Genomic DNA, 72,089 nt, shown 5'->3' on the forward strand with positions numbered 1-72,089 from the left:
GACCAGGTAAAAGGCAACAGAAACATAAAGACCTGAAACACAGACACGATGCACCCAGGCTGGAGAGGAAGCAGGCTGGTGAGCCAATAGAAGGCCTAACTGGCCGGGCTTGCACAGGAGCCTGGGTGGGGGAAGGGGCGGTGCCGGATGAGCCCAGGTTGCCCGGTTTGGGTGTCTCCCTTTTGTAGGTGCCCAGAGATGGGAGCTAAGGGAAGAACCAGTGCAGGTACAGGGAGGTGACAACGCTGGCTGGAGTCACTAGTCAGGACAGCGGGGAAATGATCTCTCAGACCACTGGAATCTGGGGCTGGGGAAAGAGGACCAGGCTGCAGATACCTATTTGTGAGTCACTGTACCAAGGTGGTGGTTGGAGCTGCGGGTGAGACTGCCTGGGGGGCTGGGGTGCAGAGAGAGTGGAGACCCTTGGACGGAATCCTGTTTTCCATTCCTTGCAAATCTTGCTCTAGGGCTCTTCTCCCACCGCTTGCAGCCCCCAGAGTGTCTCCCAACCACTCCTCCTTTGAAGTCAAAACCATTGGCTAAACAGTCACAGACCGGAGATGTTTTGGGTTCTGACAACTCCCTGTATTTCTGGTAGCTTCCACGTGTCTCGCTCTTATCTTCCTGACTCCAACCGTAAGCTCACTCAGGCTGGGGCTCTATTTTTGTACCCTCTCCCCCACCTTACTCTATATCAGTTCCATCCAGTAATAATCCGCCCTCTGAGGACTATAGGCTCCCTCATTGAAGATCCTGGGTCCAGCCGAAGAACACCGTGTCGGAGGACAAAGTTCAGTTCTCCTCTGAGAGCCCTGCACCTGTGTCCCTCCTGCCAGCACCTGGGGCCCAGGACTGACTCACCGAGTCAACATCTCTCGCATCTGCTTGGTGGATTCCCAAACCCTGACACCGCGTGAAGCCCTTGGAAGACTGGTGGTTTATTTTACTAAAAATAAGCTGGATATTGAAGCAGCAAGTTGAAACACAAGGCAACGGGGTCATTGTTTATTTTGGGAGAAATATAAAAATTCTGTTAATGCCGTGTGATTGGTGATCAGCACCAGAAGGACCAGTGAGGGGCCCTTAGTAAACCCGGCCGCCGGAAGGACCGTGCAGAGGTATCGTAAACCCCGCCGGGGGTTATCTGCCAAGGAGGGTGCAGCTTATCACCATGGATGTTTTTGCCAGGCAGCTCGTGCACTTTAACCTGCTGTTGCAACTGGGGTCATGCGCAGGAGCCACAGGATCTGGGCCCTCCCGTGCGGCCAAGCCAGACGGGGGCCTGGTGTCAGCTGTGTGCTCCGACCTGCCGGTGAGGTGCAGGCTGGAGAGGGGTGGCAGCACCCAGCGGGCTGCTTCTGCTGCATCAAGACAGGGTGTGACGCCAGTGGGAGATGCGGTCCAGGCGGAGCCAGGCTTCTCCCCTGGAGGGAAATGGCGTAGCACGGTCCAGGGCAGCGACACCCCATTTCTTGACCTACCCACCTGTGTGTTCTGTGTATGCCCAGAGTGCTGGACCCTAGGCTGCTCTGCATCTCGCCCAGGCTGCCGGTTTAATAAATGTGTGAATCAGAAAGTGTGACCTGCCAGCCGGCACCCGCAAGCACGGGGCACCCAGGCGTGTTGCAGCTCAACAGGAGCTGCCGCGGTTCCAGCCACCTGGAAGCGGGGCTTGGTTTCAGGCTGGGGCCCAGCGCTGGGTTTGCTCTTGCTGATGCGGCCACGGCGCCATCTCCCCAGATCCCACAACCCGGGGGGGGGTGGCCGGGGGGGGGCGGTGGAGAGTGTCTCTCCTGCGACTCCCGGGGGGTCCAGCCTTCCTGAGAGTATCAGAGCTGAGAGAATGAACGTGCCCCTGCAGGAATGCCCCAGGCTGCCTTGGCGTGGCCACACGCATTTTCAGCTTAAAGGCATCGAGAGAAACAAACAGTGGGGCGAGCTGCCTTGGGGCAAGGGCACCCCCATTCCGAGTGACCGTCACATCTGCGGGCCCTACGCTCTCTCCTTTCTTGCCGAGGCCGAGGCCGTGTGCCGTCTGCAGCTGTCTGCTTCTGCAGTGTCAATTGCCCATGGTTTTTGCATTTCGCTTTATTTTTGCTGGGAGGCACACGGGGCCAGCGAGCAAGATGTGCCAAGGCCGTTCCTCTCTCCCTACCCAGAGATTTGCTAACACACGAGAGGTGGGCGAGAGCCCGGGGTGCCTCCGGCTCTGGGGCGGGAGTGAGTGTGGGCTAGTGGGTGGGGGTGGAGCCGGGAGGCAGAGCCGGCCCCGGCTTGTTGGGGGGGCTCAGCGCCCTAAGGGCCGGTGGCCGAGCCCGGTGGCCTTTAGCCTCTCCTTGGCCGGCCGCGATCTTTCTGCAGATCTTCATTCCCAGCCCCCAGCACGTTGCCTGGTTGGCGTGGTTGGGTAAAAGTGGTGAACACCTGGAGATGCGCGGGGCACAGGGAGGGGGGGGCCAGGCAGGGGAGCCTCTTGCTCAGCCGCCCTGCACCTGCTCCTCCCTCCTTTGTAAGGCGCCCCAGCCTCCTCCTCCTCCTCCTCCTCCTCCTCCGAGGACGGCCTCCTCTCCCCTTCCTTGCCCCGACCAGGGGGGCCCCCTGCTTAGCACGGAGGCCTCCCGCTGGCTGGGAATGGCGGGAGCACGCGGCCGCCCCATAGGCAGTGAGTCAGCACCCATCCTCCAAGAGGCTCTGGGAACCGAGGGTGCTCATCACCTCGGGTTAATATTAACTGTCCAGGCAGGTCCAAGGCAAGTCCGGGAAGAGAGGCGTGGCGTCCTCGGGGCAGATGGACCAGCCGAGAAGCCGAGTGCTCGTAACCTGGGCCCCCGAGCTGCCCAGCTTAGCCCTTCCTGCAGCTTGTTCCTCTGACCCCGTGACCCAGGGCCGCTGGCTTGGCCCCCAGAGGGGAGGGGGCTGGGGGCCCCAGGATGCTTGCTCCTGAGCTTTCAGAGGGTCAGAGCAGGATCAGAGGTTCCAGGTCCACCGTCGATGGCCATGGGGCCCTGGACGGGTTACTCTGAGCGGGGGTTTCCTCCCCCGGGAAAAGCACCTCATTGCACGTCCATTTCATGAGCGACAAGGCGTGTAAGTGGCAGCTGTTAGGTTCCTTTCTCTGAATGGCTCTTTCCCTTGATACGTCCCCCAAGTCCTGGCTTTCCTGCCACAACAGCCCGCAGAGAAACTTCTCAAACAGCTCTGCTGTGAAACCTAGAGATGGGATCTCGTGCACGGCGAGGAGCAGCCGGTTTCTGCTTCGCTCGGGGATGCGAGGAGGGTGACTGTGTCGGGGGGTGGGGTGGGGACCACACAGGAGCTGGGGGGGCACCGTGCTGGGCTGCGCCGACTCCTCCCAGGTGCTGGGGTGGGGGCTGTAAAGCACTGATTCACCCCACTGGGGATTTCCTTAGTGATCCCGAATCTTTTCTCGGGCCCAAGTTATCTTGACTCTGGAATCTCCTCGAACCTCTGACATTTGGAAAGGTGAGTTCAGGACGGTTGTGAGCAAGCCCTGCAGCCTCGGGGATTTGGGGAAAAGGGTCATGAAGTCGGGCATTGCATCTCCCGTCCTTGAAGGCTTATCATCCACTGACAGATAACCGGAGTCTTGGCCAGATGACTCACAGGCTGGTTTAACTCCTTCCGGGATCGTTCATGGCTAGTTCTTAGGAAATTAAGGAATACAAAAAAGAGGAAGGTTTGTTTATTTTCTTGGCAAATATTTACTGAGCACCATTATGCGACAGACCCGTCCTAAGCTGCAGAAGACGCCGAGAGCCCTGAGCTGAACGGACAAGGACCCCAGTTTGTGTGCAGCTTCATTTCACGAAGGGAGGACAGGGGGCAAACAGGTGTTTAAGTAAAGAACAAAGAGCATTCAGTGGGCAGTAGGGTGTGATGATGAAGAAATGGGCAGTGGTTCTCAAACCCAAGCGATCCTCAGACTCACCAGCAGGGCCAGTTAAAACACGGGGGGCTGGGCTCCAGCCTCGGCCTGTCTCGTTCAGTGTCCAGGGAGGAGCTGCAGAGCTGACCTTTCTAATGTGTCCTCAGGGATGCTGATGCTGCAGGTCTCTGGGCTGCACTTTGAGAATCACTGACTCTGTACACGTAGGAAGGGATGCGGAGGGGGCTGGTTTAGCAACAGCGCTCAGGAAGATGAGGGTCAGGGTTCCCTTCAGTTGGCTGGGTGCAAAAAGGATGGGGGCTGTTTTTTAAAAATATTTTATTTATTTATTTATGAGAGACACAGGCAGAGGGAGAAGCAGGCTCCCTGCAGGGGTCCCGATGTGGGACTCGATCCCAGGACCTGGGATCACGCCCTGGGCCTAAGGCAGACGCTCAACCGCCGAGCCACCCCGGCGTCCCTGGAGGCTGTACGCATCTGCAGTTTTGCTTGTGGAAGGGACAGCTGCAAAGATACGGAAGCCTTGGTCTCCCTCACCTCTCACTCTGCTTTTGTCCCTGTCTTGATTAACATTTGGAATCTCCCTGCCCTGGAGCTGGCTGTCCAGTTGGCCTCAAGACAGGACGCTACTCTGCTGCTCTGCGGCCGAGAGCACTCTCATCTGTTAGTTCTCATAAAGCAGCAGTTTAAAGGCCAGATCTCAGTCGAAACATTTCGGAAACATCACTGTCACCAAATAGAAAGACATTCCTGTTCTAGCTGTAAGCAGCCCCCTGGCTCCTTGGGACCCTTCTTACCAGTCACCAATTGGGTAGTTGTGTTTGTGTACAAATCTATCTGCACATGAAACGAGGATGAAAGCCATCATGGATTCCTAGATGATGATTTATCTGTGGGCTGATGACATGACTCTCAGGGTCTGGCAACACGCTTGCCTCAATGATAAGCTGGAAATGCCTGTTGATTTCAAATATACGCTCGATCATTTATTCACAATGGGGCACTATGGTGGGTGCTGGAGATTTCATGGCAAAGGAGACAGATGCAGCCCCTGCCCTCACTGGGTTGATGATCTAAATAGGGGATGCAGGCAAATTAGTAAGTACTTTCCATGAGGAGAGTTGTCTTACATTCTAAGCTAGGAGTAGGGCCGGGTGCTGTGGGAACACATAACCTGGGGAGGTCAGGAAGGCTTCCTGGAAGAGGTAACTTTTGGCAAGGGGGCGCGGGTGGGGTAGATAAGGAGTGGTGAAGGAGTGTCCTAGGTGCTGGCCCAGAGGTGAGACAGAGCATGTAGGACACAATCCCTGACTGGCATTGGTTTAGGATGACTGGCACCAAGAACTGGGCCCCGATCCCCAAGTCCTTGCAGGGATGAGTGAACAATGTTGGGGACGCTGAGAAAATGTCTTAGGGGCTTCATTGCTTGGTGGCTACGTACACCACGTGTAAGGGCTTGGCCTCATGCCCAGGTTGGGGAAACCTATGGTGGTGGTTGGATGCTGCGTTGGGTTGGCTCTGTGTGCAGGTCCTGGTTCCCAGATCTGTAGTTCCTCCCACCTGTGGAACGAGGAGTCCTGGGCAAACCAGTTTGGATCAAGGAAGGAGCTTGTGGAGCTCTTCACCATCAAAGGGCATTCTTGGAACAAAAGTGACAACTGTATTACGGTGTGGTTGGCAGAAAGATCGTGTCCGAAATAGTTGTTGAAATGCTAAAATACTATTTTAGTGTTGATGGCTTCGGCCCGGAGAGGCACAGCTGGTTTCCTGTTGAACTCGGTTTGCCTGCCTGGCATGTAGGCTCTGACGAATGACTCGGTGACCTGGGGCCAGCCAGGTCGCCTTTTGGCACTCTGCCTTTTTATAGTTACAAAATGGGGGTAGTCTCTGCCTCTGAGAATAGCCTGGGAATGTTGTGTATAGAGACGAGATGGGGTTTGAGAAAACAGTGGGCTCCTGGAGGAAAAGTTCAAACCTCCAGGACGTTGATTGTTAGAGGCATTTAGTTGGTGTGGCAATAGTCACTGCTTACTGTGTGTGTGTGTGTGTGTGTGTGTGTATTTAAAGTTTAGCTCTTTAGCCTAGAATCCGTATTTAGTCTCTTTCCATAAAAATACTTTCAGTTTGCTTTTATATAGACTTTCTTTTATTTATACAGAGAGTAGTATGTCCTCTTGATCGAACTCCAGGTTCACAAAACATCTCAAATATAAAGAGAATGAGCCAAACACCACTTTTTTAGATTAATTTTTAATTGCACTTGGAAAAGCTACACATTTGCAGCTAAAAAGTTTGTGTATATCATCTCAAAAACTCTTTGAACCCCCTTACCTTTCTTTTTGAAACACTTTTTTTTCCTAAAACTATTGAGATTCTTCAGCTTCTTTGGTCAGCGGGCAGCACCCCCTCTGAAAGCGCTAGGGTCTAATTTAAACTGGAAGAGCCACTAACATCCTGGGTTCTGATGGACTGATTTTCTGGCATTTGTTTCACAGATGTGAAAGAAACTCTCTACCTGGAGAGACTTTCCATGGGCTTTCTCTTTTTCCTGATCCGATTTCCTTCCTATTCCTCACTGAGGAATGGCATGGAAAGTAGAGAAATGAACTTCTCCTGTAAAATGTGAGCTGTTTGCTTGGTGCAAGGAAGGGGGTTAAAGTGGCTGATGCCAAATGCAAATTATAGTTTGTGGCTGTGAGAATAATAAAGCTTCACTTTTCTCCCCTTTAATCCCGGAGTCCAATGTGCGGAGTCCTAAAGGGAAGTTAAGTGCCTTTAATCAATTTGTGGATGAAGCCTAATCAAGCCAACTTTTATGCTTCTGGTAGAAGTCTTAAGGATGTGTAAATGGAACCAGAGTTTTAAATTTCCATATTCTCTTAAAATCCAAACTTGGCTTCAAATAGAAGAACATTGGAAATTCAATATAATGCAATTTATTTCAGACTATATGAGATTGGCTCACCTGGGAGCATCATTTCTGATTTGAGCCCATCAGGCTGTGTGCCAAGCTGGTCTTCTTGACTTTAGCCCTGCTTCCTCTAGGTCATCTTTGAACCATTGCCATAGCTATATTGCCCCCAAACCAGAGTCTGCTGCTTTTCCTCTACTTGATCTCCTTCCATGGCTCAGTGGCTGCCTACGACCTTTTGAACCCTTTCCAGATGCCTTCGCATGCGGTCAGTTCTCACCTCACTACGGCTCTAGCTACAACATTCCTTTCAATGCACCAAGCATCCCCTTTCTTGCCTTTCTACTTATCCTTTGGGATTTGTCCTTCTCTGAAGCCCTCAATGTCTTCTGAATCTCTCCTCTGGGCTTCTGTACCATGCCTGCATTAGAGCAGTACCACCTTGACTCACAATTTTTTCTTGACACTTCTGTGTTTCCTACTAGGCTGGGGGACTTGGGGGTTTGACATGTCTGCTTAAACCGAGGGTCTGGTTCAGAGCAAATGATCAATACTTTCATGTTGCATCATCAGTGAATCAATGAATGGGATGGGATAGGATGGGGGCAGCATGGAAGGGAGGATTCATGAACAAGTGTAAAAATGTTTCCTTAGAATAGAGGGTGCTTTGGGTACAACTACCAAAAACTAGGAAGAGTACTTATTCAGTTGGGCTGATGCCCAAGTCTGTGTGTCTCTGAACATGAGTCCTTTCAAGGAAGCTTTGTGGTCAATGATGGATTGCACACTGGGAGCTTCTAGAAGGGAGGGTGGTTGGGGGGCAATGGGAGACAGCCTGAAGCCTGAAGAATAGTGTTATCTAGAGATGTGGGAAGACTTTGGAGAACTGTGAGAATATGAAGCTTCAAGATGAAGCTGTCTTGATTTTTGTGATTTGAAAAATCACATGAGTTACCAGAACTAGAAGATTTTCCGAAAGCAAAAGTTGTTTTCAAGGTTGATCACTAGGAGTGATCAGGCTGGAAGTCTATAGTCTAATTTCTGATTTTGGTCCTTTCCTTCTTCAGTTTTCCATTCGATTGTTAGCTGATCACAGTCAAGGACAATGTTCAAATTTTCCAATTATTTTGATTGTAAACTAATGCACGCTTGTAAAAATAATGCACAGGTACACAGGATGAAGATGCAAGTCTCCCTTCATAGGATTGCCCCTGGCTGTAGGGAACGCTTGCATGAATTAGTAAAAGCCACTGCTGCTGTCTGCCAGAACATTGTCTAGCAGGACATCTGTGAATCTGTGATGTCTACGGTATGAATGCTTAGCCTACCACATCTGGCCACCCTGCTTCTGCAAGCCTCCCTCAGTCCACTGCTCTCCTCAGAGGTGGCCAGGTATCTATCTATCCATGTATGTGTACATGTGCATATATTTACACACTGACACACATACTCAGAAATATATATAGAGAAGAATCAAGAGATTTATAGAAATGGGGCCATATTTTACATACTGTTGGGTCACTTGTTTTTTTCCCCTTGACAAGGATCTTGGATGTAATTTTCTCAATTTATATAACTTTACGTTATTCTCTGGTGGCTGCTTTCCCAATAGCATGGCTGTACTATGTTCAATCACTCCTTTCTAGAAAGGCATTTAGTTTGTGTCCAATTTTTTTTCCAATTTTTTAAAAATTACACCCAATGATGTAATTAATGTATGTGAGTGTTCTACAGTATAGGTTCCCAGATTGAGGTTAAAGGGTATTAGTTGTTCACATTTTGAAAGATGATGCAAAATTGTCCCGCAAAGTTTGAGCCGAATTATATTCCCATTTCTCCACATCCTTGCCAATAGTTGACATTCTCAATCTTTTATATTTTTATCAGCTCAACAGAGGGGAAAATGGCACCTCATTTAGTTTTAATTTCCCTGATTACTAGCGAGGTAGAGCATCGTTTCATACATTTATCAGCTCTTTGTGTCTCGTCGTTGCAACATGTGTTTATCCTTTGTATTCTCAAAGTTGACTTGTTTAATCTTTACTGTGTATGCATTGTAATCATTTACTTATTACATTTACCTTATTATGTTTTCAACACACACCAACTTGCTGTTAACTCCGCACTGGAAATAAATGATGAAAACTGAGTAAGAGATAATGCAGTCAATCAGAAAGATCATAGTGCTTTGGAGCAGAAAGAGGTCATGGAGATTTTGTTGTACAAATGCCTTCTTTTACAGATGAGAAAACTAAGTTTTTCAGGAGGCAAAAGATGTCTCATAGCTGGTGAATGGCAAGTCTGAAAACGGAGTCTAGTTCAAGTCCCCCCCCCCCCCCCCCCGCCTGTTACCCCTTCATATCATTGGCTTGTCTTTTCTGGGTACTGTGTTGTCCAAGTAAATCTTTACTAATTTAATAGGAAGCGGCTCCCGACAGCCATGTTACCATGCAGAAAGCCAAGAATAGTTTCTTAGGTATATCAAGAGAGTGGAATGAATAGTTTTTGTGGGAAAGATGGCATCGTGTGCTGATGGGGTTCTTACTTAAACAAGAGGGAGAGGCTGGTGATAGGCCCCCTGTCTGCGTGGGGAGCCTCCAGTGGTCGTTGTATACTCTGGTTCCGAGTGCTTTCAGAATCTATGATGAAGGGTCCACAGAAATCATTGGATTCAGGGCACCCCAGGTGGCTCAGCGGTTTAGCACCTGCCTTCAGCCCAGGGCATGATCCTGGAGGCCTGGGATTGAGTCCCACATCGGGCTCCCTGCATAGAGCCTGCTTCTCCCTCTGCCTGTGTCTCTGCCTCTCTCTCTCTCCGTGTTTCTCATGAATAAATAAATAAAATCTAAAAAAAAAAAAATCATTGGATTCAGAAACTTTCCTATAATACTTGCAAAAATACCTCACATGATATGGGGGGGCGTGCTCTCCCCACATGCAATGAATTTGGCTTGCAGAGAAGACTGAGTTGGAATCTTCTTTTAAGGAGGAAAATGTATGAAGAGATTGGTGGAGAGTCAGTCTTCAAGTCAAGTTAGAGGCAAGGTAAGAACCTCCCTTCAGGACCAGAGCATGAGGACAGAGCTTCCTCAGAGCTGACAAAAGACGACAGGGTATTAAAGGCAGAGAGAGTCATCATAAGATTTTATGCTGACCATGCAGTTGGAATTTGAGGTGGATGAGTTTTCTTGGTTCTCACACAGGACTACAAGGAAGAGAGGCAAAATGGGCAAGACCGGGAATGTTCCCTGGCCTGTTGGCCATGTGGTCCAGCCTAGCCCAGGGCGCAGCTTCCTGCACACAGTGGACAGGAATCTGGGAACATAAGACCGAATTATTATCTGAATATGTGTCTGCAGTGCTGGGACTGCCACCCCCTCGCCCCCACCGGGTGCTCACCAATCTGTCTTCTCTAAGTCATGTGGCTACTAGAACCATCCAGGCATTCCTTATTATCATTAACTACCCACCCAGGATTCATCATTTTTCAATTATAAGATGGTGATGATTATTATTAATTATAATACAGCTACTTTTTTTGAACTGGGGTCTGATAAGGTTTATATAAGTTTATAAAGTGGGGTTGGGGGAAATGTCTTTTTAAATCTATAATCTCCCCTTTACTTTTTTCTTTTTGATTTTTTTAATTTTTTGGTTGTTTTTGAAAAAAATGAAGTCATTGTTTCCTGTGGAGTTTCCCATACTCTTAATGTTGCTGATAATATATCCCGGGGGAGGGGGGTGTTGATCATGTTGTTCTGTCTCCTATGTTTCTGAACCTCTAAGTTGGTGAGATTTGGTTACATGCGAGTTTGACTTGTTTTGGGATGCAACCCCATCTGGGAAGTGGTCTTGTCACCTCTCCGACCTCATTTACCCCACTCTGTCTTGCTCATTCTGTTTCTGTCCCCCGGCCTTGAACATTCTAGGCGTGCTCCCTCTGTAGGGTTGTTGTACCCCGTGCCTTGTTTCTCATCTCCTTTAAGTCGTTGATCAAAATTTCCCTTTCTTTTTTCAAAAAAGATTATTTGAGAGAGAAAGAATATGTGTGAGCAAGGGAGGGTCAGAGGGAGAGAATCTCAAGCAGACTCTGCCCTCAGTGCCAAGCCGGATGTGGGGCCCAATCTCACAATCCTGAGATTGTGACCTGAGCCAAAATCAAGAGTCAGGTGTTCAACTGACTGAGCCACCTGGGGGGGGGGGGCCTCTAATTTTCCATTCTTGATGAGACCTGCCACGGCTACCGATTGAGTACATATGTCCTCATATCAGCACTCCTGGTCACACTACGGTGCCTCTCACTACGTGTGTGCTGGATAAGTCAAAGAAAGGGAGGGGGACCTCCCTCGGACCTCTTCCTCCAATGCTTACTCTGCCGGCGATGACATGAACAGTCACTGAAACCCACTCTGCACCGGGTATACCATGTGCTAAGTGCTTAGCCTATTTCATCCCTACAACAACAGAGGGCAGGTCCCATCATTATCAGCCTCCTTCTACAATCAAGTGTGGTGGCCACCGAGCAACTCTGCCCAAGTCCTCCTTCAAGGAAAGGCTGTGGCTCCAGGGCAGGGGGTGCTGTCAGCAGGGAGCCTCCAGCACTCAACTTCTTGTTCAACATCATGTGTAGTCTGTGCTGTCTACACTGATCACAGATCCCAAGAACGGCCAACCACGGTGGGCTCTAATGGACAACATATGCTCCAGACCTCATGGAGCTGGCATCGGCTTAGCTGAAGTTCTGCTTCTCCGTCTGCCCAAACTTGATTCCTCTGCCTTCCCCCTCTGTACTGTTGATTCCTAATAAATACCCTAAAAGTGAAATCCCACCTGAGTGTCTTCATTCTGGAAAGCCCACCCTGCGATGCCAAGGAAATAGATGCTTACAGGATTAGGTAACCCTCCCAGGGTCACCGTCTAGTGGGTGGGAGGGCTGTGGTCCCTGGGAGGCAACGCATTGTTTCTCTGAGTGCTCTCCCCACCCTGCCCCGAACCCTGCATGTGGGGGAGGACCGTCAATGCCCTAGTTCGGCTCTCTTCTGGTTCTTGGTTATTTTTGGGAGGCATCCTACCAACATTTAACATGTTTCTACAGGACACTGGATTCTTAGTCACAAGTGGCTGACTACATTGCAGGGTAGGAAGATGAGTTGTAGACTTCCCATCCAGTAACTAGGGAAAGATTCCGCAGAGAGCTCAGATGTATGATGCTCTGAAGAAGCGCTGTGTTGGCTGGGGCATTAGGGATGGGGAGGAGGGCGGGGTGGCAGGATGTCGGGAGGGCAGGGAGGGGCCTCTGCGGTGAAGCTGGAAAGCTGGCAGGGAACTCAACAGAGGGAGTGGTTTGGTGAAAATGATGTGTTAGCAAGATCTGCACGATGTGCGCAGGGGGTACCGGGGCAGTGGGGACAAGTCAGGCCAGGAAACTGGGGCAGCGGTGATGTCACTTAGACTGGGCTGAGGACATCAGAGAGGGAGAGACGGGGATGAACAACGTGGCTTTGGAGTGGGAAGACAAAGAATAAAGAAGCAAATTAAAGATGAATTCCATGCCGTTGAACTTGAACATTTTAGTTGGACTGATTTAATTTTACTAGTTTGCCCAAAGAGATGCAAATCAGCACAATCATTTGGTTCCATTTCACCAATCAGTGTGACTTTCTCATTGTTTCAGTGAGTGTGCCTGAGATGTTTGAGGGGCTGGGGAAGTGAACAACTCTCCTGCTCTCCAGTGGGATTGCTGTAACTTCTTTTTTTGCTGTAACTTCTTATACAACCATTTCACAGTTCTGATGAGAAACTCAAAAAATGGTGGTCTTATGATGGTCAGAATATGGAAGTGTCCATCGATGGACGAGTGGATCAAGGATATGTGGTATATATATGAATACCCAATGGAATATTATTCAGCCATAAATAGAATGCAATCCTGCCATTTGCAATGATGTGGATGGAACTAGAGGCTATTATGCTAAGTGAAAGAAATCAGTTAGAGAAAGACAAATACCATATGATTTCCCTCATATGCAAAATTTAGGAAACAAAACAGATGAACCTAGCTAAAGGGAAGGAAAAATAAAATAAGATGAAGAAAGGGAAAGAGGCAAACCATAGGAGACTTTTAGCTATAGGAAACTGAGGGTTACTGGAGGTGGGTGGGGAGATGGGGTACCTGAGTGATGGGCATTAAGGAAGGTGCGTGATGTAATGCACACTGGGTGTTGTATGCAGCTGATGGATCACTAAATTCCACCCCTGAAACTAATAATATAGTATATGTTAACTAATTTAAGTAAAACATTTAAAAAATGGCAGCCTTTCATTTCCCAACTTCAGGGAAGTGAACTGTGTGTGGAAGGCGAAAAAGAGGTGAAAAAGATCACATTTCCTAAGGCAGGAGTCCCTGCTTTCATCCTGGAGCTTTTGGTGGCCTCAGGACCATAAACCTTGCCTTATCTCCTGACCCCACAGATGGGTCCCTCCCCGGTGTCTCACAACACTGGTAACTTATTTTATTTTATTTTTTTTAAATCACTGGCTTCACTTGGTAATCTGTTTGTTTTGCTCTTCCTCTTAAGATTTTGGGTCCTCAGGTCAGGGGCCGTGTTGTGACTGTGTGTGTTTCTCTCAATGAGCACAGGGAAGGCATTGATCACAGATTTGATGAGTGAATAATTGAAGGGCTTACGAGGAGTGGACAATGGTTTATTTTCAAGTCTGGCTTCTCGAATTCAACACCACCTGCAGGCTGCAGGTATGTGTGTGTGAGGGTACAACACAGGGCGGCGATTGTCCATACAGCTTTGTCTGGTTTCGGCAATGACTCTGAGAGCAACGAGTTCCTAACTCCTTTGTTCAGCTCCAGAGGCCAGTCCATGGGCTTTTCTCCATGTTCCCTAGAAAAGAAAGTATGCTTTTCTCTGTCTGGCTTGTGCTTCAGGTCCAGACAGGGTCCCCTTCCAGCTCCTTTGCTATGGAAAGAGAAAGGTCCCTTCAGATCCCTACTCCTAGGGCAGGTGTTTCCCAGGTGGGACACAACCAACCCTTTCTTCTTTCTTTGGCCTCCCTTGGCATATTTGGGCTCCTCTTTGATCTATTGTTTCATGGATACTGGAAGTCCCTTGAAGAATCCTCCCTTGTTTACCCAATAGCAATGAACTCTTAACAACAAACCATTTCTTACCCGAGTTCTTCAGTGTAGCCTATAGGCTGCCCTGCGAGACTGCCTTAGGGAGGTGGCAAGGTGGCGGAGAGGCTTTCTGACTTGGAGTGGGGTGTCACCCTTTTGAGGAAGATGGAGGCTGCAGGTGGAGACCTTGAGTTTGTGGAATTGGCTAGTAAAGAGAGCAGCGTGGAGTGATAGGTGGAAGGAGGATCGGATCCAGGGCAGACTTTGCATCCTGCTGGGGGGCTTTGTCCACGTGTAAGGTTAAACATCCACGTCAGTGAGTATTTTAAACTCTGGTGAAGTGAAAGCTACAGGGCACGGTGATGGAGCCAAAGGGAAAAGCAAGCAAGGCCCTGGGCATGGCAAGGGGAGCTCAGGGGGTGAGGTGGGGCCTGGGCAGTGGGTGGAGGGGCAGACAGGTACAGTCCTGAGGAGAAGAGGTCAGGCAGACAGATTGGCAGCAAAGCTCCCCAAGAGATGACACAGTGGAGGCCATGGAACAGCAGTGTGGGTGGCTTGTGGGAGTTTCACCCCCAGTCCTGCATCAGTCACGTGGGGAATTTAAAAATATACTGATTTGGACCTTTCTCCAACTGTCCTGGGGTTCAACCCAGGTGGGTCTGGGTGATTCTAATGTGCCAGCTGTTTAAGAATGACCACTTCGGGCTTAGGGGAGGGGGCAGTATTTTTGCTGGAGGTGGAGAAGAAGAGAGGGCTGATGGAGAAATTGAAAATAATAATAATATGTAATATCATGTATTTTCCTAGTTCTTCTCTTCACATTTCTCAGACTCGAATGTGCAGATGAATCCCCTGGGGATCATATTATACTACGAGTTCTGACTCAGTAGGGCTGGCTGGGGCCTGGCGGTCTGTATTTCCAACACGCTCCCAGGGGAAGCCGCTGCTGCTGGACCACATTTTGGTTAGCAAGGCATAAGGTTTACAAAGTGCTTTCATGTTGACCTTCTTGTTTTGCATCTCAATTATGATATGAGGCTCATTATTGGGTAGATCTTACTGTCCTCATTATGCAGACAAGGACTTAGAGATTAAGAGAAGGGAAGAGGGGCCAAGAGGGGCTCTGAAAAGCGATATTTGGTGATCCTTTTGGGGCTCCCAGCCCAATACTTTACACCTGCTCCACACTTAACTAATTTCCTCAGACCACACACCTGCAAGTGGTGAGCCCAGGTCTGACTCCAAGCACAGAGCGAGATCTTTTGGATTCCAGCAGCTTTCTCCAGGACACGAAAGAACTTTGTTATTACTGAAAGGGAGGGTGAGTAGGAATAGGAGCTTAGAGACAAGGATGGGCATCTGGACACACTGTTATAGGGAATCAGCCAAGGGGTGGGGAGAGAGGCTGAGCAGGTGGCGTTAGAGCCAACCCGCTGCTGGCCCTTCCTAAGTCAGCAGTGGATGAGATCCTCTGTTCCCTGAAGGGGGATGTCTCCAACTGTGCCCTAAATACAAGCCGAGAAGGCATATGGATGGACTTCCTGCAGTCAGGGAGATGAGACAGATGATGTAGGCCAGGGCTTGCCAAATTTGAATGAGCATCAGAATCACCTGAGGGGCTTTTCGGACCCAGAGTATGCCCCACCCCCAGAGTTTTAGGAGGTCTGGGGTGGGGCCTGAGAATACGCGTCTCCAACAAATTCCCAGATGATTCTGATATTGCCAGTCCCAGGGCCCCGCTTTGAGAAATACTGGAGCAGTCCCCTGGCCACAGATCCCCTGAAGGTCAACGAGGTCAGTGAGAGCCAGAGCGGGCTGTTGAATCCTAGTGCCTTGTGTGATAAAGTCCAGGGAGTGAAAGTTTAAAAGAGGCGAAAGGTAGCAGTTTGACGGGCTCAGTGAGGGTATAAATTGGCAAAGTCTGAATCCTTGTCCTCTTGTTCACCTTTGAATCCACTGCGACTGGGAGAAGTTGCTGGCTCTTGGAGTGATGGTGATGACCCCAGGGAAGTGAGACTTTTCTGGGGAAAGGTCAGCTTCTGCAAAAGGGATGCCATGAGAAACGAGGTTTGGGATCTTGCCCTGATGAAGTAGAGCAGGGGTTACTATCCAAAAAAGGCAGCTGCAGAAGGACTTGCACGTGCCAGGGTGGGGTGGACTGGACAGGAGCCCCAGAGAGGGCAGGAGGAAGGACAGGTGGGAAGGAGATTCACAGAGCGTGATGCCCGCATGGGTGGACCAGCACTCCCTACTGACTGGTGGCCAGTGAGTGACCACAAATGTCATGCTTCCTTCCACTTGCCTGCAGTTGCTGGTCTTTCAAACAACTCGCCCTTCTGTTACCTCATTTGGCCTTTCAGCATCCCTGTGAGTATGTGAGGAAGCTACTCTCACTTTAGGCTTATAGATAAGGAAATAACCACAGAGGGAAGGACATAACTCGCCTGAAGAGGCTGGGGCAGCTGCAGAGCTCAGGTCTTCCTATTCTGGGGATCCTTTTCTGGAAGCTGGTGAGGGCCTCAGGTTGCCTTGCTTTGAGGACAGGCCTGGGCGTGACTCAATGGACACAGTGGGATGGGCGCAACCGTGTCTCAGAGATGGACCCAACTCCCTGGAAGGGCTCATTGCTGAATTAGTTTGGGGAAGAGAGGAGCCCAAGGTGCATTGCCTCAGGGGATGGGCTTTTGGGGGAGAGAGGACCCGGAGAAGGAAGAGAGGTGGGGAACATTTCCACAGGCCCCAAGGAGGACAGGGATGCTCTTCAAGGTCTAGTGTTACTATAGCAATAGTTCTCCCCCTTGAAAATGGAGAGGGTGCTGGGAGCCCTGCACCCTGTACAACCTCCTACCTTTATGGCCCTCCACCTCTCTCCGCTTCTGGTCTCTTGCTGCCTGCGACTGTCCCTTGCATCTGCTGCAACTGTGGCTCCACCATACTGCCATGACCCGTACTGCTCTCTCCTTCCTGTGTACAGCTCCACTCCTTGGCATTCTCCTCCTGTGTATTATACTTAAGAATTCTTAAGGATGAATACCTTGTTTGAGAACGGGCACAAGGGTGGGGTCACAGTCCGCCTCTCAGGCTAGTCTAGCAAACCGAGACCAAGGTGGTGAGGCGATCTGGTGCAGAGCAGGTGTCGGGGCTGCCAGAGGGCATGGCAGGTCCTCAGAGTAGCACGCACCATACCTTGCAAAAGCAAAGCAGACCCCCCTGTCCTAGGGGAATTTGAGAAGAACTAGCATACCTGGGCAGGTTTCCAGAAGTTTCCAGGATTTCCAGAGAGTGAGATGAGATTTCATTTTCCAGACCTGAAAGGTTAAGTGTGTGGTATCTGGAGCAGCCCCCAAGACCATAGCTGGGCGAAGGGTTAGGTGGCGCTGGATAGGGTAGAGGGACATGGCAATACGTGCCAGGTGATTGGGCTAACCACCCCTAAACCCCTCCTGCCTGGGGTCTGTCCTGCTCCTGGCTACCACGGCTGGGCTGGGCTTGCAGGGAAGGGTCTGCAGGCCTCAGCTGTGGGATGAATGTCAGTGACGGACTGACCAAGGCCATAGGGGGCAAGTGCAGATGGATCCACGTGCAGCAGACCACAAAACCACCATGTCTGCATGGAGAAGGGGCCCTCACACATAACACACGCATCGGGCCCTGTTTTCAAATGAAGAGAATTCCATTCTCACTTGTAAACTCCCAAGTGCTGGCAAGAGCACCTCATCTGTGAACGTACTCCTAAAGCCACTTCAAAGAAGACTCCTGCCCGAGGGGCTTACCTAGTGTTTCTCATCAGAAGCCACAGCATAGTGATAGAAGGAGGGGGTGCCTGTGGGTGGTGAGTCCTTGGAGAATATTCCAACAGAGGCTGAAGGGCCGCCGAGCAGCCATCCCAATCAGGGGTGGCGAGTGTTGGCTGGAGGCAGGGGGAGGGAAGGGACCCTGGGGTCTTGGAGGCCCCTCCTCAGTCTGACACCAGATTAGACATTCCAGCCTCTGCCTTTACCAGGCTTCCCATTCCCAGGGCTGCCAGGAGCAGGAGGGGCCTTCACGAGGCAGTCCTGGTGAGCGCCTCGCTGTCCTGTAGGTAAATGGCAACTCGTTCCGGAGGCCCAGTTGTCTGAATGCAACATCATTCAAAGCAAGTACAAAGAGGTCATGTGTTTATGTCGTAGCTATTTCTCGTACAGCCTCTCCTACCGAAATGCACTAATGGCAAAGTAAATGTATTCTTTTATTGTTTATTTTTTTATTTTTAAATTTATTCATTTGAGTTAAAGAGACAGAGCATGAGCAGAGGGAGAGGGAGAAGCAGACTCCCCACTGAGCAGGGAGCCCAACTCGGGGCTTGATCCCAGGACCCTGAGATCATGACCTGAGCTGAAGGCAGACGCTTAGCCAGCTGCACCACCCAGGCGCCCCTAAATGTATTCTTTTCAAGTCCCTTTGTCCAGCAGTGGTACCACTCTCGTGGAGGATGGTTTCCTACACTGGGTTATAGTGATTTGTGTCTTCCTCTGGACTGAGCTATTTCTAAGCAGGATCGTGCTTTTTAATAATGACTTCACCTTGTACTTGGCCACCTTCTTAGACAGACATCACCCCAGGGGACCCTCACGCTTTGGGAGGGAGGCGAACTGGGCATCACTGTTATATACTCAGTAAGTGTGGATTAAATTTCTTGCCCAGGTGCTATGCTGTCGTGGCTTTAAGTCCAGGCACCGCTCATCACTCCCTCTGTGGCTTTCACCTGTCCACACCCAGGGTTTTCATCTACGAAAACATACAGTTACCGTGAGACTTAAGAGAAAATGTATGATTGATATATATGTATATAGAACCTTTAGCACATACCTTTCATCTAGCAAATGCTCAAGAGATGGTAGGCATCATTACTGTGAGCAGCAAGCCTGAGCCTTATTCCTGCGTAATATTATTTATTATTACGCATTGAGCAATTGCTAAGCTTTGTGTTACCTGCTTTGCCTCAGTTACTATTCACAAACCTCTGCAAGTTTTTTTTTTCTTCTTCTTCTATTTTACAGACAAAGAAATGGAGACCCAGAGAAGTTAGGTTTGGAGTTAAATTGGGGTAACGTTCTCTCAGTTTGGCTTACTTCCAAGCCGCCCAAGAATGCAAAGGAAATATGAGTTATGGCTACAAAAGAGCCAGTGGACAAGCTCCCAGGTCCTTCTTCCCCCAGATCTGGGGTCATTTCAGCCTTCAGTCTTCCACTTGCTTGGCTAGGGGCTGGGCCACATCCACTCACCTGGGTTCACCTGTCCCCCCCCCCAACCCCCGGGGGAAACAAGTCCTTTTGCTCCAGGTCTAGTTTCCACAGCCTCAGAAAGCAACAGCAGTCTGCCAGGCCCACCTCCCTTGCATGTAGAAGATGCTCAGGAATCAGGAAATATCACAGAGAACACATGCGGACCCGGAAAAGGCAAACTCCGTGTTTTATATGTAGGAGTTTTGAAGGCAAAGATTTCAAGGGATGCAAAAAGAATTATAGACCTTGATCCGAAGGGACTTAATTCGAAGGCACTTTGTTTAGAGACCAGTGGGAAGCTAATATTAATAATATTGACTGCATCTTAGGTACTTTGCCAGATGAGCTCAAGGTTTTTCCTTATTAAATCCTCCCAAAGCTACAATGATGATGGTCCTCTGTTGGCTGCAGAATGTATTATAACTACTAGAGGCAATGAAAAAGTGTCAACTGTGATCTGCTCCTCCACCCCCGGGAGGACTCTGCAAAGGTGCGGGGAGGGTGAGAGGGGAGCCTCCCTCCCCCAGGCTCCTCCACTGAGAACTCGGCCCCGTGAAGCTACAATTATTTCCCCCACTTGACGTCTGAGCGTACAAGGTTCAGACCCTTGCTGTGGCTCAAGATCACATAATTAAATTCCGTGGCAGAGTTAGGATTAAAATGCACCTTTGTCTGGCTTTTCCTACTACCCCACACCACCAGGCGCTGTTTCATGCACTGAAAGTTCTGGAGAACTGGGTTGATTTTTAACTTCACCGTTGACCAAGGGCATCACCCTTGGGACAGAGACTTCCCTTCTCGGTCTCTTGCTGGGTTTTCCTTGTCGCCTGAATGAAGGAAGTCTGTCTTCACCTGACACATTCCCTCAGAAGGAAGAGTAGCAAGGCTCAGAGAAGCTACAGTTTGGTGTCTTCTGAAGGTGCTTGGGGTCAAGGTTATACTGAATACAGTACGAGCGGGCGATCCTGAAAACGTTTGAATTGATTATTTGCAAACGTGTTTTTTGGCCACAGGAAAATGTGATGAGAGTGGGGATGTTAAGTTAGCGCAGAAGGAAAGTCAGATTTTGGAGCATATAATCCGTCTTTGGGACTCCGGACCTTGCGATTGAGATATTTAAATAATTGAGTGTGCTGACTTCTTCCATTTTCATTGAGGTGTTTGGCAGCAGGGAGGCAACGTGAATTGGATCATTCATTCTGTTTTCTTGATGTTAAGGTTTACTCGCACACATGTCCTGAGCCTGGGAGAGATGCTTTAGCCGGGCTTGGTGAATTCATGAAGAATGTAGCCTTGCCTGGTTTTTTTTTTTTTTTTTTAATTGTGCTAAAAAATACCATTTCCACTAATTTTGAGCATACGGGTCAGTGGGATTAGGTACATTCACGTTCACTTTGACCATGACCACCATCCGTCTCCAGAACTATTTCATCATCCCCAACTTGGTAGCCATTAAACACTAATTCCTTATTTCTCTTCTTTTCCCAGCCCCTGGTAACCACGATGCTACTTTCTGCTCTACGATTTTGACTACTATAGGGACCTCTTATAAGTGGAGTCATCTAGTATTTGTCCTTTTTGTGGCTGGCTTAGTTCACTGAACGTCAGGCCCTCAAGATTCACCCAAGTTGTAGCCTGTGTTAGAAGTTCCTTCCTTTTGTAGGCTGAATTGCATTTTGTTGTATGTACAAATCACATTTTGTTTTTCTGTTCATCAGCTGATGGGAGCTTACGTTGTTCTCACCTTCTGGCTGTTGGGAATAATGCTGCTACAGATTTCAATCTTGTCTGCTTATTTTCACATCTGTGTCATTGTTCGTTTTGAGAATTCATACTCTTTCCAGTATCCCAGACTAGGATTTGGGGGTCCTCTTTCATTACTCTATTGTAAAGCCAAGAAAAAAATGATTAGAAAAATGTTTCTGATGATAAGCTTGTGGGAAAAGCTACTTTGAATCTTGCTATTAAATTGTCTACTTTTAAAAATTTTTAAAAGATTCTTAAATTTATTGATTTGAGAGAGAATCCTGCTTTGAATCTTGCTATTAAAATGTCCACTTTTTAAATTTTTCTTTTAAGATTTTATTTATTTATTTGAGAGGGTGACAGAGCAAGCATGAACAAGGTGGTGGGGGGATGGGCAGAGGGAGAGGGAGAAGCAGACTCCCCTCTGAGCAGGGAGCTGATGCGGGGATTGATCCCAGGATTCTGGGATCATGACCTGAGCCGAAGGCAGAAGCTTAACCACCTGAGCCTCCCAGGTGCCCCCACTTTTTAAATTTTTAAAAAGATTTTTAAATTTATTGATTTGAGAGGGAGAGAGCAAGTGAGAGCACAGCAGAGAGGAGGGTCAGAGGGACCGGGAGAGGGAGAAGCAGACTCCCTGCGAGCAGTGAGCAGGATGAGCAGGACTCAATCCCAGGACCTCAGAATCATGACCTGAGCCGAAGGCAGACGCTTAACTGACTGAGCCACCCAGGCGTCCCAAATTGTCTACTTTTAATTCCTCTTCAGGGCACACTGAGCCATTGATCTTTCTGTTTGCTCGCCAACACGTGGTTTGTGGAGAGTGGAGTGACCCATTCCTGCACCATGTGGGGCTCCCAGCTCTTCTGCTCCTTTATAACATTGTGCACATGTTCACTTGAGACTGGCAGCTGCCCTGCTGCATCACTCTCTGTCACTTCCCTCCCTGTATTTCAGACTGAGCTTCCAAAGCCCTAAGCAGCCGCCTGGTTGAGAAGTCTTTAAAAAAAGAAAAGAAAAGAAAAGAAAAGAAAAGAAAAGAAAAGAAAAAAGAAAAGAAAAGAAAAGAAAAGAAAAGAAAAGAAAAGAAAAGAAAAGATATCAGTTCATAAAGAATAGTTCTATTGAACTCACTCTAAAAAGTTTGGCTTTATTCAGGCCTCAACCATAATGCCTCATGAACCCTTCCATCTGGGGATCTTTCTGCTTTGCAGTTCTCTGTGCCCTACACCCTCAGTTTGTTGGGATGGAGGAGGAGGGGTAGTCTTGCCTTGTGCTTCATCACAGTTAAGTTATTCTGGATCTCAAGAGGCCTCATAAATCTGCTCCCCAGATGGAAGTCTCCGTAAAAGGCTCCTCTCTTTGTGTGAGTCTCAGATTTCCCTTTAATTAAAATTTAACAAATGGATAATCAAGTGAGGTAAATTGCCATATATACATATATATATATATATATATTTTTTTTTTAAGTGAGTCCTGTTATGAATTCTGACCTCTCTCCTCAGTTTATGAGTAGCCATGTCTACAGTAGGTTAACCAGCAAGTCCTCAAACAAGTCAAGGATAAGCCAAAGGTCTATTAACTAACACACAGCTTTGAGTAAACAAAATGTTTCCAAGTCTCAAGGCATTAATTATTTATTTCTCCAAAGGAATTTCATAGCATGAGTTTGAGTTTATTAGGTAGTTTATAAGAGCCTAAGGTTTAATTTTTCTTTCTTTTTTGAAAAAGATATTTTATTTAAGTCATCTCTATACCCAGTGTGGGGCTCGAACTCATGATCCCAAAGTCAAGAGTCACATGCTCTACCAACTGAGCCAGCCAACTGCCCCAGGTTGAATCTTTTCTTTCTTTTCTTTTCTTTTCTTTTCTTTTCTTTTCTTTTCTTTTCTTTTCTTTTCTTTTCTTTTCTTTTCTTTTCTTTCTTTTCTTTTCTTTTCTTTTCTTTTCTTTCTCTTTTCTTCTTTCTTTCTTTCTTTCTTTCTTTCTTTCTTTCTTTCTTTCTTTCTTTCTTTCTTCTTCCTAATTTTATGTATTTATTCATGAGAGACACACAGAGAGAGGGGCAGACACATAGACAGAAGGAGAAAAGCAGGCTCCCTGCGGGGAGTCCAATGGGGACTCTATCTCAGAACCTGGGATCATGACTTGAGCCAAAGGCAGATGCTCAACTGCTGAGCCACCCAGGCATCTCTTAATTTTTCTTTAAAGAGGTTAAGGGAAAGGTAGACTTGGAAGCCAAACCAAGGGTCTCACAGTGTGACCTTGGGGGTGAAGGAGTGACCTTGAAGTGAAGAACAGAATCTCAAGTGCTGGTCTGGGGTCACCCTCCCTGCCCTGCAGACCTGGGAGCTATTTGTGCATTTGGGACTGGTGGTCTAGTGGCCTGGTGGCCTGGCGCTGTGTGGGGCACTAACTCAGGGAACACACTTCGGATCTCTAGGTCAGAAGCCTCACAGCAACTTGGTGGCTTTCAGGTCCTCTCTCTCCCCACACCAGAGCTGGATCTAGCCTCCAGCTTTGCTGTGGCTTTGTGCCATTGGTATAAAAACCATTGTGAAAAAAAAAAGAAGAAAAAAACCAAAACCCAAAAACAAACAAACAAACAAAAAAAACCATTGTGTCCTCTTTCTACCTGGCACACAATTCTCTAGGCCTTTTATAATTTGTTTTTATTATTATAAAAGGACCACATATTGACTGAGACAGTTGTAAACAATACAGAGCAGGGCAAAAAACTTATCCCTCTTCTTCTGGCTTCTCTCCTATCATCACAGAATTGGAGGTGAATCCTTTTGATTTCTGATTATATGGAAGTGCAAATCATATGCCAGATTGTTTTATATTAAAGCAGTGGAGTCGTATTTTACTTATTGTTTTTGCAATTTGTTTTTCACTTAGCAATATATCATGGAAATCTTCCCAGATCTATGTATGGAGACTTAAATCATTTGAGTTGCATAATATATGCAAAAATTTGCTATGATTTATTTATTCCTGTGGATAGACTTTTCAATTGTTTCTCTCTTTTTTTCTTTTTTCTTTTTCCTTTTTTAACTGTTATAGACAATACTGCCACCAAAAATCCTGTGTGTATAAGTACGGAAGTTTTTATTTCTGCAGAGTATGTGTCTTGAAGTGGGATTGCTGGATATGCCCAAATTTAACTTTAACATATGTTGAAACAAGTTTAATTTTCCAAAAGCAGAGAAATTCACACCACCACCAGCTATGCTTAAGAATGCCCATTTCTTCACATTCTTACAAAGACTGATGCTGCTTCAGCTTGTCAGTTATTGCATTATTGTCTCCATTTAGAATTCTCTGATCACTAGTGAGACTGAGCATTTTTTCTGTAAACTATCAGTCATTTGCATTTTTTTCTCATGTGACTGTGTGCTTATATGTTATTTTTCATATTTTTTGGTTGCTTCTATTTTTATTGTTAACTTATATGACTAAAAAAATTAGTGACATTAACTCCAAGGCTGTCAAAATGATAACAAATATTTTCTTCCAGTGTCTGTTCATCTTTTGACTTTGTGATGTCTTCGGTGATGCAGATGCCATGGCAAAATATTTGCAGTCAGATCTCTCAATCTTTCTTTTTTCACTTTTGAGATTTTTGCTTTGCCTAACACCTTCTCTATTTCAAGCAAACTTACCCTGTAAGTATTTGATTCTAAAAATTTATTGTTTATTTTTGATGGTAAAATTCTTATTCTGTCTTGGATTTTTTTTTAAAGATTTTATTTATTCATTCATGAGAGACACAGAGGGAGAGAGAGAGAGAGAGGCAGAGACATAGGCAGAGGGAGAAGCAGGCTCCATGCAGGGAGCCCGATATGGGACTCCATCCCGGATCCCCAGGATCACGCCCTGGGCCGAAGGCAGCGCTAAACCGCTGAGCCACCTGGGCTGCTCGGAATTTATTTTTCAATATGATATGGAGAAAGGGGCATTTAATTAATTTGTTTTCTAGGTGCTTTCCAGTTATACCAACATCATTTATGAAATAATCCATTATTGATATTGGATTAATTTAATATACTTTCTTTATCATATAGTTAAAATTCCTGTACACCCTTGTCTCTGCTTCTGGGGTCTCTGTTCATTTTTTTTTCTCTGTTCTTTTACATTGATCTATATGTCTATTTGGCATTGTTCTTATGCCAATTCTACAGTGTTTATCATGGTTTTAATCATTAATTTTAATACATGGAAGGACAAGCTCCCTTACCATTTGTTTCAAACCATTTTTGGCGGGTTCTGTACATGTATTCTTCATAGAAATGTTCAGATGATCTTATCTAGCATGTAAACATTTTCTTAGTGTTCTGATTAGTATTTTTAATAAATCATTATACTAATTTCAGAAGATACATTTTATTTCATTGTTTTTCCATCCAGGATCATTTTGTTTTATGTCTTTCAGTAAAATTCCATGGCTTACTTAGTTTAAACTGCATATGTTTCTTGTTACATTTATTCAAAGATACCTGTGTTTTCTCTTCTATTATGAATAAGATGACTTTTCTATTTCCTTAAGATTTTGTATATTTATTTATTTTATATTATATATTTTATTTATTTATTTATTTGACAGAGAGAGAGAGCAGGAGCAGGAGGAGGGGTGGAGGGAGAGGGAGAAGCAGGCTCTTCTCTGAGCGGGAAGCCCGACATGGGGCTCCATCCCAGGACCTGGAGATCAGGGCCTGACCCAAAAGCAGATGCTTAACCTACTGAGCATTTATTTATTTTAGAGAAGTTTTAGGTTCACAGCAAGTTTGAGAGGAAGGCACAGAGATTACTGATATACTCTGCCCCCATACATGCACAGCCTCCTCCATGATCAACATCCCCCACCAGAGTGGGACTTTTGTTATGATTGATGAACCTGCACTGACGTATCATCATCACTCAAAGTCCATAGTTTACTTCAGGGTTCGCTCCTGGTATTGTGCATTCTGTGGGTTTGGGCAAATGTCTAATGACATGGAGGCATCATTATAGTATCATACGGAGTATTTTCACTGCCCTAAAAATCTGTGCCCCGCCAGTCATCCCTCCCCTACTTGGCAATTCCTGATCTTTTTACTATATCTAGTACTACTGTTTCCAGTGATATCTTTCAAGAATATCATAGTGTTGGAGTCATATAAGATGTAGACTTTTCAGATTGGCTTCTTTCATTTAGTAATATGCATCCAAAGTTTCTCTGTGTCTTTTCATGGCTTGATAGCTCATTTCCTTTTAGTGCTGAATAATATTCCATTGTCTGGATGGACCAGAGTTTATTTTTCCATTCACCTACTAAGGGACATCTTCCAAATTTTGGTTGCTTCCAAATTTTGACAATTATGAATAAAGCTGCTACAAACATCCATGTGCAGGTTTTTGTGTACGCGTATATCCTCAACTCATTTTGGTAGATATCAAGGAGTGTAATTGCTGGATTATAAGGCAAGGGTATGTTTACTTCTTCTTCTTTTTTTTCTTTGAGTATGTTTACTTCTGTAAGAAACTGCCGGAGTGTCTTCCAAAGTTTAAGTAGCTATATTATTCTATATCCCTACCAGGAACAAATGAGAATTCTTCTTGCTCCACATCCTACCAGCATTTGGTATTGTCAATACTCTGAATTTTGACCAGTCTACTAGGTTATTGTTTTGATTTGCGTTTCCCTAATGACATGATGTGGAACACGTCTTCATATGCTTATTTCCCATGTAGATAATTTCACTGGTGAAGTGTCCATTAAGGTCTTTGACTCATTTTTAAACCAGGTTGTTTGTTTTCTTATTGCTGAGTTTTAAGAGTTCTTTGTGTATTTTGGTTAACAGTCCTTTATCAGATACGTCTTTTGCAAATATTTGTTCCCAGTCTGTGGCTTACTTTCTCATTCTCTTGACACTCTTTTGCAGAGCCAGAGATTTTAATTTTAATAAAGTCTAGTGTATCAATTCTTTCATGGATCATGCCTTTGGTGCTGTATCTAAAGAGTCATCCAACCATGTCCAAGGTCATCTAGTTTTATGTTATCGTTTAGGAGTTTTATAGTTTTGCATTTTACATTTATGTCTGGGATCTATTTTGAATTTGTTTTTATGAGGGATATAAGGTCTAGGGCTTTTTGTTTGTTTGTTTGTTTGTTTGTTTGTTTTTGCTTGTGATGTCTAGTTGGTCCAGCACCATTTGTTGAAAAGACTGTCCTTATTCTATTGGATATCTTTGCTCCTTTGTCAAAGGTCAGTTGACTATATTTATGTGGGTCTATTTCTAGGCTCTCTATGTTGTTGATCTATTTGTCTATTCTTTTTTTTTTTTTTAAAGATTTTATTTATTTATTCATGAGAGACAGAGAGAGAGAGAGAGAGAGCAGAGACACAGGCAGAGGGAGAAGCAGGCTCCATGCAGGGAGCCCAATGTGGGACTCGATCCCAGGACTCCAGGATCATGACCCGAGCCCAAGGCAGGCACCAAACCACTGAGCCACCCAGGGATCCCTATTTGTCTATTCTTTTGCCAGTGCCACACATTTTGATTACTGTGGCTTTATAGTAAATCTTGAAGTTGGGAAGGTGTCAATCATCTATTTTTGTTCTCTTCCTTTAATATAGTGTTGGCTATTCTGGGTCTTTTGATTCTTCATATAAACTTTAGAATCCATTTTGTTAAGCACAGAATAATTTACTGGGATTTTGATTGGGATTGTATTGAACCTATAGATCAAATTGGGAAGAACTAACATTTTGACAATATTGAGTCTTCCTATTCATGAGCATGGGATATCTTTCCATTTATTTAGTTATTTTTTGCTTTTGTTTACCAGAGTTTTGTAGTTTTCCTCATATAGATATTTTATATCTTTTGTTAGATTTATACCTAAATATTTCATTCTTGGGGTGCTAATATAAATGGTAATGTATTTTTAATTCCCAATTTCACTTATTCATTGCTGGTATATAGGCAAGTGATTGATTTTTGTATAGTCATCTTATATCCTGCAACTCCATTTCTGTTTTAAACTGGTTATTGGTGGAATAATTAAGAGCTTTTGACTTCTGTGCATTTGTTATATGTAGCTACCTTGTCAAATTCTAGTACCTATAATAGGTTTTAAAAATTGACTCTTGGTGTTCTAAGTATACAATCATTGTATATATTCTTATTTCTTCTAATAGTTATTCTCCTTAATTTTCTCGTTTTATCACATCAGCTAGAACTCGTAAAAGTAAACTGAATAATTTTGATGAGGGAGGCATGTGTATTGTATGTCTTAGTCCAAATTTGAATGGTAGCTTTGGTATTTGTTTAGTTTAATGTCTATCATTGGATTTTGGTAAATAGGTTTTTATCACACTTAAAAAAATTAGGAATAGCTCCTGAATTTTATTAACTGCCTGTTTTTCTCTAACATTAGTAGTATTTGCCCCTCTTCAAATAAGCCTCTCATTAAGGGTCCCACTTTATTTTATTTTTTACATTTTGTTATTTTTTAAGTTTTTATTTTAATTCCAGTTAGTGCACAGTGCTAAATTAGTTTCAGGTGTACAATATAGTGATTCAACCTTTCCCTACATCACTCGGTGCTCATGACAAGTGCCCTCCTTAATCCTGCCCCCTATTTCACCCATCCCCCCACTCCCTTCCCCTCTGGTGACCATCATCAGATGGCTCTTTTAAGAGCCCCACTTTAAAAATTGTTGCTTTTGGGGGCACCTGGGTGGCTCAGTGGTTGAGCATCTGCCTTTGGATCCTGGAGTCCTGGGATGGAGTCCCACATCGGGCTCCCTGCATGGAGCCTGCTTCTCCCTCTGCCTACATTTCTGTCTCTCTCTCTCTGTATCTCTCATGAATAAATAAATAACATCTTTAAAAAAAATTGTTGCTATCAGCTGGCAATGAAAATTCCACAGTTCTCAATGGATGTCAAACTTGGATGACCTGCTGTATCCTCTGGAGGCCCTGGAGGGTGTCAGCTTGGAGAAGTCACTTATACATCATGGGGCAGGGCACACAGCAAGACGGAAACCAGGGCCTTACAATGAGGGGTGGAGGTGAGTGTGTCATTCCTGAAGGAGATGGGGGAGTGCTCAAGTAGAGTCCAGGAAGTAAAAGCAGGTTGAGGAAAGCAGATTGCCAGCTGTCATCAATCAAAATGTCAACGTGAGCCTGAACGACAAGGGTGGAGTTGAGGGTGGAAGCCGGTAAGATCCCTCACCAGACTTTGGGGAGAAACCTGTGGAGCAGATACCAGCTGAAGTCATGGGCCCGCCCAGGTGAATGAGGTAGTAGGAAATGGAGCTTGAGAAGCAGATGCGGGTCGTCCAATTAATCCCCTTGGCTTACCGCACCTTCTTAAAAACCCAAGAACTTGTTTCCTTGTCTTCTTTTGGTTTGTCTTGAAGACAGAGTTTCATAGGCACCTGTGAATAATACACTGGGTGAAAACTTTGAATAAGACACACAACACAGTATTTCGCAATTATTATTAGATGCTTTCATCTTTTATAAAGAGAGAATTATCTGAAGCCAAAATTTTAAAAATAATTTTTAAAAAATTTGTTTTTTAATTATCATTTTAAAAATAATCCTTATTTAAAAAACAAAACATTGACAAAAAAAAATCTGACCTGGAAAACAAAGAAAAATATAAAGAAAAAAATAAGAACAACTAATAATTCTGTTCCCTAAAGATAACTCCAATTGGCTTGTTAGTGTATTTTCTCCCGGTTTTCCCCCTGTGATTTGCGATCATATGGAATCTATGTAGATAAGCAATTTCATTGCCTTCTTCACTATTGTCATGCCATAGGCATTTTCTGGTGTGATTGAGGTATGGAATCAGGAGCTCTGTGTTCCCACCATCTCTGGTACCTAGCACAATGCCTGGCAGATGCACAAGGAGCTTATTTGTTGAATGGATGTTAATTAGGTCATTAAAAAGTCTTTGTGAGGGACGCCTGGGTGGCTCAGTGGTTGAGCATCTGCCTTCTGCTCAGGGCGTGATCCCGAGGTCCCAGGATCAAGTCCCACATCCAGCTTCCTGTAGGGAGCCTGCTTCTCCCTCTGCCTGTGTCTCTGCCTCTCTCTCTCTCTGTGTCTCTCATGAATAAATAAATAAAATCTTAAAAAATGTCTTTGTGAACACAGCATTGAATAGCTGCATGAAGTTCTTACAGACATGGCCTAATTTACAGAAGTATGTGAGACCACCTTGCTCCCCCACTGCATGTCTTCCCATGCCTCAACCATCCTGAATCTCTCTGAGGATCTGGGGAACACCAGTTCTCCTCACTTTTCCTGTTTCATGCTTGATGTGTCCTCTGCCTTCTGCACCCCCCTCCCCGCCCCGAACTTGTCCTTGCCTTGAGGTTCCAGCTTAGCACACGCTCTGGCAAATCTGCCGTATGCCCACCCTGCATTGGTTAGAGTCCCTGTCAGTGGCCCCACAGCACCCTGGCTTATCACTTATGCTCCTGGTTGCAAATAGAAGGTGCAGTCTAAGCAGGTCAGGGAGGAGACTGTGGGGACAGACCATTTACAAAGGTGTAGGCAGGGTGACTGAAAGCCAACAGAGGAAGGTGGGGCACTCCGGGCTAGCACAAGGAAACCACAACCAGCTCTGCTTGAAGGAAGAAAGAAAAGAAGGGGTTCCTGGGGTGCAGAGAAGACTCCCAACAGAAGCTTGGTAGAGGTGCACATGGGCTGACACCCTGTGGCCTGGCAGGGAGGGTGTCCTTCCTCTCCTCATTCTCCCATCTCCCGCTGGAGCCTCCTGCTCATCAGCACCGTGGACACCAGGAGGCAAGGGTAGGACTGTGAATGGCCAGCAGCCTGGAGCTCAGAGCAGGGCGGGGGGTGGGGTGGGGGGTGAGTGCGCCTGGAGGGCAGAGTGTCCAGTATCTAGCGCTCCCCTGTCCAGCCCTTGTCCAACTGTGTGACCCTGCACATCTGCCCCGCACACAATCATGGAAGATCCTTGGAATCAGGAACCATGCCTTATCCCCTTGTAAATATATCCCCAGGAAATAACATGAAAGGCAGGGGGGGGCGGGGGGGGGGAGTCAGTAATGTGCACAGCAATTCACAGTACCATTTTTAAGAGTGGGGGATTAGAAATGCCCCCAAATAGGGAAGGAGTCCAGCAAACCAGCTAGGACATGTCATTATACAGCCCTGAAAGGATTCTCAGGTGGGCCCCGTTAACACATGTAAATGGGGTCACAGGATAACAAGTGACGAAGCCAACCCCACTGATTATAAATTTGTCACAGTGTGTAGAGGTGTCCTCTATAGGGAGAGATTAAAGGCACTTGTGTTCACAGTAGCTAAGAAATGCTGGCCAAATGTCACATCCTAAAGTTTAAGAGAAAATAACAAAGGTCTGATTGAATTGTCACAAATGTTAGTGCAAAGTAGCTAGAGTAATTAGGACTGTGCACAATACAAAAAAGGGGGATGGCAGCTTATTTCAAGAGGCGCTGCCAGGAAAAGCCACTTGGCTTTTGTCAGCTGTTTCACCTCCCCCGCCCCCCAAAATCTCCAATATCCTAGTTGATAATGAAACTCCTTTTCCAACACCCGGTGGTGGGCTTTGGGAGGAATTTGTTGGCTACACACGGCAAAGGGTCTTCAAAGTTTCTCAAACTTTCATGTGCATATGAATCACCCCGGGGGATCCTGATAAATCCCAGATTCTGCTGCTCTAGGTCTGGGAGGGGCCTGAGATTTCCCCCTCTGAACAAGGTCCTATAGAAGATGAGAACACTGCTGGGCTCGACCAGGCTTTAAATAGCCAGGCCTTAAATTGGTGGGATTATTTGTTTGCTTTTCTTTCTTTTTTTTTTTTTTTAACACCTTTTAAAACATCCTTGCTATTGACAAATGTGCAAATTACACACTCTTTGTCACCTACCCTGCTTCCAGATTCGGACACACCTCTGACAGTGCTGGTCTTCCGGGTTGAGAATCCCAGTATCTTCTGGGCGTCTGCACCAGCCAGAAGGAACTGGGTGAGTTTTCCTTTTAAACTAGGCATTCCAAAAATGATACCTTTTGTGTTCAAATAAATATATTTATTTATACATAAATATCGTGGGGAAAAGAATTTCAAGCCACATGTGATTCCCGTCCCTTTTCTTCCCAGCCACAATTATTTTTCTGATTATCATCACATATTTCTCACACTATCTTCATGTGAGAAATTTAAAATTCTCCTTGGAGCCTTCCATCTTCATGAATTTCTTACAATGACCTATGGAGGTGATGCAGGGCATTAATAATATAGAATTCCAAATAATGTCCAGTGACCTGGTGTGATTCCACCACACCAGAGAGGAGATAGGTCCCCACCAAGGATTCACATTTGCTGTTTGTTTCCACAGTTCTCAGGACTTGAGTCAGGTGCCCCATCAGCTGGTCTTGCTGTAGGACGAGTCTCCCCTGGAAGGAAATGGCATCTATTCTCCTTATAGAGCCTCCTTTTCCAGACATTTCATTTCCATTGAAATGCTCATATTTTGCACATGTCTGCAAAGAAAACACTTCTACTATGGTTATAAGTCAAGGTGTTTGGGTTTTATTTTCTCTCCTTCACTTCCCATTAAAAAGTATCAAGAATGAGGGTCGCTGGAGGGGAGGGGTGTAGGGGACGGGGGTAATTGGGTGATAGGCATTAAGGAGGATGGAATGATGGATGGAACGAGCACTGGATCTTATATAAGACTGATGAATCACTGAGCTCTACCTCTGAAACCAATAATACATTCGTGTTAAGTAATTGACTTTAAATAAAAAATAAAATAAAATTTAAAAAGTATCAAGAATGTACATGAAGTTCCTACTTGCAGAAGTCGCCTTTGTCACTGATTATATTTTCTAATTTAAAGATGAGCTTCTAGATCCAACAATCTAGAATCTAGAAAAAAGAATCACTTTACCTCTGCCTTATTTTGTCCTTCTCCCGGCCTTCTCTCTCTTTGCCCGGTTTTGTTTTCCCAGCTCAGTGTTGCTGTGGAAGGTTCTGATGGACCGTTGGCAAGTGAGGTCCTTCCTCCACCACGATCCCAGGCTTGTGCCAGTGGGTGACCCCCGCCGCCTGCGAAGGCGTGAGCACATCCGAATACAAGGGCAGTGGGTGGGGATTCTCTCCACAGCTGTGTGACCTTGGCTATGCTAAATCCCTTTCCTCTGGAGACCCATTCCCTGTAAATCTAGAAAGCTGTTCCCAAGGAATTATTGCATCTTTGTCCTCCTAGATGTTCAGCGAGGATGTAGGAAGAACCCTGGTATTGGATCTGGTCTCTGGCCCCTGTTCCCTACATACACGGGTTCTTCAAACACACATCCCTCATGTGAGAGAAGATCTACACTTAGCTCCTAAATCTGTGTGTTTGTGCAGGCACAAATACACACACACACACACACACACACACACACACAGAAGCACCAAAAGTAAGCACCATCAGTCAACAGGCCTTTGCCCGGAGCTACTTCTTTGTTGTCTCTGCAAGAATATCGCCTCTAGCCAGGCCCAAGAAATTTAAGTAACTCACTAATAAATACTTCACATCTGTTCAGTGTTCTTATTCCTCAAGCACCTACTTATTCTTCTGCCACCCAAGCAATTCAATATGTCTATATCAACATCTGCCTCTCTCGCGCTCCTTTAAAAACTGAATACCCCCCTTTTAAGCCCCGTGAACCACAGTCTTGCGACCCAGACCAGGAAATAACCTGGTTCATAGACTGTGGAGGGCTGGGAACAAAGCTGTCTGCTGAACCATCTGCTGTTTCTTAGCTGTAGAAAAAGAGGATTTACAGGTTTTGGGGGCAGATTATTTCTAGGGGCTTCCAGGCTACTAATATTCTATCCCTGTTTGCATAATTCCTCACCAGGGGTTGAGACTCCCACAAGTCACTGTGACCTCCACAGAGAGTCAGTGTCCCTGAGATGCATTCTCCTGTGGAAATATTCTAAAAATATGGAATCTGGAGCAGGAGAATCTGCTCCACCCGTATTCAGTCCTGCCCGCAGGCTTCTAGCAGAGCACCTCGCCCACCCCACCTACCTTAGGGAGGGATGCGGAGGAAAAGGAATAAAACAAAAGTGAAGTCAATTTGCATTCAGATGTTTGCATTAAATATTAATAGGGCTTGAGGGTGAGGGTAGTTTCTCTTTTATTCAGACTCAGGTTGCCATGGCTGTCTGGGGTTTGCAGGGCTGGCTCCAGGGAGGAGTGGGGGAAGCAGGAGGGAGGGAAAGGCAGCCTCTCCGCTGCACGTGGCTCAGGGTTCAGGCCCCCATCCTGTGGCCTCAACGCAGTGGCCCACACCGCCAAGAGCAAGGCCAAGGAACTGAAAGCCATGGAAGTTTCCAGCAACGACCAGAGAACATCTGGAGGCCAGTCTTCAACCAATGAAACCCTTTCATGCTATAAAGGCAATGATCCGAGTTTGGGGTCAGGGAAGAGTCCCAGGGGAGGGACAGGAAGGAGAAGAGTGGTGGGGAAGGGGAGCCCCAGTGCAGAGGGAACCGGATCGGAGTGTCTCTGTCCCCTGAGTCCCTGGTCGGTGGGGACCGGAGACCACGGTCAGGCTTTTCCTTAGCCAGTGCTTTCTGGAGCAAATTTATGAAATCAATACGGGAGAGTGGGGGGCAGGAAGGACCACCAGCCTCTCTCTGGCCTCCAGCTCTTGAAGGAAGGTCAGGAGGTTGTGCTTTTGGCAACTGTGGAGGGAACAGTCACTTTGTGCCCAAGGTGGGCTTCATGACAGGTCCATGTCCTTCCCAGAGGAAGCCCCCGAAGCCAAGTGTCCCCCATCAGGAGAGGTTTTCGTGTCTTCTTTTGCTTGTCTTTTTTTTCCTTTCTTTTTTTTTGGGGGGGGGCGTCCCAGTGCCTCCAAACTCACACCAGCTGAATGACTGTTTACTTAGCCTTCCTGCAAGGCTGGCTCTCGTCACCCACGTCTGGGCCCGTCCCTGTGTTATCCTTCATGACGGGAACTTGGAAATTTCCATAATTTCCCTATAATACGAGTCCACCCTGCAGTGGCCAAACCGCCCTCGGGTGCCACAGTCTTAGAGCAGAGATTGCCAATTCTGGCCCCCCGCTGGCATCACCTGGACACGTTTGCAACGTCCAGATGCCCAGATAACACGCAGCCCAATAACAGCAGAATCTTCAGGGGTGGATCCCAGGCTCAAGAGTTTTTAGAACTTCCCGAGGTCATTGCAGTGGCTGCCAAATTTGAGAGTTGCTGGCAGAGGGTTATGAGCACATCCAATGGCCTGGAATTAGCTGTTGGCTCTGCTGCTCCTGGAATTAGCCTGGGGCAGGTTATATGCCGCTTTCTGCCTCAGTCTCCTCATCTGCACAGAGGGAATAATACTGGTGCCAACAAGAGCACACAGTGTTGGTGCGAGGATTCAGCGAGCTAATCCAAAGGTAAAAAACACATACCAAGGGCTTGGTCACTGGCTGGCACAGGGTTAGTATTTTAGAAGTGTTAGCCATTTATTACGCTGGGGAGCATATCTCCAGTGGCATGGGCGGGATGGTGCGGAAACCTAAGAAGAGGTATAGAGAATTGAACCTATTTCTCCTGAAAAGGAGGCAGCTTTGTTGGAATATGCTGGGTGTCTTCAGATTCCTATCAGATAGAAAAGGAATGTGGTTTGTTTTGCATGACTGTGAAGGAAAGAACAGGGATTCAGCAATGGGAAGTTTCCGACAGAGCCATTTAGCAGCAGGATGCATTGTGTTGTGGGGAGTGAGTTTCCAGGCTCTGGGGGTATTCAAGCAGCAGTGGGACAGTTTTTGGTGGAAATGTCATAAACGGAGTCACGATGGAACGAAAGGACCCGCAAGGCCTCCTCGAGCCCGTACCTGGCATGTCCTGAGCGCTACCGAACGTTAGCCATTAGGGGACGTTCGCTTGCAGTGGACGAGGGCGGGCAGGGCAGTGTGGGTGTCCTAGGCGAGTCTAGAGCTGTGTTGAAGGGAGCCCCGAGGTCAAGCCAGGGGGAGTCAAACCCGTTCTCAAGTCAAGGAGGTGAAGCTGGGCCAGGCAGCGGAGCTTGGTCCAGGCGGGCCTGGAGCAGGAGTGGATGAAGACGCCAGCCATGGGGGTGAGAGGGTGCGGGTCTGGGGTATCTAGGGCTGCTGGGCCCCCAGGCTTTCCTGGTTGAGCTCTGGACACCAGGTAGACGGAGGCAAGTGGACATGTTCTCAATCTGAAGCTCAGCCCTGCGGCTGGCCTCCTGCACCCCAGGCCACTGCCCCTTCCCCCTGCACCCCCTCACTGCCGCTCGCCTCCCCTTGTACTGTGTGGCTTCCTGCCCTGCGCCCTCTGCTTGGCGCGGCCTCTCCGGAGCCCATTCGACCTGCCCTACCTTTCTCGGCCGTGTGGACGGTGCTAGGCATCCCTCGGGCACCCTGCCATGGGCATCCAGCTGTCCCCCAGGCCTGCTCCCCCTGCAGGAGGCTGCACCGTGCCAGCCCCACCTCTGGGGTGCCCTCTGCACCCCCCCCGGGGGCCTTCAGTGCCTCCTGGGCTCATGCCCACCGGCTGCTCCAGGCCTGCCCTGGGGCCCCGCGGCCAGGCTTCTCCGGGGTGTTCTGGACACACCGGTGGGTGGCACCTGTTCCCTCCCTGCGTCCTGGCGAGCCACCTGGGCCACCGTCTCAGAGGCACCCAGGTCCCTTCCATGCGTTCCCCCGCTGGGTTCCGAACTCCCACCTGCTCCAGGAGAGGCTGAGCCCCCCCACCGAGCCCCCCCTCGGACTCCTGCCCGGGCCAGCTTCCCTTCGCTCTGTTTTTAGCTCCCTATCACGTGGCAGTGACAGCTGCTCCGAGTCCCTGCCGCCTTGCCCCCCCCTCTATCCCCCCCAGACCCGCCCTGTGGTCGGGGACCCTGTCTTCCCTTGGCCCGTGTACAGGGATCCCCTCCCTGGCCTTTCCCTCTCCTCTCGCTCTGGGCAGGCATGGGGGGTGGGGGGATGCTTTCCAAGGCTAAGCCCTCCCTCTGTGCCCCTGACTGTGTCCCCTCTTCTCTCTCTGCCCCCCTGCTCTGCTGTCACCTCTTCTCACTTCAGCCCTCATTTCCCCTTGGCTCTGAGTCCTGAGACTCACTCCGATTTCTTTCTTTCTTTCTTTCTTTCTTTCTTTCTTTCTTTCTTTCTTTCTTTCTTTCTTTCTTTCTTTCTTTCTTTCTTCTTTCTTTCTTTCTTTCTTTCTTTCTTTCTTTCTTTCTTTCTTCTTTCTTTCTTTCTTTCTTTCTTTCTTCTTTCTTTCTTTCTTTCTTTCTTTCTTTCTTTCTTTCTTTCTTTCTTTCTAAGATTTTATTTATTTATTCACAAGAGACACACACACACACACAGAGGCAGAGATGCAGGCAGAGGGAGAAACAGGCTCCCTGCAGGGAGCCTGACCTGGAGCTCGAACCTGGGACTCCAGGGTCACGACCTGGGTCGAAGGTAGACACTCAATCACTGAGCCACCCAGGCGTCCCTCACCCCGATTTCTTTTGCTTTAAGGGACAAGGAGTCACAAAGCCTGGCTTTTGTCCTGTGCCTTGCCTCCCTCCTGTCCTTAGCATTTCCTTCATCCTCCCAAGTGGGGTACCTCCCCGTGTCCCCAGGACCCAGCTGCACTGAGCTAATGTCCCTGGAGTATGCCTGGTCCTCTCCCTCCTCCCTGGGAGAGAGCCTTCTGAGGTAGAAAAAGCACTGACATTGGAGGCAGCCACTCAGGGGTTTAAATCCTGGCTTTGCCCCATATTGTTATATAATCTTGACCCTCTCCGGGGTGGCACATTATTCGTCTTCCCAAGGAAAAGAAAATGGAAGCACCTAATTCCCTGGCTTGCTGTGAGTAGTAAACGCTTATACTTGTAAAGTGCCCAACACAGTCGGTGCAAAATAAAAAATACTCCCCTCCATCCCTTGCGTTAGCTAATGCGGATCCCTTCACATGCCATCCACCCTTCAAACCTGGTCATACCTTCCCCCTCTACCTGTTGCGCCCACATCCCTCTACTTTGTTTGCTCTCTGAACCTTGTTCCTCAGTCATAGTGGGTGCCCTGGTCTACCCTGTGTCAGGATGTATCAGGATCACTTGTCTGGCCTCTCATGAAATCAAGAGCCTTGAGGGGCCAGGATATTGAATTCACCTTTGGATCCCTCTGAAGTACCTATCAGAGCACCTACACTTAACAGCTATTCATAAAAAGTAAGCTTAAAAGAAATTTAGGGGTGCCTGAATGGCTTAGTCTGTCAGTGACCTACTCTTGATTTTGGCTCAGGTCATGATCTCAGGGTGGTGAGGTTGAGCCTCAGTACAGCCTCACGTTCAGTGGAGAGTCAGCTCCTCTCTGTCTCCCTCTCCCTCTGCCCCTCTTCCCACTCATGCTCTCTCTCTAAAATAAATAAATCTTTTAAAAAAGAGTAAAAGAAAAATTAAAAGAATTGCTTGATGCTACGTAAATCTTTATAACCTAAAACAAAACAAAACAAAAATTCCAAGCTGATCTCTTTCTCGCCTACGAATATACTCTCTAACCGTGTAGAATTTACGATAAGACAGGGACTTACAACCTGAAGACTTGGGAAAAAAACCTCTTACCAAAGACCATCAGCAGATCTAGCTGGATTTTCTGTGGTCCTTTATGCTAGCTCATGGACATCATTTGCCTTCAGGTTACTAAGGTCCTCTTTTGGTAAGTAATGAAGACTTTCCCTGCTTGGTGGAATCCATCTGATTTCTTATGTGGAAGAGGAAATGGTCAGATTAGCCCATATCTAAGAGTCTTTCTAGCTCGAGCAACTATAGCTCCGTGATGGTGCATGATGAATGTGCCATAATTAAGACATTCGTTTATAAAGTGACCAAGGATGCATCTCATGTTGGTCCTGTCATGAAAGTTCTCTGAGGAAGGGTGTTTGCTGCAAGTGCATTAATTATTGCTTCATGCAACAAATATTTGTTGAGCACAGACCGTGTGTGGCCTATTTGGTGTTGGGTGCTGGGAACACAATGGTAACTCAAGCCTGGTCTCAACAGAACTCTGGTTGACATTTGGCAGGTTCTTCTTAGGGAAGATATGTGGAGGTGGGCCGTGGGCTGGGCCAGGCCAGGCGGCTGCTTAGGCTTAGTGGCTCTCAGAGAGGACAGTCCAAGGGGACATCCTTCACAGCAGCAGCACCTGCCCCTCCTGGCAGGACCCTCCATCCGTTACTCTGAACATGAGTCTCTGGGCTTGTCACATTATCCACAGGCAGCCTGAAATGCCTCCTGCTATACACACCAGCTTCCCTCAATTCATCTTTCAATCTGGAGGATTTACAAAGATTTATACCATTAAGAGCAAGATCTCAACAACATGCCGTATGGGAAAAACATGTTTTGCTTCTGCCCGTATATGTATTAGTGTGTAAGCTCTTCTGGGCAGGGACCCATTTTATGTGTCATGTTCTTTCTGTAAAGCTTCATTCCCTCTTAGGGTTGATGTTTCAGAAATTTGGGTGTATAACTTCATCCAGGATCAGCATTTAGGAATTAACACCAGTTCTTGGCTAATGGTGAGTCACCTACATTTTACAGTGGGACACATGGGCCTGAGTCTTATCTTCTATGCCTGAAGAAAACAAAAGACAATGGAGGAGAGAATGCTGATAGGACTTAGAATCAAGCCCTCTTCTTTCTTGGCTTAGGAGCAAGAGGCCTGAAACGTGCTCATTGTCCCTATGGCCTGGAGACAATGGCTTCAAAGTCTTCAGGGATTGCTGGGGGTTAAGACACAGGACAGATGAGAGGGCAGCTCATCCATGCCATATGTGCCCTGTACCTGCCCACCTATCAGACATGCATGCTTCGTTGGTTCACAAAGTTCACAAAGAGCCCACACTGCCCCTAAGAACAGGAACATCACAGCAGGGCCTTTGAGGGTCTGTGGATGGAAGGGGAAATGGAAAATCTCCCCCAATTCTCCTTTAGTGATTTTAGAGGAGTTTTCTTTTCTCCATTCTTCCCTCCTGTTGGCTGTCCCCCTCACTTGTTGACCACCTGTCACATGCCTGTGTGAGGAGACCCAGATTCACTAGTCGGGTCTCTTACAAAGCAGAGAGGAGGGGAAAGCAGAGAACTGAGATGGTCTGTGGTCTGGACGGTTTCTCTGTGTTGCTGGGAGAGGAGAGGACAGAGGGCTGTGGGCAGAGAGAGAGGAGGTGGCCGGGTCCTCAGTTATACTTGGCACTGTACGCTTTCAAAGGCGGAATTTTCTGGCTCTTGGATAGGCAGATCCCAAAGGAAAAGATCTTGAGGCCTTCACATGCTGTAATTCTGTTATTTTGCCTCTTCCCCAAATGATCACAGTCCCCAAGTAGGTATTTTCTATGTTTGTGACAAATTTGGCTTGAAAAGTCCTCTGAAGCATACTGCATGTTTCCAGCCTCATTAATACTGGCTATCATTCGGGTAGGGTTGACAGTTTCTCTGGGCTGTTCACGTTTGCTCTCAGCCTCATCTGATTTGATCCTTAAAACATTCGTACGTGGTGGGCAGGGTGGGCATTGCTCATCCGGGTTTATAGTTGAAGTGTTTAGGCTCAGATCTATTTTCATGATAGGATCCTACAGAATGCCACGAGTGTCAGGAATATTTTCCTTTATTCATTAAATGATGTCGGTGTGGTAGGGGGATAGTTAGTGGGAGTCATATATGCCAGCGTGGAGATTCCAACATCTAGTTTTACAGAACAATGATGAGCTCATTGTTAGAGCCTGGGGGTAGAGAAGCTGAGGGGTATTTGAAGGGATGGTGAGCCTCGCTCTTGCCAGACCCCACACCAAGGTCAGCCTAAGGCATTTTTTTTCATTCTTTAAGGAACAGCTGACCCAGGAGCATTTCTCCCATCTCGGACAAGCCCACAGATTTAATCTGGTGTCTGGACACAGGGTGCTACTCAGCTAAATGAGTGCAAATGCTCTTTATCTTGGGGATCTTTCTTAGCACCACAGAAGACCAACAAGAAGGGTAAGGGAATAGGGCCCTGATTTACACGTGTTACAATTTCTGACCAGCCAAAGAAAACCAACTAATCACCAACGGACAACACTGGCAGCCATTACACAAAATTCAGGGTGAACAGAATGGCTTGATTCGGCCAATTGGGAACAGCTAGGGGTTGAAATAAAATGGCAGGTTAGGCAGGAAAAATAAATCATCTTATATTACCTTTCTCTCTTTGGCCATCTTATTAGGTGTAATTTGGATGTTGCCAATATACACTCACTAAATATTTCCATGTGCTCACATAAAATTTGAACTCATAAAAGTTATGGTCATAGTCATTTTCGGTTTGTTTCAATTGTTATGCTACGTTTCCTATTTAATGTAATAAGAAGTTTTGGATGGAAATGAAGATAACCATAGTCATAAATGCACGACTTAAGAACAGAAAAAGGTCTCCTATTATATCTCTCATAAATTAGAAATGCAACTAACAGTTGCTCTGACTGTCAACAAAAACTTCAGAGGCTAAAATCAGCCGTGGACCACTCACTGAGAAAATCCAGGATTGCCCACAGCCAGCAGGTGGATTGTATTGGCCTCTTAGCCATGATCTCAGGTTGATACCCATGCATCTTGACTGGGATAGATAGATGCTCTTTCTAGATTTATATTTGCATTTTCAGGAACGAAAGCCAATACCTCTAATGGTATAAGGGACTTGGAGCAGGGAGTTTTAAAATTTGGATCTGCTCCTTGTGTACCGCTGTGAGAAACAAGGACAATATACTGTGAGTGCATTATAGTGATGTTCTGTGAAGAGTCATACACAATAAGCTTATGCACTTGCCACCCACAAAGCTGTGGACTGAATGGAAATTGGAATCAGCAATGGAAACACATTGTTCGCCAAATTGCAGAGGTGATGGAGGGGGGGTGAGCTCACGTGATAAAATGAATGCTAACACTTAAAAGAGTACTAACTGACATTGAATGAAAATATTAGTTGCTAGTACACAGGATGCAAAATCCTTTAAGGTCTTAGACAATTTCGAGTAGAAAATTGGCACATTGCGGATTGATCTTAAGATCTGACTCAACATTCCGTTTCCAAAGTCAAATGCTTTAGGGGGAGTGTATAAATAGCTCCTGAAGTTGAAATTTGTTCATGATCCCAAAGCTCAGCTGATGAGAGGATAACTGCTCTCCTCAACATGTCAATAGAATCACTCTGGGAGAGAGGAGCCAAGTTGTTCCAGCAGAAGGAAATCAGAGAAGATATTCTTGGAGGCTAGCATCATACATTTTAAAGAAAATATTTATCAATCAGCATCCATTTAATCGCAATTTTGGATTAGGTGGAGTGTTTACACAGGTCATGTTTTAGAAGACAAGGCAAAGAATCACAAAGCTTTTTTTTTTTTCTTTTAGCAAACAAAATGAATTAAATAGCATCTACCATTTGCTGCCTGCCCATTATGCTTCTAGGTACTTTGTTTTGTAACAGCCACGTGGTAGATATTGGATCCATTTTGCATATGAGGATGCTAGGGCTGAGAGGCTGAGTGGCTTTTCTTGGGGGGGAGGTCATAGGGCTAGATACAGCCAAGACTATCTGATTCCAAAGCCTGGGCTTCTTTTTGCTACTCTGCCTCAGAGAACTCTCTTACAGAGTCCATCCAGAGTCCATAAACATTTTTATTTTATTTTTTATTTTTTCCATAAACATTTTAACTGAATCTTCTATGTCTATGTGTACACACACACACACACACACACACACACATCTATGTATATAGGTGACACCTTGATGCTGTCTATAGAGGCAGAAACTTACTGAGGGCATTCCCTTAATGGAGTCCTCAAATTCTTAGGTTCTGAAAATGGATCGTATCAGTTAAATATTGCCTAGGGGACTGACTCATGCTGACCAAACTGATTGATACAATAGGTGTTGCTTTGGCAATTAAATGTGAGCAAAAGTGATAAAATTTGCCACGTTTCCTTCCCAGCAGGGTGGTGATCCTGGATGCATGTGTTGAAGGGGGGGAGCCTCGGTCAGCTGGGTTCCTGGGTGACTAGTGCTGAGCTGACCTGGGCTGGGCAGTAGGGGCTGGGCTGGGCAGACTCTCTTGAGTCAACAGAGGTGATAGGGTTGGCTGTAAGGCTTATAACCTTGCCTATCCTGACCGATACAGTAGATTGGCCGCTCCTTCTAATATAACGGTGGATAGAATCTAGTCTATGCACATGAATGAGAGGTGAGCTTGAGGCCAGATAAAGTTTTTAATAAAACTGTCATTAAAATCTCAGTGACCTGTAAGTCAATTAATCAAAATCCAATTAGTGTACTTCCCACTCTCTTCAGTGTGCTGGTCCCAGCCACCTTCACCTCTGAATAAATGCCACTGCCTCCTGTACTTTTTCTCTTTGGTCACCCAGCCTCCTCTAAATCCAATGCTGGGGTGTATGTTTTACAGGTTTTTTTTTTTTTTTTTTTTTTTTTTTTTTACTATTTTTCAAATTGGGATTTTAGTTGACAATAGATTGGATTACCTTTTTATGAAATTAATTATTTCTCACTGAAGGAACATGGCTTGAAAATCAGGGCCAGTCATTTACCCAAGGCCCTTCCTCCCAGTGGGCTGATCCTGGTGTGCTAAAGAGAAGGGCAGGTGGGGACTTGATGTGGAGAGAATTAGAACAAAAGGAACAAAGTCTCTGCAAGGAATATTTCCATCGGCAATGGTGCCCTCATTGTCAGGTATCCTGACCCCTAGCCCAGTCCTCTGTACATATAGTACATCTAACACTTGCTTCACCAGAAAATGGCATCTGGTTAACTGAGATTTCACGGTACACTCTATTTTGCAATAAGGCTATAACTGCATTCCTAAGAAACCTCAGGTTATCAAAAACTAAATTAACAAAGAACTGTTTTGATGGTTAAAAAAAAAAAGCTAGAAGCTGTCTTACCATCACTAAATTATTTTTCTTGCTCTATTTTCAACAATAAAGGTATTTCAAAGCTCTATTTTGCTATTGAAAACTTAAAACTCTATGTAATCAAAACTGACAAAAAACAATCCTAAATATCACAGAGGAAAGCCTAAATGGCATATAAGATTGAACATAAAATCTAAAAAAAAAAATAAAATAAAAAAAAAAAAAGAAAAGAAAATAAAATCTATGTATTCAGAAACCAGGACAAGGAACCCTCGCACAGCTCATGGCTACCAGTGCCTGGGCAATGGGCCACTCAAACCAAGTGTGCCTGTGGACCACCTCCCCCTATGCTGCCCCCCCACCAGCTTCTCCTCCTTGCATCATGTCGGTGCCTGGTGATGATCATGTGAGAGCCAAGCACAATAGGCGTAATACAAACCATGTTCCCAGAATGATTGCCTTATTTCTTACACTAACAAGCACATGTGCTAAGGCAGCTCTCCTGTATGTACAGTCATCACCATTTTTGTGAATCAACCGAGAAACAAAATGAAACAAGAAAACAGAGAAGATGTGTATTTTAGCCCTTCTCATGTGGACCTCCAGTCTTTATTTCAAATAGTGGTCCCTCAGAGAACGGGCCACAGGGAAGTAGATGCTGTGGATGTCACCGTGTAACATGACCCGTGGCTCTCAGGGCTGTGCCTATCGTCCAGAGGGGAAAAATACCTGCCATTTGTTAGAACTGAATGCTTGCCAGAGTGTGTCCCTTTCATGGGGAAGTATTCCTAAAAGGATGCATTCAAGTCCACAAACCGTGTGATATCTGATGTTTTATCTGAAAGTAGATGAGGGCTGGGGGAGGGGAAGGGACAGGGAAGGCAGAGAGAGAGAGAGAGAGAGAGAGAGAGAGAGAGAGAAGAAACAAATGAAACCAATTGAAACCGTCTTCTTCCATGCTCCCAAACTGCGACACTCAACAGAAAAATTCTAGAAAAGCTGTCGGAACTTCTTACCTTTAGGAACAAAGGAATAGTGTGGAATCAGAAAGCCACCAAGAGAAAGAAGTGGATCTTTCTCAGGAGAGAATGTTCTACAAAAAGCCACAAAATGTGCAAGAGAAAGTTTATTTTTGACCAAAGCTGAAGGGAAAAATTTGGCCTGTGGCAGATCTTAGTGTCTTAGAGGGTCCACTTGTCCTGAGGAGTTTTGAGAAAACTCTAGTCTTCTGTAGGCTCTGGGGCTTATCAGTTGCCATGGAAACCATTAATCTCACTACTGAAGTTCTAAGTGATTTGAGATGAAGAATGTTCACTCGAAAACATTTTACCAAAAAAAAAAAAAAAAAAGAAAAGAAAACATTTTACCCCAGCCCCTCTTCCTGCACACGACTGCCCTGGCAGCTGGGTGCTCCCCACCACCTCCCCTGCTGCCACGGGGGCCACGGGTGCTGTGAATTTCCAGATCGTCTGCAAATTAGTGAAGCAGTCCAGACTGTAGTTAGGGAACTCTAGCTGGCAAATAACCCAAGCAGGTCTGAGACAAGTTGGTGTAAATGCTGGCATGGACCGGCTCACCTGTTGTGTGATTAAGTCATGAGGTTGCCGCTTGTTCTCTTTGGGACCAGGCCAGGCAGCATTTGTTCAAGTGAAAAATAAGGCTCTGTATGTGCGGTGTGATTGTAGCAACAGAAACAAATGGGCAAACAGATTCCGGTGGAGGAAAAGAATGAAAAAGTGGGCGGCGGGGACAATCCGGCAGCTGTGTTGAAAGGTGTCTTAGTCAGGTTGGCTTGGTGGTAAGAAACAAAAACCTACACAGCTCGAGTACAGAGGGATTTGTTTGATGGTACAGGAACCCAACTGAAGGAAGTAGGGGCTGACATCATGGCAACTGGAGAATTGTCTCCGGCTTCTCACATTCTCCGCCCTCCCATCACATGGGTCTGATGTGGAGTTGGGTTGCCATGGTGCCCAGGAGGGCTCCAGCTCAACGTTGTCTTACAGCACAGGGACCCAGGGCTCTCTAACAGGTGTGACTCTATTTGGAACTCCTAAGGCAGGTATCCGATTGGTCCAAAAGCCTGTGGCCAGATGGTGGGAGCAGAGGGTGGGCTTCCTCTGAGTAGATGGGGGTAAGTTCTCCAAGAAAGAGGTAGAATTGGGGGTGGAAGTAGTGGGTAGAGGGGAATGATACACATTTGCAGAAGGAAACCTTGGCATGGGCCCTGACAAATCATAATGGCTCAGCATGGATCCTGGCCATAAACAACAGAATGGCTGGAACATCCTTTCAGGCTGGTTACTGTACTGGCCTGAGTGATATAGGAAGAAGGCAGCATGGAGGACTGGTTGTGGATTCCAGAGACAACAGGGAGGCGGTGCAGCTAGAGGGGTTAGAGAGATGCCAAATGTGGAGAGGATTGAGTAATTGAAAATCCTGGTGAGAATAAAGACTGGGAATTTGGAGGCTCCAGAGAACAAAGACGGCCTCCAGAGAGACATGGCCCGAGAGGAGGCTGTGAGTGGGGAATGAGTGGTTGAGGTCTGGGCTACGGCCATGCTGGGTATGATGTACAGACACATTGATAAGTGTCATATCCATGGATGATGTGATGGGCTGAATTGTGTCCCCTCAAATATTTATGTTGAAATCCTAACCCCTTAGCACCTCAAAATGTAACTGCATTTGGAGATAGGGTCTTTATTTTTTATTTATTTATTTGAGAGAGAGAGAGAGAGCACAAGCAGGGGGAGCAGGAGAGGGAGAAGCAGGCTCCCCACTGAGCAGGGAGCCTGACATGGGACTCGATTCCAGGATCCTGGGATCATGACCTGAGGTGAAGGCAGATGCTTCACCGACTGAGCCACCCCGGTGCCTGGAGATAGGGTCTTTAAAGAGTCAGTTAAGGTTAAATGAAGTCATAGAGGTGGGTCCTAATCCAGCAGGACTGGATAAGGCGTCCTTATAAGAAGAGAGGATTAGGACATAGAGATACAGACACACAGGGGAAAGACCACGTGAGGACCCAGTGAGAAGAAGGCATCTGCAAGGCCAAGGAGAGAAGCCTCAGGAGAAACCAGCCCTGCCGACACCTCAATCTTGAACTTTCAGCCTCCAGAGCTGTGAGAAATAAATGTCTGTTGATTAAGGCCCCAAGCCAGTGGTGCTTTGTTATTGCTGCCCTAGCAGACTATCACAGATGGAACAGGGGAGAAGATCCCTTATGGGCCTAGAGGCAGCACTGGGATTCTAAAGAAGGCAAACCGCAGCCACCTAAGCCAATGAACTTTAGGGAGTGAGAAAAGCCAGGAGGAGGGGGATGTATTTCCCAGGGAGAGCAAGGAGTTCAAAGAAAGAGGTGAGAGAGGAGAGGTCTGCATTACGGAGAGATGCCTCCCCCCACCGCAGTGCAGGGATTTAGGTGATAGGAGGCAGCTGGGATGAAGGAGCCAGGAGAGTGGGCAAGGGCGGGATGGTAGTTGGGCTGCGTGCATGCAGCGCTCCATCCCGTGTACAGGATGCAGATATCACATGTCACAGAAGCATTGGGTGGAGGTAGAACAGAGAGTCATGTTAGAGGCAGAACGAGTTGACACGGGCTTGGCAGGATCTTGTAATTAATGGAGGAAGCCGAGTTAAAGAGATTACACACACCCACCCACACACACATGCGCACACACTTTGTTTTGTCAGAGGAGAACTCAGGGATTCTGGAACAAGAGGAATCTCAGGTCTTGTGTCACAGTGACCCCTTCCCAGAGAGTGCAGAGCATGTCCAGTCTGAATACGAAGGTCTGGAATTCTTTGGGGTGCTTGGATGTGATTGGACGCCTATATATGGTCAGACTCTGTACCCCCAGCTGCCTTGGAATAAAACCAGTTTCTGACTTCTTTTTCTGTTTCTGCCAAATTACTAAAGCATAGAGTCCCTCCTGCTTTGACTAATTCGGAGGCTTAGCTTTTTGAGGGGTGATCTTGCTCAGTGGTTTGCTTCGGCAGGGGAGGGATCGCAGGAGCTTTGTGTAAGATCTTCCAGAAGTATAGCTGGAAGGTCAGTAACTGATTTGTGTAGGATTTGGGAGGGGGGGGGCAGTCTTGACTAGTAGCTGGTTAAAAGAAGAGGAGAGTGAGTGTATAGGTTTCCTGGGGAGTGTCCAGCGTGAACCGAGGCCGTGCCCTGCAGTAGAGCTAAGCCTTGTGCTTGGGGTACGTTGCAAGGTGTCATCATGTAGGTAACACCAATTCAAAGCAGACAGCAAAGTATTGATAGCTTAACGTAGATCGATGTGGCCAACAGCACCAGAATGCAAGCTCCATGGGAGGAAAGGCCGTTTCTGCTGTATTTCCCGGAGCCTGGATAAACAGTGCCTAACCCGTTGGTGTTCAGTACATGCCTGCAGAATGAGTGAGTCAATCACGGAGTTCAAATATGTGGAGTTCAAAACCTTAGGTACTTCCACCCTCTCCCTTCCCTCCCACCCTCTTGTTTCTTTTGTCCAAACAACAACAACAAACACAACCAAAACTGGACGAGGAACATCTGCAGAAAAATCACATGAGAGGCACAGAGAGGCTAGAGTATGTTCAGCCTCGCTTAGAATCAAAGAAATATGATTAACATTATAATCATATGCTGCTTTAAAATTAGCAGACGTGTTATTTTGAAATTAGCAAAGATGAAAAGATGATACTACCGAATGCTGACGTGAATGCAGAGAGCTATTCTCTTATATTTCAGGTGGGAGCGTAAACGGGTGTAATTTTTTTTTTAAAGATTTTTTAAAATTTATTTATTCATGATAGACATAGGGGGAGAGAGAAGCAGAGACACAGGCAGAGGGAGAAGCAGGCTCCATGCAGGGAGCCTGATGTAGGACTTGATCCCGGGACTCCAGGATCGTGCCCCGGGCCAAAGGCAGGCGCTAAACCACTGAGCCACCCAGGGATCCCAAGGGGTGTAATTTTTATAAGAAGTCAGTGTGTATCCAAAATGGTAATAATTGTGAATTGTAAAAATATCGTAAAAATTATAAATATTTTCATATGAGTTGACGTGCTGCTGATTATAATTACACGGCTAAATCGTGGGTAGAGTTTAATTCATTTTATTGCATTCCCCCCATTCCAGGATGGCATTTGCAAGGAAATGGCAGTGTTTTTGTTTTTTTTAAGATTTTATTTATTTATTCATGAGAGACACACACACAGAGAGAGAGGCAGAGACATAGACAGAGGGAGAAGTAGACTGTGGGGTGGGGACTCGAGGAGGGACTCGATCCCAGGGCCCCGGGATCACAACCTGAGCCAAAGGCAGATGGCCAACCACTGAGCCACCCAGGTGCCCCAACAGTGCATTTTTTAAGAAGAAAATATTGGTAGTAGAAATAGTGAGATATCAAGACAGAAGTAGAAATAAGCAATCTAGAAAATGTTCCTGACCACACAGCAAGAAGAATTGTGGATCTTTTTTTTTCTGATGTAGAATAGAACAGCAAAGGGCCTCAGAAGACCAATCATCAATTAAGTCCTAGTGTGCGCAGAGCTAAGACCAAATTATTCCCTACCAGATTTTATAATAGTTTTACCAACTTGCTTTTGTATGACTGAGGTTTATGCCGTTAGACTGTTTAAAAACAGTCTAGCAAGGATTTAGCTAACACTTAAAATCAATACATTAATAACTTATATTCAGTATATTACAGGCCTGCAGCACATTGTCATCTTTTGAGTGAGGTACTTTAATAGTCCTTGGCTTGTGAATGAATGCCCAGTGACATGTTATTTTGCATTATTGCATTTGTTATTTTAACACTCCAACCTATATCTTACTATTTAGCAGTTCCAAAAAATAGTAGAGAGGGCGTATAAGAGTGAAATGGGAATCTTTCACAATTCAGGAATAGGGCTAAAATGTAAAATGCAAATCCTGATAACTGTGATTGGTGTGTATGTGTGTATGTGTGTATATGTCTAAGGCTGGAATTCATTTGTTTTCAGATTTTATTTGATGGGCAAGTAGGACTGCTTTGGAGCTGAGTCGTTAATAAACCCCTGAGTTGCAAATGTCACACACCTGTCAGCCATGAATGGCCCTTTCTTTCTTGAGAGCTGCTGTGGTGTTAACTTTGCCTGACTTCCCTTCTAGCACGGCTTCTCTTTCCAGTGTCCTCTCTAGCGATTAGTCATTTCAGCAGAACTTCCCCATCAACATCTGTTCCGAAAGCCAGTTATGTGTGAGAGAATGTGGGACCGTGCTTTGCAATTTGCAGAGGGTTATTATGCAGATGGCAGCAGGGAGGTCTTGGCTCCCCCACGTAGGAGACAAATGCGATGGGTGATACTTCCACCCACACCCACTGCACATGTTCCTCCGAAAGCTGTGTTTGCTCAGTTTTTGGAAGCTATGAGCCTTCCCGGGGGCCTCACCTCCCTCCTCTGCAAGACCTTGTGACACACGGGTCAATACTACATAGTCCCTGTCCTCAAGGAGGTCACCATCTGGGACACATGTCACTTACTGTCTTGCTGCATTCAGTGTTGCCTCTGCTCTCTTCCTTGACCCTGTGCAAACTGGGTTCTCCTCCAGGGGTGGTTCCCCCCTGCCACCCCTGGCATGGAAGCTTGGTGGCCTCCTTTTGGGCCTGATCCTGTTGGACTCATGTGAATGGGATCCAAATTTTTCCTGTCCTTGTTCTCCTTCTTTCAGTGACCAGGGATCCTTCTTAAACCCAAGTGTGGTCCTTACATTCCTTGGCTCCAAGGCCTTCCATGGTTCTCTGTTGCTTATGGGGGTATATTATCAATTTTATTTTTAGCATAACACCCCATTCCTTTCTTTCTGCTGGTCTCGCTTTAATTCCACTCATGCTTGCTGTGCTCGAAATGTTAACATTTTCGGCTCAGGTCCTTACTCAATTGGTATGCTCAGGCCATAAGACTCTGCCTCCCCGATTTCCTCTCCACCATCCATCCCTCCCTCCACTGCTCCCGTGGACTTCTATTCATTCTGCAAGGTCCAATTAAGAACTCATACTGTGGCAGCAACCCTGACTCCCACGCAAAGAGAAGTATTTGTGCCTCGCAGTCATTTATTGCAACTGTGCTATACCACCGATAATGCACTATGGTTTATTTGCATGTTTGCTCATCTTTTTCACCGAATTGTGGGTCTAATTCATTCATTCGACCTACTCTTTTTGTGCCTGGCATTTAATAGATGCTTAATAAAACTTTGTTAAATATAAATGAATCACTGAACTCCTGCACTTCCTCCAACTGACTACAAATTTCCTGGGGCAGCCATTCTGTTTTTACTCTTTGTTTACTCCATTGAACTCAGCTTGGTACCTGCCACATAGTAAATGCCCAATAAATGTTGGAAGTGGTAATATCTGTCTATCTATCTATCTATCTATCTATCTATCTATCTATCATCTATCATCATCTATCATCTATGAAAGCCTGAATAAAGCCAATAGACAAAATTTGCCTGGCAAAATTCCAAGTTGCAAGGGGGAGCGTGGAGGTGGGAGAAAGGTGGTAACGTTGCCCATTTTTTGGATGAAGAAGCTAAACAACGGAGAGGATATATTGTGTGTACAGCTCAGACTTTCTAGTTGTACTACTTATATTTGCTTCTTTGGACACTTCTGAAAGTCTTATCTAAGGTAATGCCAAAGAATCGGTAGACATCACTGCCTTGAAGAAGTCTTAGGGTCTTGGGAGAGTCAAGGGCTCCTGCGCTCTGAGCACATCCGCGGTGTAAATGAACCCCAGCACCTCTGCAGTCCTCTTTCCTAGGAGATCAGGGGTTCTTTGTGGTCATTCAGCTCTCTGTTCCTGTTTGCTGGACATCCAAGTGGACTCGGGGGTCAGCCCAGTTTTCCCATCAGGGCAGTAGTTACTTATGTGACTAAATCTCCACTAAAAAGCATTGGTTCATATTTTCAGTTTTTTCTCTTCTTTTTCCTTTTTTGGAACCAGATTCATTAACTCAGCAGCACTGAACAGTTTTTGCTGCTGTGCGTCAGGCATTCTGCTAGTGCTAGTGTACAGTGGTAGAGAAAGTAAACACAGTCCCTGGTCTCTGGGGCTCCCAGGCCAGCAGGGCAGGCCGACACACATGCATTTGCTCACACCTGCCTACCACACAGGTGGGGCAATGGGCACAAGACCACAAAACGAGGGGCTGGGCTGGGGCTGAGACTGCGGGTGTGACTTGGCTCCAAGGGCCGTTTGTCCAGACTGGATGACTCAGGCAGTCAGGCCAGAGAGGCCGAAGGAAGCAAGGAGGAGGCTGAGGGAGGAAATGCTTCAGAGAAGAGGAAATATGCACAATGTCCTTTGCGCGTCCCACGTGGCAAGATGAAACTTCTGGCTCAGGTAGCTTTCTTTCCCATTATTCTCAGTTTCACCTGACTCATTCTGTTCCCCATCCCAAAGAGTTTAACCTTGTCTCTATTTTCTGTACGTGCACACAGGCACAGAAATATGCATGTGAATACACAGACACACACACACACACACACACACACACACACACACACACACTCAGCACCATGGTCTCAGCTCCAGCTTCCAGAATGTCTGATTCAGGGAGGGCGTGGGCTCACTTGCCTTTCTGATCTCAACTGCTGCTTTCGGGGCAGCTGGCCTGCAGCCTCTAGCCAGTGAAGTTTTGTTCCTACTGAGACAGTAGACACTAAAAAAAATAGAGGCAAGCAAAGCAAGGAGTTCAAGCGAAGAGGAGGAAGAGAGAGAGCTACACTGTTTTAACGTGGTAGGTATGCAACCAAGTACTTTGCTAGCGATTACCTGGAAAAAAAAACAAAAACAAAATCTGCCCTGCCTGATGGTTGCATTCTATTTTTCAGCTGGCCGGGTTGGTCTAACAAGTGAAACGATCGTAAAAGCTGAAATGGAAAGTGTCGATTTCCTTATTTTCCAGATTTCACAACTCAGGCAGAAGAGGAGTTAAATTGTAGTAGTGCAAGGAAGTAGCAGAGCAAAAGTCACTGTGCTATTTCTTGGAACTATTTCTGCCTAACCAGTTATCATTTCTCAAGCCCTCTGAAAGCGTGCCAGCAGCTGTCTGCATAAGTAGCGACAGGCTGAGCAGCCAGCACTGGGTGTTCTAGTGTTTGAGCGTAATGCTGAGCAGCTTTTACAGTTATCTCTTTAATTGGCCTCTTATTTGCTTTTATTTCAAGCAGTGCCTTTTGGTGGAAAGTGCACTGAACCACGAGTCAGAATATCTGGGGTCTTGTCTTAACCAGGCCACCGCGAACTACTGCCTTCGGGAGGTATCGGATTCTTTGCCCAAGAGAGGAAAAGCAACTAATAGCAGAACTCTTTCAAGGTTCTTTCTACTTCCAAGAGCCCTTGTTGTAGGTTAGGGGCTGGCAAACGGGAGCCCACTGCCTGTTTGTGTTCCACCCGTCAACTGAGAGTGGTTTTTACATTTTTAATGGTTGAACGAATCAAAAGGAGAATAATATTCTGTGAGCTGGGAAGATGGTCTGACTTCGAATTTGGTGTCCAGAAATAAAGTCTTCTTGGCACACGGGCATATTCACTTGTGTCTGGTCCACGAGTGCTTTTGTACTGCGGTAGTAGATGAGCGATTGCAACAGAGCTCATGGGGCTCGCAATGCCTACAATGTTTACCCTCTGGTAGTTTACTGGAAAAGTTCGCTGGTACCTGTTGACCACCGAACAAACACATACTCTTAGTTTTTGTGTTCATGAAAACATTAATATCTCCATGAGTTACTGTAAGAAGTAAATGAGATAATGGGTGTATAGTGAGAAAGGATGTCACGTACATAAATACTCAGCTCCTGGGGGTGCTGGATGGAGAAAGAAGAAACCCTTATTAATAGTTTGTACAAAAACAAGTTATATTTTTATTCAGCAGGGTTGAAAGTGTACAGGATTGCAGGTATGTGAAATGCGTACATCTAGAAGGAAAAATAATAGCTTACTTGCTAGGTTGATATGATTCTAGATGAGGTTGTATATATGTGTGTGCTTCAATGATTTAAACTGCGATAACTCCCATTTTATTTTATTTTTATTTTATTTATTTATTTATTTATTTATTTATTTATTTATTTATTTATTATAATTCCCATTTTAAAATAAACAAAGGGGTGCCTGGGTGGCTCAGTCATTTAAGCGACAGATTTTTGATTTTGGCTCAAGTCGTGATTTTAGGGTCCTGAGATGGAGCCTGGCATTGGGCCTCACACTCAGCACAGAGTCTGCTTGACAGTCTCTCTGCCCCTGCCCCCCTGCACACTCTCTTTCTTTCTCAAATAAAGAAATAAATCTTAAAAAAATGAAATAAATAAGAAAAAGGAGATAATAAATAAGAAAAATAAATTTTAAAAAATGTGAAAAAGTATCCACTCATCTTTATTCCAATACTAACATTTAAAAATTTTATTTTGAATTTCCAAAGTGAATGTTGAACTTTAATGGATGAGATCTAGTTGTTTGTATATTCCATACTAAGTTGTCTGCAGGCAATGCTGTCAGAAACAACTGAAAGACATAGAGCCAAGGGATGGAAACAATATGTAATTTAAGAAAAATTACAACAGACATGATTTTGGGTTTTGTTACAATAATATTCGAATATTCCTTCACCTGTTAAATAGTTCATCTTTTACTTAAGTGTTTAGCAAGAAAGCAAAATTCTACTTGTTTAAAATTTAACTTATTCAGAAAGCTGGGAGGAAAAATGAGCATTTTAAATGGGATTGGGTCAATGTCAGGTTTGGTAAAAGACACAAAGATCAAAGTTTATCCTGAGAGGTTCAGAGCTTCAGTGTGCCAAAGAATAACCCAGAGACAGCAGAACTTGGATTTCACATCCTATTTTCCAAAGTCGCTGTCTAGTAGAGAGCTTCTGGATGCACTCAGCTAGTTTGTGTCTTTGGTATTTAAGTAGCAATGTCCTACTACGAAAGCAACCAGTAGTTTGGTTGAAGGGTTAGATTTCTCTGCGGACACAGCCTCACTGTGAGCTGTGCACAAACTTCACACTGAATGTAGGGTTGCTCCTCTGTCTTCTCTGAGATGCACAATGATCTGGACAATAGAATTTCAGGAGGCTAGGGCACCAATTCCTGGGATGGCCATGTGGCTTCTCTTGGTATTAGTAGTGGGGCCTTGGACAAGCCACTTAATCCCACTGAGTCTTGACTTCTTCACCTCAAAGGGGAATGACAGTAGAATTCACTTCACGGATTTGTGAATACGAATGAAGAAAATCCATGTAAAAGGGTCAACATGAAGCACCTGGTGTGTAATGAATGAATGTTAGCTATCCTTGTTAGCATGGGTGGTCAGGTAGCTAAAAAAACAATGAAACAAATAGTTCTTGGTGGTGGGGGTTCAAGCAAATGTCTTTCCATTTCCTACAAGCCCTGGGTCATATGATAAATGTAGACTGGCTCACTGGTTTGTAAAGGATGAAAATGTCTGGCAGGATTTATTAGCGACTCTAAGTCTGTAGAATGCCTTAGGCGCAAGTTCTTTAGCACTCGATAAGTGATTTTTTTTTTTTTACATTAATATCCATCCAACAAAATGATGAAGAACATGCTGGTCATTGGATGTGTCAGGAATGGTCAATAAACAATGACAAAGGGTCTTTTACTTTCTCACCATAAACACTGCTGCTCCTTCTCACCATCTTCCTTGATAAACACCATCTGGAGGGAACTTTCGCCCAAGAGTCAATTCACTGCCATGATGGAGGATGAAGTTGGTGGCTGCTGGAATTTATCATTGCCCCCTCTTTTTTTTTTAAAGAATGGTAACTGATGGGGTTCCCTGGTTTCGGACCCTGGATGGTAGTGGCTCCCTTCCTGACTTGGGAGACAGCTTTGGGTAATGATTTATTTTTTTCTTTAACTCTATCATCTCAGCCTCTTATTTTTGCATAAAGGAGTGACTGAGCTGGTCTTGAGGGAGTTGAGGGGGATGTGGTGAGGAGGAAAGGGACTCGAGGGCAGTTGAGTGTGAGAGTAGCCAATGGGGGAGGTGAGAAGAGGATTTAAAGAGTGTGTTGTATGTAACAAATGGACACTCCTTCTTTAGTGTTTTTATGGGAAATAGCAGTAAAGAACTCAATATATTTTTGGATGTTGAACTAGTGTTTAATTGAATGCTACACTGGCCCAAGATGGGACCACCATTTTCAGCTCCTAGCTTACCCCCTGTGTCTAGAACAGTGCTTGACCTGTTGTAAGTGCTTAGTGAATATTTGTTGAATGAACTACCACTGTCCTGGTTCCAGGTCTACATCTCATGAACCTCATGCCACAGATTTCCAAAAGTATACATTTAATTATAAACATCCTCTAAATCTCCTTTTTTATGAAATGAGCATGCTATTATAACTCTTCTCCTGACCTGTCCCTGCCCTTCCCCCCTTATCCACCCTTACATCTACATTCCAGAAGCAGTTTCAGTGTCTTTAGAATTCATCTCTTTTAGAGTTTCCCAAGTCTGTCCTTATGCTTTCTGACCTTATTTCCTCATTACTTGACAGGGGTGGTCATAACATTATAAGACTAAAAGATGATATTTGGTCAGGGGCCAAAGCATATATATATTCTTTGCGGCCCATTCAGTGTTCCTCTCCAAAAAGTCCCACAGGAAGATAGATGTATGATAATAACCTGTGACCAAACTGTGATATAGAAGGAAAAGTAATCTAATATAGAAGAATGATGGCCCAAGGTCACCATCATTCAAGGAAAAGAAGAGCCAGAGGCACAGAGAGGTTGATCATCTGATTCCTGATACAAGCTTGGTCGAAGTGCTGTAGGGACATCGTCTTATACTTTGTGTGTATAAGGGAGGTGGAGGGAGGCTACTCTTTTACCCTGGACTTTTACTCCTGATCCTGACTCATTCAGTAGAGGAGAGGGGCAAGTTTGTGTGTGTGTGTGTTTGTATGTGAGAATCCTTGAGCCCTCTTTAGAATTTGAGCTCACTATGCATGGGTCATACCTGTGCCATAGTGGACGACCCCTTGTTGTGGGAGTGGGGAGTTGGGAGGGCTTTAAAGGAACCAGTGGCTTTGGGAATATTCATGTAAGAACCTAAGTCCCACCAGATGATCATCACAAATTCAAATATATTTTTTAAAGGTTTTATTTATGTGTGAGAGAGAGAGAGAGAGAGAGAGATAGGCAGAGGGAGAAGCAGGCTCCATGCAGGGAGCCTGATGCAGGATTCGATCCTAGGACTCTGGGATCATGCCCCGAGCCAAAGGCAACTGCTAAACCTCTGAGCTACCCAGGCATCCCAAATTCAAATGTATTTAATTGAGTAAACCACATTGTGCTCCTACTGTGTTCCAAGTGCTAGGGCTAAAAAGATGAACAAGAAACAATCTATTGCCAAGTGTCCCTCAGCTCAGTGGGAGAATATAAAAGTGTAATTAGTATCATAATGAAGTATGCAAAAGGTGTTGTGGGATGAAAGATGGGGAGCAATCAATCTTTGGCTGTAAGCTAGAGAGGCTGGCCATTTGAGTTGAGCAATAAAGGATAGTTAGAAGGCTGTCACATGGCTGATGTGGGAGATGGGAGGGGAAGGACATTTCAGAGCAGAGAGAATTGTAATGAGCCAACACAGGGCCATGCAGAAATGCATGATCTTGTAGGTATGAACAGTAGTTCTGTGTGGTTGGGGGTTCTCTAGTGTAGAGTTCTGAGGAGAAAGGAGGTGGAGGAGAAAATGGAAGGACACATCTTATTCCAAGGCCAGTCTGTTGTAGGTTGGGTTTTCCAGATGCTAAGATGGATTTTGGGAGCATGAAATTTCTCAGCCATCAGGGCTAATGAAGGAGGGAAGAGGCAGGACTGGCCAGAGGGAGAAGTTGAATCCCAGCATATACCACACAAAACTTCAGCCACCCTAGTGGAAAGCCTTGTCCACTGCCTAGCTCTGAGCATCAATGGAAGAGTGAACCATTTAATAGCATACTTAGGAAGTCAGCCCCTGCCAGCCCACTTATGTACTTGAAATTCTTAAAAAAAAAAAAAAAGAAGTTCTCAGAGGGCCCTAGTTGGGGTAGTGGCATCCAGTGATGGGTTGGCTATTATTAACTCCTCGGTGTTAGTGAACACAGATGCTACACCTAGACCAAGACCCAATTGTGGTCAAGAGATCCACCTTGTAAAATCTAAAAGCCAGTTCATAGCTTAATGTGCTATAATTATTGACCGGAAGTTGTGGGTTTGCTGTTAATACCTTGAGGGCAAGCTTTTCTATGAAGATAGAAGTCAGCACCCACACCCTCTCAACTTGGTTGTGAACAAATCTTTGAACTCATGCTTCTTTCCCTCTGATGAATGATGCAATAGGCTGTCATACTTGACATTGCCAATGACCTTTTATTTTTATTTTATTTTTAAAAAATATTTTATTTATTTATTCATGAGAGACACAGAGAGAGAGAGGCAGAGACACAGGCAGAGGGAGAAGCAGGCTCCATGCAGGGAGCCTGACATGGGTCTTGATCCCGGGTCTCCAAGATCATGCTCCAGGCTGAAGGCAGTGCTAAACCACCAAGCCACCAGGGCTGCCCCCAGTGACCTTTTAGAAGGTCGGAGAGCACCTTTAAAGAAGATACCAGGGTATATTCTAGCTCTAGGATGAGCCCACTATAAAGACAAGACTTGACTGAGGGCTCTTTGTTTTGTAGGCTGGGTAAGGCTGAAGAATGACAGGGAGAGCAGAACACAGTTGTGGTCCATTTGTCTTATTCTTGGGTCCCCCAAAGACATTCTTATTTTTAACATCACACTGTCTTGGTTTAAATCCTGGTGCAATCACTTCAAGGTGTGTGCCTTTGATCAAGCTACTAAACTTCTCTGTGCTGCAATTTCCTCATATTTAAAATGGGAATAATAGGGGCACCTGGGTGGCTCAGTGGTTGAGTGTCTGCCTTTGGCTCAGGTCATAATCCCAGGGTCCTGGCATTGAGTCTTGCAGCAGGCTCCCCGCACTCTCTCTGCCTATGTCTCTGCCTCTCTCTCTCTCTCTGTGTCTCTCATGAATAAATTAAAAAAGTCTTTAAAAAAATGGGAATAATAAAGACAATAACCACATAGGGTCATGGAAATCATTATGAAGATTAAGTGCCTAATGAGACAGAAGTACTTAGAACAATGTCTAATGTATAGTAAATATTCTATAAAAGCTAGCTCTTACTATGATTATTTAAAAACCACTTAAAACATATACCCCAAAACTTTAAGACCCTAGAGACTTTTGAAAAAGAATAAAAGAGCACAATGATGGGAATGGGCATGACACTTCCTTTACATAACTAATATTTTTGTGATAAATATCTGGTGCCACATAACTATGTGAAGACATGGGGTAACCTGAATAAACAAGATATAGTTTCTGGCCCTGAGGACTCAGAGTTTAGTGCAGGACTTGGAAGCTTAAGTAAAATATAATATGGCATCCTATGTGTTTTATTAGTAGTATATAAAGAAGGTCATGGGAAGTGGCCAAGGCTCTGGAGAAGGAAGTGGCAAGGGGTGAGGAGGAACTCATTGGGTGCAGGTGCTCTGGGAGGAGGGTTTTGCCTGTAGAGTTTGCCACAGAATAAAAGTGTGAAGATGTGGAGGGGCTCGATGCTCTATTTTTGGGGAGAGCTGAGTGCAGCCAGAGCAGGGAGAGATGATGGCATAGGTGAGCTGGTGCCGGGCTGCCCAGAGTCCTGAACTACCAAGCAAGGGATTTGAACTTCATTCTGACAGAAAGTACAGTGGCATGATGTGATCAAAATCTGTCTCAGAGGCCTTGTCTGGCTTTGCAGCAATCCAGAATCCTTTCTACTTCCTCCTTAGATCCTTTGTGCTTCCATTGAGCTAGCTCTCAGGACCAGCAAGGCTAGCTTCACTTGTGAGCTCATCAGCAATGCAGCATCTCAGTTCCCACCTCAGACACCCCCCAAATTGCCAGACCATTACAGTCTGGGCTACACTGCATATTTAGGTTCAGAGTATTTGCCTTACAAATGCTACCCTCTTCCCCATTGTGTTGCTGGAAAGCTGAGCTCCATGAGCAAGAAGAGCACAGGGTACTGGGGCTTTGGGGCTGAGGATTGCTCAGGTGAAGTGTTTTCTGAAAGGCTGTCGTTCCTGTAATGCTGCTAGGGCTGCTCACCCGTGTCTGTCTCCCATGGCTTTCCTCAGTCAGGTTATTTATATTTAGCAGCCAGGACACAGATGTGTTTCAAGATGTTTCTGCTCATCAAGTGCTTAAAAATTGTCTTTACCAGATTTTCATGTCCAGCCTTTGGAAGTTATAATCTGTTCCCATAGTTCTCTGTCCTATCAGGCTTTCTCTAATATTATGTTAACAGCCCCAGTTGTGACCTTTATTTTCCAAGTTTTTCTACCAGCTTCTAGAAGTTTCCAAAGTTGCCTGGGGGTCTCATTTTCTGCGGGTATCTTTTCAAACATTATTTAACCTACCAGCATCCCTTCAGTTCATGAACAGCATGAAAAGGAAGCTTTCCCTCTTTTCCAGGATGTATTGGCCTCAAAGAAACAAGAATGAGGATCTGGGGGAGAAGGAACAGCCACATCCTGATGCTGCCTTTCACTGGCTCAAATCCAAGGCAAATGCATATGAGCTGAACATTGCATCGCCCCAAATAGATGAGCCTCTAGGCATCAAAGACTTTTTATAAAAGCTGAAAGTATATCTTTTCAGCTCTGCTCCTGTATTTTTTTTCAAGCTACCGTAGAACTGGTATGATATTTCAAAGTATAGCAAAAACCAGAGAAATTCTGAGAGAATTATTGTTTTCCTTTCAACTTCCTATGGTAACTGGAAAAAAAAAAAAAATCTGCAAAGCTGCCTGGGTGTATCTTACTGAATCAATCCCAGAACCAGATAGCCCATCACAGAACATCTGAGTTCGACATTCTGTTCTCACAGAATGAATGCTCTACTAAGCAGTTAATCAGCCCTTCATTCCTACTCAGGGAAGGGAAGAGAGACAAAGGAAGCTGGGGGTGAGTGGGTGGGGAAGAGCAGAGCTTTCTTACTTCATATATCAAGGGTAAATCTGAAAGCGACGCTATGAGGACCTCTTCCAACAAAGGCATCCTACCGAACACAAAGACATAAAAATAAACAGAAAGGGATTTGAGTCTTATCATATGGCATGGTGGTTAGACCAAGTTCACTCAGCCTTGGCATTATTGACATTCTGGACTGGATAATTGTTTGTGCACGGCTATCCTGTGCATTGTAGGGTGTCTAGCATCATCCCCGGGCTCTCCTCACTAGATGCATTCCCTTGGTCTTGATAACCAAAACTGTCTATAGACATTGCCACATGTCCCCTGGGGGGTAACACCACCCCTGGTCAAGAACAACTAGGTTAAAGAAAGGGCTAAGTGGATTCACGGCCCAGCTTTGCCACCTACTAGCTCTGTGATCTTGGATAAGTCTCTTAGTCTCTTGAGCTCAATTTCTCCATCTGTAAAAATAGGGCTACCTCACAGGATTACTATAGGATTAAATACTTAAATAAGCATTATCTAGCACATAGTACATGTTCAATAAACATCACCTATTTTTGTGATGATAATCATACCCTCTCACCTGAGGTAAAATACTGTAGCCAATAAACTGGAACAACTCAGCAATAAGAAGATTAAGGACACAGACCACATTTTAGATGATCACATGGGGAAACGTTCTGCTGTAGTGAACAAAAGCATTGATTCGCCCTACATTCATGCTCAGCTAAAAGAAAAGCACTACACACATCGGATTAGCAGAGAAGCTCTGGAAATTCTGAAGGACTCAAACAGTGTTAATAGGGGTGCCGGATTTAACCTTGGAAATCTGGAAAACAACAGGGCACAGTGTAAACAGAGTAAAAAAAGAACAGAGGGCCTTTTAGAAGAGCTGTAAGGCTTAAACAAAATCCTCCCTCCCTGTACAACACCCACTGTCTCACTTAAGCACCTCACTTAGAAAAGTCCCTTTGAGGTCTGAAGTAACCAGCCGTCCTTGCCGAAGAACATAGCGCCTCCTCCCTCCACTCTAACTTGCTCGTGGTTACTGACGATGGAAGGCGAAGCATCTGGTGTTCTCTGAGATGCTGAGCCAGGAACTCTAGGCAGAGCCTGGGGCTGGGGCTGGGGTGGGGAACGGGGAATGCCAAAAAAGAGAGTTAAAACTGACTGAAGAGCCACCAGCTTTTGATGGATTTTATTATGGATGCATAAATCAAGCAAGATGTGAACTTTAAATGGATTGCAACATGTTACCTTATCGCTGTGTTCTCTGATTAATTTCTGGTCTGATCTTATCTTGTGTTTCCCAAGATGCTTCTGAAGGCTTTCATGTCCACAGCCTAAATCACGCTTTCTTTTCTCCTGCCACTATTCCGTGTTCCCGGAGCGCACGGAGATGGGGAACCGTTTTATGTAGCACAAATTGGTGCTTTGGGGGCCTCTCCCTTGCCTGTAGCAAATTCCTCAGGGTGTGAAAGAAAAATCTGACTCTACGGAGTTCCTTTTGGCTTTTATCATATAACTTTAATCTCTGCAATCATTTCGAGGCCTTGGTTTATTTTGATGTGTTAATTCATCCACTTTTTTCACTTTATATCTAATTTTATCCTTTATTTAAGTCTTAAAATTTCAATATCACCTTGAGTGTTATCAGGGTTTTTCTTCACGCCAAAGGCTCAAAAATACTGATCTACTTATGTAGCTTTATCTGGCTCTAATTTTTTTTTTTTTCCCTTGAGGTACTGTTATTAGTCAGGATCCTGATAGAAAGAAGATGGCTGAATTGAAAAGAATATTAATGAAGCACTTTGGGCAGAGTTAGAGGAACCAACCCAGGATGGCAAGGCACCTGGGACCAAGAACAGTGAGGAGCCATGAGCCATGAGGGCTGAGGGGCAATGAAGGGTGGGGATAGAATTGTCAGAGCCAGAGGAGGCTTCAACAGGAGGGTAGCCACATGGGGATAGAGCCACCAACAGCTCTTTGGGAAGACATGGAAGGAGCAGGGAGACTAAGAACCCCAACTATCTCTTCTCCCAGTTTTTGGTTTCCTAGTGGTGCCCCTGATTGACCAATCTGGATGATCTGGTCCGGAGAGGTTATCTTTCCTGTCACAGAGGAGGGCAGAGAACAGATCTGGATTGAGGTGGGAATAAGGCACAAACAATAACTAACATCAGCCTCTTCTTTCCTTTTGGCTGTTGAAATGCTCATTAGATTATCAATAGATGAGCGATTCTCAATAGATTATCAATGGTGATGAATACACACGAATGCCTGCCAGTTCTATTCTTGTTATGATGAAATCAATTTCTGCTCTTCTGGAGATCTGTATATAGTTTTGTTTGTTTTAGGAAACTTCTCTTTCTCCTGCTTGATCAGTTTTGTAGCCCTGTACAGAGTGGACCACTGTCTTTAAAAGCCTTGATGCCTGTATAAAGCAAGTATTAGAAATGTTAATTCTCAGCCCCTACTCTACATCTACTGAACCAGAAACTCTGGGGTGGGGCCCATCAGTCTGTGGTAACAAGCCCTGTGGGGAGTCTGACGCATGCTCAGGTTTAAGGAGCACAGGGCAAGATGTTGTGCAGAACATCTCCGATGCTTCTCTCACACCACACCTTTTTGTTCTAGGTGTTGCTGTGGCAACCAGCAGTGCATAGGTGTAGCCTGACCACACCTCACTTCAGCTGCACGGCAGAGATATCTTCTCTGCCTCTGGGCTTCTCTTCCTCGGCAGTGTGGAATAACTGGGGGAGCCTGCTCAGCTCTTCTTGGGCATGTGCTAACCTGGAAATGCTAAGGAGTTCATTAGTAGTCCCGGGGCAGCCTTGGACCGATGGGGGTCGGGAAGCACGTGGATATATTGCTCTCCCGTGTTCTTGGGGTGAAGATACCTTCTACATGGCTCCTAAGTAGTTTCCACCGGGACTGAGCTCCATTTGCCCAAAGTACTAAAAAGCTCAGGAATACACCTTTGGGTTAGCTTTCCCTCTTCTCAGTCACTTTCTAAAATAAACCACCTGCATGCAAACCCTTGTCTCAGGCTCTACTTCTGGGAAGAATCCAAGCTAAGACAAATTTTCTTTCCTTGTCCTTTATCAATATTTTGCTCACCTTTAAGGGCCAATTCAATGTCATCTATTGCTCATAGACCTCTGTCTTCTCAGAGTCTGATGCTCCCTTGGTTTGCTTCCCTATGGCTTATTTTTTTACTATCACAGCAGTGGTTGTAATCTGTCTGGCAATATGGTTTTTCTGTAGCTCTCTGTCTCCCCAGTGAGACTAGTGTTCTTGAGGTCAGGGACAGTGCCTATTCATTCAAGGAATACTCCTCCACCCACCCTTGTCCTGGCGGGGTTTTGGATAGTGCTGAGCACAATAAATGTTTGTTGAATTTAATAGAATGTCAGAGTCCTGTCTGATGGCTTTTAAAGTCACATTGTAATATTCTCAGTGTGTCTGACTTTGGATAGCATTCTCCTTTATTGTTACAGTCTTGAAGTTACCAGGCCTTCTCTTCTAGCTATTTTCAATCTGGTCGCTGCTCAAAAATGAAGTCCGATTGATTGTAACTCTTCAGTACAGATTGATTGTAACTCTCCAGGACAGCCAGGGCACACTTCACCCACATGTAACCTGTGAAGTTGCACAGGGTCCTGTGTGTAGAAGGGTCCCACGCTTGGATGGTGCTTGACTCTCGAACTTGTCAGTAATTTTCTCTTTGTAGTTGTGTTCTGTGAGTGAAGGCCAAGGACACTGGAATACACATGTGAGCAGAGGAGATACATGTAATATGCATGTCTGCCCTTCCCTGCTTCCCCCTTCATGTGTAGTTGTTCATGATGCCCTATGAGTACAGAATCCCAGCCGACCCATGACACATGGGAATCTAGCAACACTTAAAATGAGTACAAGGCAAGTGTGTTATGTCCATGACTAAGTGAAATGGGAAGGAGAAGTAAGTAAGGAGAGGAAGTGGGGAAAAGGGGAGAGAGGCCATGCTTTCCAGGTAGAACTGGAACGTGCTCCCAACGCAGAAAGAAGGCAGTGCTGTTCCAAGAAACACCAGTGACCAGGAAACTCTATCATTTCCTGTCTCACTCATGTCACTTCCCTGTGTTAGCTCACCCTTTGGCTGAAGATGATGATGGAGAATAGGGAAAGCTAGGGTAACCCAAGAGCTCCTTTCTCGTTTGTTCTTCCTTCCTTTTCAATAAGCTGAAGATAGAGAGTGTTGATAGACTGTGCACATAACAAGAGGTGCAATAAACACAGTTTGGCTCATTTTACTCAGTGTTTCCATGGTTTCAATAGGAATAAAAGGCATATGTGAGCTGTATGGTATTGTAAAATGCCAGTTGTACAATTTCGGTGATTTTGTATCCCAGGTGAATGTTACATCTGCATGTAAAAGGATCACTGTACCAGATAAAGATGAATAGGAAGATTTCAATATATTCATACATGGGGACGCCTGGGTGGCTCAGTCGGTTGAGCATCTGACTCTTGATTTTGGCTCAGGTCATGATCTCAGGGTCATGAGATCGAGCCTATGTTGGACTCTGTGCTGTGCGTGGAGCCTGGTTGGGATTCTTCATCTCCCTCTGCCCCTTCCTCCCACCCCCCTGTGTGCGTGCTCACACGCTCTCTCTCTCAAAATACATACATACATACATATATACATACATAGACATATCCATACATGAAAAGAAATATCAATTTAATAAAAAATACACTAAAAAGTTCTGTGTAATGAGCCATCCTTTATGTGTGTGTTTTAAGCATGTAAAACGAAATGCTTTAATAAGTAAGAAGAAATATGAGTAAGGTGAGCTGCTTCTATTCCCAGTTAGAATGTGCCAGGCTTTGGGAATATAAAGATAAAAGCCATCGTCCTTGCCCAAGGACTTCACAGATTAGCAGGGGATTCAGACAATCAACTCAACAATCAGAGAAGAGGGTGGTGAGAGCTCTGGCCATCTAGCTGCGTGGGGGTCAGGAGCAAAGAGCTCAGGCATCTCAGTGGGAGTCTGGATGCTGGCTCACATAGCCCTGTCCACTGGCCACCCTCTACCATGGTGCTTGGCACACAGTAGGCTTGCAATCATCAGAGAAATGAATCTAACTCAGTGTAGTCTTTTGGAGGAGGTGATTTCTTACCTGGAGGTCCCGTAGCTGGGCTTGCAGACACCTCAGTTACTTCATTAATCTTCACACATCGTGATGAGGTTGTGGCTGAAGTTACCTAAGAGGCCAAGCTAAAACACAACTTCCAAGAGAGTTCCCTCTAGGAGGATGGTCTTTGTATCCAACGTCAGTAGGAAAAAGAAACATTGGCAGGATGCTTCCTGGCTTAGGTGTTATTCTTAGTCACAGGGACAGGGTTTAATTTTGCATTATTCATTTTATGGCTAAGAATTAGAAAAGTCTCTCTTACCCAGATACAATATTTTCCCTTTCCTTACATTTCATAAATCCAACCATATCATCTATTCTTTTTGCCTATGTACTTCATATTTCCTTTCAAGACACTCCATAACCTTCATCCTTGATAGAAAGATTTGTTCAATAAGGCCCTCCTCAGGTGGCCCCAAGAAGCCCTGGAAGACGACATGTGGCGATGACCGTCATTCCTGTGAATGCTTCCAAAGCATTTCACCTGACCAGCCTTATGGCTCTTCTGTTTGGTGTCACCATGGTTCGTATATTAATTAGGTTGGGAGTTTCTTGAGAGTGCTCTGTGGTTGAAGTCACTCCTGGGACCCAGCACAGTGCCTGGACCATAGAAGGAGCACATTAAGTGGGGTGGGTTACATGAATGATCTATGCCATCTGACTGTTCCCAAGCTTCTTTAATTATCGTCTTTGATGCCTCACCTCTTTATCTTATTTATTACTCTTTTCCTGACACTTTTTAATATAGAACATATGCACATTAAAAAAAAAAAGAACATATGCACATTTGCACAGGCTCACCTTCCCTCCCCTTCTCCCTCATTTATACACACTGGCTTTATATATGCACAGCAGAACTTGACTGTAAGGTTTCGTTGGGACACTCACACTTGTTGGGATGGTTCACAAAAACATTAAAAAAAAATGATGGATGGCTTTGTCCTGGCCCTTGCACATTTTAGCACGATGGAATCTCTTGGTGGTATCTGATTTCAGAGCACACCTGTAGACCTAGTGACAGCCTGTACTTCTGAGTGGGTTTGGGAAAGCACTTATTTGTTATAAAGCTAAAATTAAACTACACGTTTTTACATGTTGTATAGCAGCAGCAGCAGCTGATGCAAAACTTTGTCAACACAGAACTTTTCACACGTCGGGTTCCAGCTTCAGTAAGTGGATTACCGAGTAAGGCTGGTGTTGGTTTTCAGCAATGAACATGAATGAACTAACTTGGGAAAACTCAAAGTCATGGCCCTTTATCTTTCTTTGAGTTAAAATCCTTTCATTTTAAGAGAATTTGGGTCACTTTTTTTTTTTCCACTTCTCTTTTTTGATACACTTATGAGTTTCCTTGTTCCAGATAGGGCTCCCAGATCAAAGCAGAAACTGCCAAGTGCTGTGGCAGCAAGGCGACGGTCTTTCCCGGAGCCGTTGGGAAGCGCCCTGGTCTGGGATGTGAAAGGCTTTTCCCACCATCCTCCGGTCTGTGGTACTAAATGTAACAATCTTGGCTTCTTAGCTGCCAGCTCTGCTGCCCACGGGGTTGTACTGCTTGTGTATCCCTTTGTCTGCTAGCTATGTCTCATTGCTTTCTTCACCGACAAAACATCCTGCTCACAGTGAAAGGCCCCGGATGGGCCCCTGTGAAACTGCTCACCACACCAGGTTCTTCTCATTGCAACACTCCCATTGATAACAGGCCTCTGCACACAATTTCTCATCCAATCCACTTCTGGAGCACAGGACAAAGAAATCTCTCTCAGCTCTTACCGTTACGAAGCAGCTATAGGTCTCAAAAATCAGATGGAAGCTAGAATGTAGGGCAAGATTGAAAAGAAAGTGCTAATTGAAAATGAAAGCTAAAAGTTAATTAGACCCTCACACCACGATTGGGATGAGCTTGATGCAGGAAAGCCATCAGTTGTAACATGACCTATATGCTGTTAGGATTTGCTGCTTTTATGATTATTACTGTATAACATTTAGATATTTAGATATTATAAGGTATTTTTTATATACAAGATTGTTGATCTTTTTTTTTTTTTAAAGATTTTATTTATTTATTCATGAGAGACACAGAGAAAGAGGCAGAGACATAGACAGAGGGAGAAGCAGGCTCCCTGCGGGGAGTCCGATGCGGGACTCGATCCCAGGACCCCGGGGATCACACCCTGAGCCAACCGCTAAGCCACTCAGGTGCCCCGTGATTGTTGAGTTTTAATCCAAAGTAGGTATTGTCATCTTTTACAAGTGAGGAAATTGAAACTTGTAGAATTTACGATCCTGTGTAAGGACAGCCAGCTAGCAGACGGAAGAGCTGAGTCCGAGAGACTAAATCTAGGGATGTGTCGCACTCTTTTATTACTGAGGGAATGAGGGTGTTTCCTGAGCTATCTTTCACAAAGCTGCTGACTGAAAAGGAGCCTAACGACACACACCGTGTGAGCATGTTAAAATGCACAAATCTGTTTTAAACTGCAAGCGGTAAGGCGGTGAACCTCTTGGGATCTAGTGAGGGAGGATGACGCTAAGAAGTGAGGAGTATTTCCAGCACAGTCAAAGGAGACAGGCATTGTGTTTAGTGAGCAAGAACATTCTGGTCACTAAAAAAGTATATTCTTCATCGGGGAAGAGAATGTTCATCACCCCCTAATGCAACTATCTAATGCATTCTAGCAGACGAAGCAAGCTTCAGGGTCATTCAATCCCTTTTGCTTGGTCTGGTGAACTTGACAAACACTGTGGTTATTAATTCTGTTTCATTAGTACCCAGCAGCTGGAGAGGGGTAGGGTGCTCGGTATGTTGGATGACAAAATCGTAGTTGTTGGAAATATTCGTCTTTTGCTTTACAAATAAGTCTCTGACTCCCGGGTTTGTAAATCAGCTTCTTATCTTGATGAACTTGGTTGGCATGACTCCATTCTCCATCACTAACTGCCTCCTGGGTGAGCTCCCTTTGACTGAGTTTCCACAAGACCAAGCCCTTAAACCTATGAACGTCCCACCAAGTGCAGCTTTCTGAGAGTCCCGGCTGTCTCTATCAGCTCACCTTCTTCATTACTGGGTATGACAATAAACCTGATTGGACGGTCCACCGAAACAGCATTCCTCACCAGCAGCGTCTTAGATTTTTTTTAAAAGGTTTGATTTATTTATTCATGAGAGAGAAACAGAGAGAGAGGCAGAGTCACAGGCAGAGGGAGAAGCAGGCTCTCTGCGGGGAACCCGATGTGGAACTCGATCCTGGAACTCCAGGATCACGCCCTGAGCTGAAGGCAGAAGCTCAACCGCTAGCCACCCAGGCGTCCCTGCTTTGTGACTTCTGGGTTAGAGACAAAGGACAATTTCATCCTCCCAGCAGTAGCAGGAATCAAAGTATCATCTTTTCCAAGCCACAGTTGCCACAGGGTGGGCAAACTGACCCAGATGACTCCTCTATCTTTCCGAGTTTACAAAACCCCAATCTTTTATTGGGGTTTTAACAGACCACAAGCAAACCTGCAACCTTTGCTTGGGGAAGGCTTTATCTTTATCATGTTGGACAGCCAACAAGCCAGCCCTGAACTCCAGAGGGAGACGATATCTCTGTCTTCCAAGGCTGTTCTCTATGCAGACATTGTGGAAAAGACCATCTGGAGCAGAGGTGGTCCCTGCCTCTGCCTGCGAGATGGGCAGAAACATGAGACCCTGGTGGAGAGTCACTGCCCCATGGCAGCTACCTTTGACTCCCATTTCACCTCTTCCTTTATTGATTCCTTTATTTCCCTCCTGAGTTTTACTTACCACTGCCTCTCCCAAATTCTTTCCGTTCATGGCAAGAAGACTATTTTGCCTCAGAAGAACGCTGATTGGAAGACTCTGATTTCTAGCAATACAGGATTTAGTGGGAAGTGTATTATGGATTATACAAAAACTAGAAGTTCTACAGGACAAAAGATGACAGAAAGTGAGGAAAAGTCGAGGGAGAGTCTTAGACAAAACTTTGCAACATTTTTAGTAGACCAAAGACTAATCTCTAGACCATTGCTCCTATTCTCTCCCCACCAAAAAAGAAAAAAAAAAAAAACAAAACCAACCCACAAAAAACCAACCAACCAACGAACCAACCAACCAACCAAACAAACAAACAATAAACAAAACCCCCAACAATCCAAGTGATAAAGGACAGAGACTCTGAATAAGGAATATGGTAATTGGGTAAATGCACATTCAGATAATGAGAGATCTTCAATATATTGGTAAAAATGTGGAAGACTGTTAATAGCCAGCATTGGGGACAGGGTTAGAAATAAACACTTTCACAGTGGCTGGAGGTCATGTAAATTGACATCACCTTTGGGGAGGCCACTTCTCAGTTGAATCTCATGACAGTGCTAATTTAATATAGTTTGTAATATAGCAAAATACTGGGAATAACAAAAATACTCATCAGTAGAGTGGCTAAATATGATTTATCCATATTATGGAATATAGGCATGCAGTTTGTAAGTGAATGAAGTAGAGGCTGCTTATTGATTTTAGAGGATTCCTAAGAAATACTGTTAGTCAATAAAGTAAAGTTGCAGAACCACATGGTATGATCACGCAAATATATACTGATACATATCTGCATGCCTATCTATATTTATGTGTATATGAATATAGAAAGGCACAGAAGGATACATGAGTAACTGCCAGTAGTCCTTATTTCAGGAAGGAGAATAAAATAAGGGATGGGAGGAGTCGGACATAAAGATTGACTTTTGATTTTAATTCATTATTCTCCAGGGTCGACTGTTTTAATAAATGTGTCATGATGCTGCTTATGCAATTAAAATATAATAGTACAAATGGTACCGTAGTCAATAAGCTTGGTTAGTCTGTGCTAGTCATGTCATTACAAGCTTCTTAACCAGCAGCACGACTCTAGTTGAAAAAACAAGTGGAATGTTAGAATTGCCATGGAGGAGGAAGAAGGAAGATTTTTCACGAACTCCTCCCATTTTGGCACAGCACCTGCTCTCTGGTTTTCTGTGTCCGGTGCAGAGCTTCCAAGTAGAAGGGAGAGAGAGAAACACGGGCTGGATTCAAGAGATCAAAGATGATTAAAGAGCTAGACATTAAGACGTGGTGAGAGCAGAATGCCCTAATTCTACGGGCCACAGCAGACAAAGAAGAGATATTACAATATTAGGGACTCTCAGTGACCTGGGGAGTAAGGCATCCCAAAGCAGCTGCCACGGGGAATACCTACCACTGGTTCTCCAAGTGTGGTTCCCAGACAAGCAGCCTTATCGCCACCAGGGAACCTGGTAGACATGCAAATTATCCAGCCTCGTCCCAGACCTGCTGAATCTGAAACTCCGCAGGCAGGGCCTCGCAATGTTTTGACAAGCTTTCCAGGGAATTTGAGTGTGTGCTAGAGTTTGACAACCACCGCTGTAGAGCAGCACCTCTCAGGATTTAGAATACGTGTGCATCGCCGGGGGAGCCGGTCAAGCGGCACATCCTAACTCAGCTCGGATGTTTGGGGCCCGAGACTCTGCATTTCCCACAGGCTCCCCGCTGAGGCCGTGCTGCTGTGGCTCAGACCACATGAAGTAACCTGAGAAGGCAGATTGAGCGTGTGTTCAACGACGGGAGGGCTTCCCAAGGAAATAGGGAGGATACAGATGCCGTCAGGAGTTTATTCCATTTTTATTTCAAGGCCGTGGGCGAGGCTAATGCTGCCTGCTTTGAAGGGCTTGTTGTCTGGGGCTCTGCGGATGCTTCCAGCAACAGTACTGTGATTGTGCCTCCTGAAAGCTCCAAACATTCGCTGCCACTCCTGACTTTTTTGTTAACAGTTCCTCTTTCCAGATGGAGAAGCTGAGGCTGGCCCACAGAGCTGTCTGGTTCCAAGGTCACAGAGACCTGGGACAGCCCGGGCT

The 72,089-nt window shown here is 45.6% G+C and overlaps 1 long non-coding RNA gene across 2 annotated transcripts; it reads left to right on the forward strand.

The window, feature by feature from the left end:
• Positions 1-2,250: 2,250 nt before the first annotated feature.
• On the forward strand, positions 2,251-33,475 carry LOC121500469. 2 transcript variants are annotated; one of them, XR_005990389.1, is made up of 3 exons: positions 2,251-3,087; positions 31,890-31,975; positions 32,964-33,475. It is a non-coding gene; the product is annotated as an uncharacterized LOC121500469 (long non-coding RNA). The 2 variants fall into 2 exon arrangements; XR_005990390.1 differs by lacking the exon at positions 32,964-33,475 and adding an exon at positions 32,348-32,558.
• The last annotated feature ends 38,614 nt before the right edge of the window (positions 33,476-72,089 follow it).

Source organism: Vulpes lagopus, chromosome 10 (genome assembly GCF_018345385.1).
Source record: "Vulpes lagopus strain Blue_001 chromosome 10, ASM1834538v1, whole genome shotgun sequence".
Lineage (NCBI taxonomy): Eukaryota > Metazoa > Chordata > Mammalia > Carnivora > Canidae > Vulpes > Vulpes lagopus.